At 42.2% G+C, this 53,840-nt stretch overlaps 2 protein-coding genes across 4 annotated transcripts; one reads left to right on the top strand and one right to left on the bottom strand.

Moving 5' to 3' along the window:
• Positions 1–211: 211 nt before the first annotated feature.
• Positions 212–37,987, top strand: CREB1 (cAMP responsive element binding protein 1). 2 transcript variants are annotated; one of them, XM_069022206.1, is made up of 8 exons: positions 212–644; positions 19,034–19,155; positions 22,550–22,696; positions 24,624–24,724; positions 27,557–27,699; positions 29,126–29,308; positions 30,700–30,850; positions 33,764–37,987. In XM_069022206.1, the coding sequence occupies exons 2-8, from the start codon at positions 19,042–19,044 to the stop codon at positions 33,906–33,908; spliced, it is 984 nt and encodes a 327-aa protein (XP_068878307.1). In that variant the 5' UTR covers positions 212–644; positions 19,034–19,041; the 3' UTR covers positions 33,909–37,987. The 2 variants fall into 2 exon arrangements, with proteins under 2 accessions (XP_068878307.1, XP_068878308.1); XM_069022207.1 differs by lacking the exon at positions 19,034–19,155.
• Positions 30,891–51,117, bottom strand: METTL21A (methyltransferase 21A, HSPA lysine). Of its 2 annotated transcripts, none has more exons than XM_069022208.1 (3): positions 47,369–51,117; positions 46,107–46,218; positions 30,891–31,403 (listed from the first exon to the last, which is right to left on the bottom strand). In XM_069022208.1, the coding sequence occupies exons 1-3, from the start codon at positions 47,513–47,515 to the stop codon at positions 31,354–31,356; spliced, it is 309 nt and encodes a 102-aa protein (XP_068878309.1). In that variant the 5' UTR covers positions 47,516–51,117; the 3' UTR covers positions 30,891–31,353. The 2 variants fall into 2 exon arrangements, with proteins under 2 accessions (XP_068878309.1, XP_068878310.1); XM_069022209.1 differs by lacking the exon at positions 30,891–31,403 and adding an exon at positions 44,571–45,050 and having other exon boundaries at positions 47,369–47,702.
• Between the last annotated feature and the right edge of the window lie 2,723 nt (positions 51,118–53,840).

Genomic DNA, 53,840 nt, shown 5'->3' with positions numbered 1-53,840 from the left:
AGAGGTCTTTTCCAACCTAATCGATTCTGCGGCTCTGTGGAGGAGCAGGGGCGGCGGCGGGGGGAGAGGAACCGCGCGCGCGCTCGGACACGCGCCTCCGGGTCCTCCCAGCCGCTTCCGTGAGCGCTCGCGAGTTTCCGGCCGTCTCGGCCGCGCGCGCGCACGGCGGGGGCGGGGGTACCGGGGGGGGTGAGCGCGCGCGCCCCCCCCCTCCTCCCCGCAGCCCCGTTCGGTGCTTCCCGCGCGGGCCGCCCCAGGGCGGAAGCGCCGCTCGCGCCTTCCCGCCGCCCGCTCGGCTCTTTCCGCCTCCCCCTCCGGGGCGCTTCGTTCGTTTCCGCGGCCGCTCGGCTCTTTCCGCGGGGGCCGGCGGCGCGCTCGGCCGTTCCCGCCGCCTGCCGGGCGCTCGGCGCTTTCCGTGAGTGCTCGGCGGTTTCCGTGCGGGGCCGGGCGCGCTCGGCGCTTGCTCCCTGGCTGGCGCTCCTCAGTCGGCCGCTGCCTGCCTGTCGCCGGGCTGGGAGCGCCTGTGTGTGTGAGTGACGCGGCGGAGGTGTAGTTTGACGCGGTGTGTTACGTGGGGGAGAGAATAAAACTGCGGCGAGATCCCAGGCGCGAACGAAAGCAGTGACGGAGCAGCCTGGTAACCGGTAAGAGGAGGACGGCGCCCAGCAAACAGGGGCGGGGGGGAGGGAAGGAAATGGAGCCCGGCGGGGACCAGGGGAGCCGCCGGGCGGCAGGACGCGGGGGCCCGGCCGCGCAACGCCCGCGGGAGGGGCGCCCGCCTTAAAGATGGAGCCGAGCCCTGCAACATCCCCGCCGCCGCCGCGCCGCGAACAAAGGATAATGGCGGATGGGAGCCGGCCCGGCGGCGGCCGCCACGGCCGGGCGGCGGCGGCGGCTCTGTCGGCAGCCAGCGGCGGCGCTCAGCGCGGCGGGGAAGGGGCACCGCGCCCCCCGGCCCCCGGAGGAGGCGGCGGAGGACGACGACGAGGGGGAGCGGCGGCGGCAGCGGGGGGCGGCCGCGCTCCCGCCCGCGCCCCCGCCCCGCCGTGTTCGCTCCGGCTCTCGCTCCCCCGCTGCCGCCCCCCGGCCCCGCCGGGCTCCGGGGACCCTCCCGCGGGGCGCCGCGGCCCCCCGCGCCCGCCGGAGTTCCGCTTCCCCGGCGCCCCGAGCGCGCTGTACGGATAAACAAACAGACTCCCGCCGTGATGGACACGAGTGCGTGGGGCGCTCCCCGGCTCTGTAACGAGAAGCTTTTAATAAAATCTGTGCTCGGAAGCCGGGGCAGCGCTTGGTCTGGTGGTTCGCTGTTACTCCGTCTCCGGGAGGCCGCGCCGGGCAGTGGTGCCGGTCACCCAACACCGCGCTCCGGGCGGGACCCGCGGGCAGAGCCCGAGCCCGGCGCGCAGGTCACGTAACAGGGATACGGTTCCCTCTTGCCGCGCTGCTTCTCCCCTGGTAGTATTTTTAACCCAAAGTGAACTTGAGCCAGGCTGCGGCTGGTAAATCTCGGTTTGGGATTTGCTTTTGCCAGTTTTCCACAGACTTGGGTGCTGCACAGCGAACAGGATTTGACCTCTATCCCAGCTTTAATAGCAAATGTCAGCTCAAATGCCTTTTTCCACCTTACACGAGCCTTGCCTTGCTGCAGCGGTGGGGCTTTTTTTCCTCTTTTCTTGCCTAGAATAGAAGACAGTGTTTTCACTTTGTTCTGCTTTCAATTCATGGATATCTGCAGTTTTGTGTACAGTAATAAGTAAAAACAACGTGGCAGACTTCAGAAACTTTAAGCAAAGATTGTTACACCTCCTAAATGTATACAAGGATATAAAATTTTAAATGGTCATATGACTTTTCTTCATTAAACACTTTTTAAATTTTTGTTTCTTCCACTTAGATATTGGAATGCCTGCTCACAATCTGCTTCTGGAATAACACCTGTATTTTTTTTCCCTGGGGTTAGAAGCATGTTTCCTACATCTTAAATAAAAGACCAGAGACTTCTTAGAAATATCACATATCTCTGTTTAGTCCCATTCTGACCACCCCTAAAACACTATTTTAGAATACAGGAATTTTGAGACTCTACTTGCATCCTTTCTGTGTATCAACAAATGTGGATTTATACAGTAAAATACGAAGTCACCGAAATAGGTTTTATTCAAAATGGATATTTGTGATTCACATGTATACTTCCTTGTATGTGAATTTCTGTTTTCTGTCACTTCCACCACTTCTTTTGAAATGAAGGCCAAAGATGCTCTACATCACTACACTGAATAATACCAACATGAGAAGAGGGTTTCTAAAGTTTTAAATGATTAATAGACGTATGAGGACTTCAATAAGCAATGTAGCTGTTGATAGTGATTAAAGAGAGTGGAATTGTTGGTGTATTTCATTCATTCCTGGTTTGATGGAATACGCAGTACATTTTAAATACAAAAATGGGACAGAAAATCCTTGCTTGTTTTTTTTGTTGTTGTTTTTTTTTGTAGTTTTAGAAAAACATTTTATTCTATTTCGTAATAGAGTGCAAAACTCTCAGATCCATATTTTCAAACACAGATCTCTGTGTTTCCTCACCAGCTTTGTCCCCTCACAGGTCAGAGAGAAAGGGAACAGAGAGGTGGTTGTATATTTGGTAAGCATCACTTACAGATGACCTAAAATGAAATAGTTGCATGTAGCAAAGAAGAGTGTAATGATTTTTAATGCTTTCATTTAATTGAGAGAACACCAGTATTCAGATTAGTGCTCTCAGTATGGGGTTTGGATCTGCACTGAGCAGTCTGCATCTAATTAATTTTTTTCTCGTAGGTTTGGTGATAGGTGTGTCTACTACTCTGGGTAAAAAAAGGAAAGGATCAGTCAAACAAACAAACCCAACACAAAAAACACCCCAAAGGTCTGAAAGGGGGAGAGGGGTTTGCTGATACAGAGAATTTAGAAACATCTCATTTAGACTGTCAAGTCATCAGTCTGGCTGTTTTTTGGAAACCTGCACCAGCATATCTATTGCTATACAAAATCATCTGTAGATCGTACTCTGCAGAGTAGCTGGTCTGCTGCAGTAAGAAGCAGCCTCTTCTTGCCTAAGTGCAGCTACAGCTCTGTAGGTGCACATTTTGATAGGAGACGAGGCCCCAGCTCGGAATTTCTGTTGGCACTGCTTTGAAACAAACGAGATATTCACACTTCACCTCTATTTTTGGATCTCTGGAAGCAAGTGGAGATCAGTTACTCATGCTACACTTCTCAAGGCTTTTGTGCAGTGAGAAGGCCGTGTTAGCTTTCTGCCACTAATCTAACTAAACTTAGTTTCATGGGAGGTGACAGCAATCCTCATCTACAGAAACAACCCTACTCAGTTTGATTTGAGCTCTCTGGCACCCTACCTGCCTACAGCTGAAGTTTCATGACAAGGCAGTGACTTTTTTTTCTCTCTAAATCAGAAATTGTGTTGCCTCATATGCAGTCTCTGTGGTCATATTTCATAGTGATTGTGAAAACCTGAGCAGCCTGCCATTAATGGTCTATGTACATCTCCCAGCATGAAGACATTGATACCTATTTTGTTCTTCAAAGCTTTTAGATCACTTGATTGTACTGCAATTAAAAAAAGGTGAGTGAGAACAAATACCGCACATTCCCGCTTTCCATATTTTTAAAACAGCCTTGTCAGCTGTACAGGAGGTGAAAATGTGCCAGGCTCTAGTTGGTTTTTCAGGTAAAAAAACCACTCGAAAACAGCCAAGGATTCTCTGCTGCGCTTTTTGTCTGGCAGTGCTGAATTTATAGTATTATGTGTGAAGTGGAAAGAATAGAAAACTCAGTGTTGGAAGAGCCACATTAAGATGAGAGGATAAAGAATTTGGAGGAAGTGTGTTCCTGTTTGGCTGCATGTATATGGTTTACCCAACATATGTACATACACATAAGTTTGAAGCAGCACTGATACTTGTTAGTTACTCACAGTGATTTTGAGTAGAGTGCAGAGAGGTACAGGATATTATCCTAAGATAATAAACATTCCTATTTTTCTCCTGAGAATATTGTGAGATTTGATATTTGTAACAAATCAAGACCATTAGGTGAAAGATGGAAAAGTAGTTCTGAAGATAGGAGAGTCCTGCCAGTTGCTGTTCTGGATTTTGTAACTTTTCACTTGTTCTGTGACAGGAGACTAGACTGGCTACTTGAGACATAGTTGGAGGAAGCCTTACAGTGAACTATTTTGAAGCTATCTTAGTGCAGGAAACAAATAAAAATCTCTATCCCTGAAGCTTTCATGCTTTTTGGAGGGGAGAGTTAAACTGATGTGTAAAAATCTCTGATCTTCTAAGTGTTGTTCAGTGATAGCTTGTTTAGTCAATGAGGTTATCAGGAAAACTCGTTTTCCCAGCGCATGGAAGAACTAAAGCTGGGTTGTATTTTTCTCTTTAGGCAGAAACTTTTTCAGATAGATTTCTAAACTTAGAAAAGATCAGGAATTCTTGAAGCTTATCTGCTGGCTGATGAAGTGAAACCATAGTTCCTCATAGCATTTTTTGGTAGTAATACTGGCCGAAGCATCTTTCCTGTTTTTTCCATTGCACTTGCGCAAATGCGTGGGCTACTGCATGGGGAAGTGATCCAGCTGGTTGAGAGGTGTGGAGCCTGGTTCTTTTTCACCTGGATCATTCCCTCCTCTCACTGCTGCATGGCTGCACAGTGGCTGTACCAGCATAATCAGGGGAAGGGATGGGGCTGGAATGAGCAGGGAGATAAGGGCAGCTCAAGCAGCTGTGAGGCTAAATGAGAAAATGCAGCCTACGTAAAAATTTTTAAATTATTGCTGTGTTTATAACTAAGCTGGATGACACATCCTGCTGGGGTTCTTCTTGAGCTGGATCATTCAGCTAAGTCTAAGTTCTTACATGTGCTAACCATGAGCAAATGAACATGAACAGCAGCTGTTCCCAAACTTCAGTTTTGTGTATTCATTTTGATGGTTGTGCTACTTATTTACTTGGCTTAAATACCTTTTGTGTGTTTTTTTAGCAAGTTCTCTGTGCACTTCCTTTACTTCATTTTTTTATATTCTTCACATTTTAAGTTTGCCAGTTGCTGTTCTCTGCAGCTCTTTGCTGCAATATTTTAGTAATCTCTTCAGAAACTCTACAACCTCCTGTGACATTTTGGATCCAGTATTACATGCACTTTTCTTATAGGTGCTACCCTAAATCTCTCATTCTCTATGCTGTTCCAGGATCAGTTGAATTTTACTTTCCCTTGCACCTTTCCTGGGACTTGAATGTCGAATCTCATCTGTAAAATTTCTCTCATCGTGTTTTATACCCCAATGAATAATGGATGGAAAGCATTTTCTTGCCTTTTTTTTCTGATGACGCATCATCTAGCTGTGTGTAGCTGGCCTGGCCTCAAAATCCAGTGGTGCCTGTCCATTCCCCCAGTAGCATACAATATGAGCAGGATTTGTAAATTTACACCTTTTTAGATTGTAGTGAGCTTGCTTTCTCTTGGAAGAAAAAAAGTCTAGGGCATTACTGTAGATGTAGGACCCCTGCCCTCTTATCCAAATTTTCCTTTTGTGCTGATAGGAAAATTCTGTGAGATAAAAAGGGAGGGAAGATGTGTAAAAAGGGTACTGTGTACTAATGCCACAATATAACCAACAGCATACCAACAGAAGTAATCTTGCTGTGGTTTTGTCTGAGCTGATACAATTGTATGTGTCTCTCAAGAGACAGACATGTTGCTCTCTCTGCTCCTGCTCCTGGTTGTGTGGTGTTGGACCATCCCTTTACACTGGCTGTAGTGTTGATTGTATATAAATTGTAATAAGCCAGTTCAGATCACTAACCCAGGAGAGAACTGTGCTTTTTTTAGTACATTAATTTTCCCCTGCATGAGTGAGCCGAATTGGTTGGTGATTGAGATGCTGTTAGCACAAACATCGGTGCAGATTTGCAGAGCAACTGTGGAAAGGAAGGAGGGGGACACAGCTTTCTCCCTTCAGCAGCAGAGAGCTGCATCAGCAGACCCATCTTGGGGAATGGCAGCATATCCATGACTCGGAGCGACAGAAGGAAGGGTCAGACTCTGTTCATGGTGATCAGAGCCACATGAGTTTGTCTTTGCAGCTAGGAAAGCTACAGCACAGTAGGTCAAAGAAAAAAAACAAACCCCAAATGAGGAAAGTTTCCTTGTTTTAAAAGTCCGGTGATACCTGTGTGATTGAACTGACTGCTCCTTATCAGAGGCAGATTTCAGTCTTCTCAAGAGCTTAGATTAGTGTTCCTTTTAGGTCTTTTTCATTATGAGGAGCCCAGTCAGCTGAGGAGAATAACATACCTTAAATGAAGCCCGAGTTGAAATATGACGCTCCAGAAGGGGTCCCAGGTCCAACACTTGGGTGTGCATCCTGTCACTTGGCCCAAAGCACCTGGGCAGTGAGCTCGCTGTAGTGTCACTGTTGCTACAAACAGATAAATGCCTTGGCCTGTCTTCCAGATTGTGAAATAATTAATCATGGCTGAAACTACTGGCATGTAAGTTGTCGTGTAAAGTTAATGTGGCATGTGTAACCACTGCACATTACCCTGGGTTGGGGAGAGAAAGAAGTATGTTGCCTGCTGCAAATAGCTGCTTTGTCAGCAACATGACTGTTTGAAAAATGCATCTCTGCCCAGTCCTCAGAAAGCTAATGTTGATTATATAAAAAGTACTCATCCTGTTTCCAGCCTCCCACTCTTAAGCAGAGTCATCACAACAATAATCAAATTACAGAATATAGGTGGGTTTTTTTCAGCATCTTTGTGGGCTTCCCACAGTCTTGTGACACCTATACCCATGATTTGATCTACTTTGCTTTCATTGACAGGCCTGGCTGCAGCAGGGTAGACTCTGCTCCACCTTCCCTGTTCCTGCCCTTGTGCCAGTAGCACCAGTACTGCTGCCTGTGAACTGATCAGATAACTGGTCCAGGCTAGAAATTTGTTGTGTTTCCTTGTCTGTAGTGTAAATTGGTAGCCCAGCCACATTTACTGCACAGCTTCACAGGCAAGTGTAAAGGTGTAAATAAGAAAGAATTTAGAGGAAACCAGAGCCTGAGCTGGCAGTGCTGCCAGCAGAAATACTTGCAAGACTGTAGTTGCAGAAAGCAAAACAAAGACTTTCTTTTGTGTGCAACGCATGGATGTAAAACACGGATTCTGTTTCTTTGTCTTGCCCTTTCTGGTTCCTCAGTGGCTCCCGTTGCTTACTCCAGGTCACTGCAGACCTTCAGCATTACCAGCAAATCACACCCCTGTTCCATGCAGGCAGTCATGTTGCCCACAGGTAATGCAGGTCTTGAACTCCAGTTACTTATTTGAGAAACATTATTCTCTGTTTGGAGGCAATGCTTTTGCAGAGTAGATCTGGCTGGCAGGCATATGAGTGATCTTTCTCCTTTAAAAGGCTCTCTGCACTGCCCAGGCAAATTTTAAAAATACACGAAAAGTCAACCAGAATCCACTTGTTTTTTAACGTTAGTCAGAATTGTTTTACTACAAAGTTTGATCACTGTTGCATTTCAGTTGGTTTTTAGAGAGAGGCTGGGTCACAAATTTAATTTTGGTGCATTAAGCAACATGTCTGATAATGCTTCAAGACTAGTGCTAATTGACCAACAAGCAGTGATGTTTTCAATAAAACTAGTAAAGTCAGAGCAATTTCAGGATTTAAAAGTATTTCCAAGTGTGAGCTGTGGTTTAAGACCTAGATCTTTTGGTTTTAATGTTGCGATCAATTTTGTGAATAGGATCCATTCAGCAATTGGACAAGGGCAAGGTTTGTAAGGAAGTGCTGTTTTACTTGGGCATACTCTACTCTAGCACTTCAACCTCAGAAAGAATTTTAAGGTTTTCACTTTCTGGAGAGCAGTGAAACAAAAAATACTCTATACTGCCTGTTAAAAATGAAACAAAGCTATTTAATGTTTTAAAAAAATGTGTTGCTTTTACAGATACAGGTTATTTTCAATTATTTTCAGACATTTGACTTGATATTGGTAATTGTCAGCTTTGTATGAATAACTCGGTCTTACTTTCAGGTGACCATTTCTAAATCTTAATAAAGCAGTGAAAGCATTGGTCTGAAATATCCATTTTGTTGTGTTTTCTTTCTGAACTCATTAGAAGTGTTCTGGTTTTTTTAAACAAGACTTTCCAATATTTACCAAGTTACATAACTTCATACTTTTATACTATGGGTTGAACTCTAGAAATACCACATACGTTCCAGGCATTAAACAGAATGAGTACTGTTTGTTTTAATAGTTATGTCTGTCAAGCTTGCAGCATAAATACCTGAAGTGACATTTTTTATGAATTAATGCTTTAGCCGCTGACATTCAGAAGTGGGTTAGAAACATAAGCCATGGAGGTGTCCCTTGTCACCAGCAGACAAAATCACAGCAGACACAAATTCTGCCTAAAATCATGTCAAGTTTAACTCTGCAGCTTATAAATACCCGAAACTCCATGCTTGCCCTGAGTTCTCTGATTTGATAGTTCTGTGCAACAGAAGAATAATATGAAAATAAGTGTGGTATGTGTCACTTTGGGATTCCAGTATCTGACTCTTTTCAGTGTACAGTATTTTGCTGAGGTGACCTACATTATTTGAACCTCAGGCTTTATTATTATTAATTGTTATTATGTAAAACAAATGGATGATGAAATTCAGGTGTCTAATTTAACATTTGAGACCATACAAAGAACTTTAAATACTGATGGTTGATCTCCTTCATTATAGGGTGGAAAAGGAACATTTACTTTATTCATGGGAAAGTCCCCTGAATATCAGACTTCCCAGAAGATTTGAGTTTCAGAATATAAATTTACATTCATATTACTTTAGAATGTCATATTTAATCAATGTAATCTCTAAGAGCCTTCAGTCCAGTCTTACAGTACTCTATTCTGATAAATCAGATGTGTCTATTAATATTTTCACACTGTAAAATTAACAGAGACTCTGGAAACATTTCTTTGGAATAAAAAGATTTCAGGTAATAATAAACATGTTTATGTGTTTCTCTGGCTTTATCACATTATTCCATTAAAGCATACCTGATATATAATTTAAATTAATACCATTAAGGAAACACCTATATGGAGGCGATTCCTTTTTCTGTTACAGGTCTGAGATTACTTGGGCTTGGAGCACTCAGGTTAACCAGTGGTGTAGGCCTGTGTAATGCGCTGGTTTTTATTTGTATCTTTTTAGAAGTCGTTCCTCATCTGCTCAGAGCACCACAAGAGAGCTGGGTGATCTGTATAGTTTCAAAGTAGCTTTAGTTTTGTTCACATAAGCATTTGTCACACACCCAGTGACTGAGGCTGTGGATTTCCCTAGCACATCTACAGAGTGAAGCCTGTGCAGGAGGCAGTCACATTAAATACCCTTGTCCTAACAACATCTTAGTTCTTCACTTCAGGAGAGTGACTCTGCTGAGCAGTCAGTCATCGTTCCTGTAGTTGTTTGCTGAGAACAAGTTTCAGTTGTTCCCTCACCTCAGAGATAACCCTTTATTTAATAAGAACTCGTAGAGGCTCTTCCTACAGAGTTACAGGCTGCCCCAGGCTTGGAATTGCAACACTTCTTCCAGCTGATGCCTCAGACCTGGAATATTTAAAGGTTGCTTGGCAAGCGGACAAAGATACTTACAACATGTCAAAAGGTTGTCAAAATATGTCGTACAGCATTTAGGTGGTTCTTATTCTGCCAGAATGAATGGTGAGGCAGTAAAAGACCATAAAACATAGAAATGCATATGGAGGAGAACAAATACAATATTCATCTGAATGACTCCGGCAGGTCAGGTGGAAATCTCAAGTGCTGACAGCTCTGCCCAGTGGAGAGAAAGAACACATGCGCCTTCTTTTAGATGGATCTTAGCCTTGCTAACTTGGTGTCATTTTCTGCTCTGGATACTCCTTTAATTACTGTAGTGACACAGTCCTCTTTTCTCCCTATCAGTGGGAAAGAAGAAGGTCTCTGACTGCTTGCAGAATTACTCTCCTTTCTGTCACTCTGGGCTGCCTTAGCTGTTCTGCTGGAACACCTTCACACACAGTGTTTGCTGTGAAAGGAAGTGGCTCAAAATGTTCTGCTGGTTGACCAGCACAGCAGGGTAAATTATTTATTTGGCATATCTAGATGTCTGGGTGGTAGGAGAGAACTGTTTCTAGATTGCTCACTGTGCCAGCCTGGTACAGCCTGCCTCCTTATGAGGGGTCATGGAGCTGCCTCACTGTGGTGCTGAGCCCAGGCTAACAGCCTGTGCTGAGAGTCAGGGTGTACCAGCTTGGGCACAGGGCCTCCTTAGCAGAAAAGGGTTAGTTTACTGTACCCATCTCTGTACTCCGGTTACCTGGGGTCAGGCTGCATTAATAGGCTTTTAGATGGGTGCTGTTTCCATCCAGCAAGCTTCCACCCAGGGCTGAGCAGAACCCCCTCACTTGTCATAGTATAGATGTAGTCATGTCATCCTTTCTAAGTAAAAACTGCCATCACACTGGTGTGCAGTCACAGTTCAGCACTGGAGTTAGAAGGGCAAATATGAGAAGTGGCTGGCTTCAGGTAGCTGCCCTCAGTTGGGCTGAGGTCAGCTTCAGATGCCATGGAGTCATGGATTCCTCACTTCTCCCCCCACAGCAGTTTCAGTCAAAGGTAAAATGAGAATTTGATGAGGGCCAGAAATTAAAGCTCATCATGAGTGGCTGTGGTGATTATTGAGCACTTGGTAGGCCTGTACCAATTGCAAAGAGCCTTTTCCTGGAGTTGTGGTGTATTCAGCAGGAGCATTAGCTCCCCAACAGCACGATAAAAAATCATTTGGTGCCTATATTTTATGTTGCGTTAAAGATGTCTGCTGACAAATGATACCGTTCAGATACACTGTTGTGGTGGGTTTTGTTAAGTAACCAGCAGCTACACGTGATGAGATGAGCCACAGTACTTTCAGCAGACACAGGGAGAAAAGAGGCATGTATTTTGGCAATTATATGTGGTTTCATTTTTGTGAAATGAAAGCTTTTACAGTTGTTAGGAATTGCAAGAAATCTGCATAGATTGAAAATTAGGTGATTTTTATGTCCTAAAAATAATGTCAGAGAACAGATGGTAAGCTGCAGTGAAGTGCAGTCAGTTTGTAAGTAATTGAAATGCATAAATATGATATTGGCAATGAATGTGTTAAGAATGACAAAATGGGCAGAATTCTCAGAAGTCTGTGTGAATAGATTGAATATGTTGGCCAGGACATTCTTTAAAATGTCTTGCTTCTCTAAAATGCAATTTGCAGATGTCCTTTGGTGGGTTTTGGATTTTTTTTACTGTGCATATAAAGGTGTTTATAAATAGTTATCATAATTCTGTTCTGCATGTTGAGGATCACAGACTTAAAGCATGTGAATTAGTCTTTTAATACCCTAAGTGCCTTCAATACGAGCATAGAGCATTTATAAATAGAACATATTTATGGATTACATTTTCAATAATAATAATAGTTACCTAATGACTTTGTAACCTTCCTGCGATTTGTTTTGACGTTTTGTCGAAGCAAAGTCTCCGAATATTTTGGAGACATTTCTGAATAGGGAGGGGATGAGACACTGGAGAGTCATTTGTTTGCTTTTCACTCTTAATGCCTTAGGAAATGCTTGCTTTGGTGTCTCTCCTTGGGCACTTCTACTGGGCTCTGCTCATGTATTCACATAAGACCTATCCCAACTGTTAGATAAGGTTAGTAAAAAGGGGCAGGGGGGTTATATATATGTATATTTATAATCTATATTGAACAAAAAAAGGCAGTATAGGTTAAACTTGAATTATATTATGTGTGCACCAAATACTTGCTGGATGCTTTTGTATTGTGTAATTTGTGGAAATTAATTGCAGTTAATAGCTGTCAGAGTCTTTTTTCCTTCTTAAAAGCTTGAAGGCAGAAACACTATAGAATTGGCTAGAACAATGCCAAGAGTATGGAGTCAAATAAGGAAGATACAGCAATGAAGAGTGTTTAAGCAACTTTCACTCATACACCTTACCTGTGCCTACTGATTCACCATCTGCCTGGTAAATGCCAGCTTGCTTGAATTGTGCTAACAGAGAACAAAATCTAGAGGAGATTGCTGGTTTGGGTGCTCACCACTGTAGTTGTGAGATTACAGTTTTGGTCTTCTGCCCTTGTTTTAAAATCTGCCACTGCTTTTTCTTTAGTGAAAGGGAGGTTGAGCATGCAACACAAGTAATTTCCAATACTTTCATCACTCATCTATCTAAATCTGGTAAGTATGAGAAATTTTCACTGACTTTAGAAGTATAATAGAAGTTTTGTTGAAAAAGTCATGAGCCAGAAAAGTCTGTTAATTTTAGTTAAGAGTCCTGGTTGCATTTCTTCTGTGTTCTGTATGAAAATACTATCTTGTTCACATCCCTTGCAGTGGCTGTTACAGCCTGTATTCAGTCAGCAGAGAGTTTTTAGATACTGCTCTGAGTGTCATATTGATGGAGACAGAGGGTGGGACTACAGATATTACATTCTGTTGATGGAATGATTCTAATTTGTGCGAGATATTTTTACAGTGAGATTAAATTTTTCTTTTATGTTCAAGATGAAATACTTTAACTTCAGTGACAAGAAGAATTTTTCCAGCTTTTTATTCTTCAGTTTGCCTGGCAGATTGCTTTATTGTAGATTATTTGCAGAACACAATCTGAAGACTCTTCTTCATTTTTGGCATTTTTGGTGGCATTGGTTGTTGCAGCCATTCTTTTATTTCCACTTCCACTTGGTTTGCCTGGCCTTTGGGCTTCCCTGACCCAGAAGCTGCTGTGATCATCAAATGCCTTTGTGGAGAACCCATTCAGTGAAGTGGTAAAAGGTAGATTTCAGATGAAGCAGCAAACGTAGGTTGTGTTCACAGTATGACGCACAGACCTGTCACCCAAGGGATAGGACAGGGGGAGCAAATACCCAGGAGCAGTGGCAGTGCCAGCTTGGGATGACAAAGAAGCTGTGGTGTAAATTGCAGTTCTTGTGCCAACCCACTATAGTCATTAGTGACAAAGAGAGATAATTATGGGCCTGTCTTGTCATGTTAAGCACTTATTACTGGTTATTTGAAGTCCCATGTGTTAGCTGTAAATAAAATTATTTTTCTCTGGACTTTTTCAGTCTGGCAGCTGCTGAATGGAGTTCATAATGTGGCTGTTGAGCTGTGGCTGAAAGGGCTGCCACTCTGCAAGGTGACAGTGGAAATGTTTACAGATTGCAGGTCAATGTTCTCAGTACTTATGCTGGAACTGTGAAAACAATTGTGTACCAGAGTGTTGTTTGTTATCTTCTCAGTGCTGTCGTAGTGGATCTGTGGCTTTATAAAGCCACATGCAGTAAATACAGAATGAGTCAAATTCCTGGAACTTTGGATACTGGAGCGGTGCTTGCTTTTTGAACAATTGTACTGGCACACCTGCTGTGAATACAGGGCTTGAGAAACAGGCATTGCCTCAATTTCCCTTCCCTCAGCTGCTCTGGTCCTTCACTGCCATGAGCAACTGGATATTTCCCTGGATCGGGAGCCTAATGTGGCAGTAGAGTGACCTCTGAAGGTGTTGGGTGAGCAAATGACTGGGTGTGGTACAAGTCAGGCTCAGAGTAGGCGTGAGTCTGTTGGGTCTCTGCTCTGCACTGTTTCTGGAAGCTGTCGTTTTTCTTCAGAATCTGTGTATATACTTGAATAAAATAAATCCAGAAGTCAGAGGGTTCTTTACAGCGTGTCTCTTGGTGAAGCTGGGGAGCAGGTGTGACAGTCCCTCCGAGGCGTAAAGCGAACCGTGTTGCCTGAAGGTGCGGTTGTGTCATATGGGCAGTAACTGTCAGTGTAAAATTGAACTGCTGACAGTGAATTGTCACCATAATGCTAATAAAGAGTGAAAAGAAAGGCTTGTGGGGAGAGGTGCTGTGTTTTACTGTGCCAGCTGTGCAACTGGAAAACATGGAAAACGTTGGGGTATTAAGGACTTTCACATACGAAAGTGGATGGCAAGTTTCATCTGCTCCAACAGCCACAGTGTGGTACTTTGGTTCTTGGATTTAATGGTGTTTGGGAAGGACCTCTACCTTTCTTTTCTCCAGTCTGCCTTGGGAGACGAAAAGCAGCCTGTCTGTAGAGTAGGAAAGCTCCATGGCTTGTGTGAGCAAGGGGAAACCAAGGAGCAGAGCCTATCAATCAATTTAAATCCTGACTCATTAGGTTTTTGTCTTCCTTTTCGTTCTGCACTTTTTTTGGCATGAAAAAACTGTACTGATTTAGGATATTCTTGGATATGCTTTTTACCCAAGTGCCTGTCTAACTGATGTTTAAATCCTAATAAATTTCTCATCCTCAGTAGCATCATTGCTCCGTTTATGCAGTACATGAAGTACCAATTTTCAAAGTTTTTAATAAATTTTTTGATTTTTCATTTTTATACTTTAAAATTTGACATCTTTAAGCTTTGCTTATAAGCAGACAGTGCATGTTTCTAGTTTACTTACCCTGTAAATAATTTAAATAGATTTTCTAGGTTTTGAAGAAGTCCTCTCTTTTCTAGGATAAATAATAAAAATCTGTCTAGTCTCTTCATACAACAGGTTTTCATTGCCCTAAATACTTGCTTTCTCTGAACACCCAAATTCCACAGAAACCATTTTTAATACGGGCTCCCAGCCTCTGCACTGTAATCCAGCTGATGTATAGAGTTCAGCTCTACAAACATAGTAGTTAAAGATTACCCTGTTTCTTGTTATTGTTGCAGTCTAACTCTCTAGCTTTTCTTGTCGTAAATGCATGTCAAGGAGAAATCTGAAGTGATCTCTCTGCAGCAGTCCTTAGCTAAGTGCCCTTTCCAGGTTTATGCACCTAAGGAGACAGATTTATTTGGATTTTTCTTCAGTGTGTGTAGTTCAGTTGCATTCTGCAACTGTTTGTTTTTATTAGCATCTGTCTTCTGTGCTCATGGTGTAAATTCAGCTGGGACAGTTAGTTACCCTCTGCTGAACTCCTTTCTCCCAGTCTTGATTTGGCTAAAATAAATGCTGATGTGTCAGCTGAATGTCTCATTGTTCAGCTCTTCACTTTCAGAGCTTGAGATCATTAGTAAGTATGTTATTAATAAAAAGTATTAGTAAATATAATACTGCTGCCACTTTTGAACTAAAGAAGAAAGTGTATTACAAAAGTCATGAAGTAAACCATCTCTAACCAGGTAGTCTCATCAGCTTTCAGGTGTTCAGAGTTTATACCCAGGATGTTTTATGCAAGCAGTCTCTGGTTTTCCAGCTCTGGTTGTTAATAGCTGTTGTTTTCAGTTAGTTTCATTTAGAATACTTGGTTCAACTACTGCAGTTACTAATCTTTTCTCAAAGTATGTGCATGTGGGTGTCCTCTCCTGACAAGTTGGAAAGTAGCCTGGAAACAAGGAAAAATGAGAAGTGTGCTCCCTTGGCTCCCATATGCTGTCCATGCCCTGGAGACTTGTTCCCCACTAGGGGCATTTTCAGATCCCTGTCTCCAATTGAGAAGTCTTGGTGTGGTGCCTGCCAGGAAAATCAGTGCCAGGGAGCAGGGTGGGCCACTGCGAACAGGGCAGGAGGAATAAGGAGGGGGTGGCACCCACAAGAACAGGAAGATGCTGGGATACTGATCAGCAAAGCTTGTCTAGACTAGGGGTATGAAAGCTTAGAAAGAAGATGTACAGATTGGCATTCATTTGTATGCGTGGGGAGGTTAAGGTTTCAAACCAAACATATTTTCATCTGTTAACTCTGTAAATTGCAAGAACTAATAGGAATTGACAACCTTAATTTCAGCCACCATGGCCTTACCCATAGACACAACTTAGTAAGTGTTAGTGTTCGGTGTGCATGGTCCTGTACATCTTGGCAATTTTGATCATAGCCAAGCATGAAACAATGTAGTGACCAATGTCTCTGGAATATGATGCCTTGATGCTCAAAAATCTGATTCCTCCTTTTTCTCACAAATTACTGTAAAAGGTAGTAGTGAAGCTGTTAGAATACAAATAATATATAAGTGCAAGGTAAATTGAACCAGAATCCTTAGAACCTGTAAATAACATGAGACTGAGAGCTTGTCAAAAAACTACAGGTCATTGGAAACTCACTGAAACTGCATGTGTCAAGATGTAAATCTTGCAGGCAGCTTCCTGCATTGCTTGGTGCTTACAGTATGAAAAGAGGAGGGTCCTTTTAGGTGCTTGCAATTCATGTTAATTTGATTTCCAAAATGTTGGTGTTGTAGAAGAGGGAGTATCTCAAACAGTTAATCCTTTTGCTGATTATATATGCAAAAGATGATGCAAGTGTGGAAGCCAAGCTTGTAACGACAGAGGACCTTTGCTGAATAGTGCATGAGAGGACTGGAAATTCTTCCTAGGAAAACATTGCATTTATCAGCAGGAATTTGGCAACACATTTACCTTTGTGAACATTGCTAAACACCTGATACTTGCACATTTCATCCATTTCTAATCCCAGTTGACTCCATGGTGGAGTCACTATTTCTATCAGCAAACAAAAGCATTATTAGTTTTGTAATATACTTGGATTTATAGCTGGGAAGATTTTTTTTAAAGTTCTTCGGAGATACTTGTTAGGAGATGTTGCTGATGTAAAAGATCTGCTCCTGAAATGGTTCTGATGAGATAGTCTTTCGGCTGGAGTCACCATGATACATGCAGAGAATTGGGAAAATGTTGTTGATTTGCTTACCTTGGGCAAATGGTAAAATGGTAGTGGAAATGGTAAAAATCAAAGGGAAACCTATGGTAGTCTGGTCTGTAGTTTTCAAAGTACAGAATACTCAAAAGTGGGCATGTAGCATGGGACTAAGTGTTAAAATATAACTTGTGCGTTAAAGTTGGGATAGAAAACCACTTAAGCTGTTGTAATTAAGTCTTTAGAAGTTGTTTGGTAATGTATATTGCAAATAGTAATAGTGCATGCGATTTCGTGTGTGCTTTTTGAAATATGAAACGCAACATGGGAAAGACTTGGTATTGTAGGAAAGAACTGAGTTATTGTATTTGCATTGATACAGGCTATTCTTGAAATTCTTACAAAATTATGATATCTAGACTACTTAAAATGCAGTAAGTTTACAACTAATTTCTTTCATAACCAGTTTACGAGTATATACTTACAGACAGAGTATTATTTATCTGTGGGCATGTCAGACTAATACTTGGTTTGTAGCGCAGAAATCTTGGGGAGAGAGAGGCATAACAAAATTCCGCTGCTTAGAATAACTTAATTTGCTTTTTTTAAAATCTGGTATGTTTTCTTTTGTTGTTTGCTTTTAAGGAAAATCAGGTTTAATTCATTTCCTTCTTTACTGATGTTGGAACTAAATCTTTGGTATTTTACATTTCAGTGTACACACACACACAAACCCACAAGTTCATTTGAATGGTCACTTTCAATAGTAAATATACAGATTTTGATTTATATACATTGACTTGCTTTCTTTAGATGTAGGATGCAGTTAGTACTGTGAAATGCTGTTTTATCTTTTTTGATTATCAATCGCTTACTGTAAGACAGACATTTCATATTCGGGGTTGAAGTATGACTGCTGTTTTAGGCAGTATGAAAGGTATTCTCTTTCCTGTAACACTGAGGTATAGTTTGCATTGAAATGGAAGTTTCCCTGACTTTGTGTTTAAAATGAAATGTCTGGAGTGTGAACAGGGTGCCACCACCTGTATTGATGCTTTTAAGTCTTCCTCAGGGGGCCAGTTAAGCTGAGGAAGGAGAGGGGCATTTCTGCTTCTTTCCACCTTTCTTCTGATCTGAGCATCCTCTGCCTCCAGGCCCCTTCCCAAAGCAGAAATGGTCTGGAGGTTGTTTTGGATCAGCTCTGAAGAGAGGTGTGCTGCCCTAGGGCAGCCAGAGGCCTGAATAGATGGAGCAGCACAGGGTGCTACACAGAGTTAGTGTTGTGGCTATGGTAGTAGTACCCATTCTTAATATTTGGTATTTGGAGTTCTTTATAATACAGTAACATTGCTATATAATTTCCTTGTATTTTGAAGTTCTTTTTTATATCAAATATTTTCATATCAGTACTTAAAGAAGAACTGAAAAGTGATTTTCTCAGATCAATGCAGAATTAACAGGCATTGTGCTCTGCCTACATGCATGGGTTTGGAAGTTATGCAACCTGTTTTTATAGAGTTGTGTGTTCTGGTGATCTAGGTTTGCTCAGTTAGTGCTTAGAAATATAAGTGCATTAGGAGGTATATATGATGAAAAACGTAGGTCATGGCAAACTACTGTGTACCTCTAAATATAAAAACATTTGCTGTAAGGTTCAAGTGGAAATGGCTTCCATCATTTTGTATACTGGCTTTAAAATTACTAGGTGGAAGAGGCTAAGTTGCTGTGACATAGAGCCATACACAGTCTGGTTGTGGAAGGAACTTGCATGGAGATGTTGCATATTTAGTTCAGGCAAAGATGACTGAGAACTGAGCGCCCAGCACAGAAACAATTGCTATTGGTATCTGCAGACTGCAGCTGGGGGGAGAGGGAGGGCTGTAACAGGGCATGTTGTCACCTTGGCACTGAGGGAGTGCCCTTCCTGACATACTGACAGGTCATTATTCCAAATTGCAGAGGTGCTAGGTCATCATAGTGCAATTGCTCCATTTTTTTAGGATGAGCAAGACACATTTTTTCTGTTCTCGTTGGAGGAGACTGGACTTGTTTTTCAGAAACATTACACGCAGAAAAATCAACCTGAGGCAAACACCTGGCATGAAAAGAATTTGCCTGAATACTAATAGTTTGGCAACATTTAATAAGCAAATTAAAACAGTATGTAGTAATGGGAATTCAGCTGCAGTGATTGCTGCCAGATCCACCAAGAATAATGGACTTGATACCAACCCAGACTTACAACAAATATTGTGATTGTAGGTAACTAAATGACCATGGAATCTGGAGCAGAGAACCAGCAGAGTGGAGATGCAGCCGGTACAGAGGCAGAAACCCAACAGATGACAGTACAGGCACAACCACAGATTGCAACGTTAGCCCAGGTATAAAAATCATATGGTGTAATAGTTTTACTTATGGTTAATATTTTTAAGAGGGATAATGTCTGCACACGGGCCTGAGAGAAGATTCCATTGATACCATTCTGAAACAGGTGTGATGTATAGTTCTTTTAATATTTGTCTTCACATTTTTAAAGCAATAGAGATTTTTAACTTCCCATCACATTAGGCTGTGTTAGTTCTGAAGAACTGTATGTGTGTAAATTGTGTAATGTTAACACAGTAGTGAATGGAAATATTTCTAGCATTCTTTACCACAGTCATACCACTGAAAGGTATTTTTTTCAGTACATGTGATCTACTGTCTTTTTTATATTGACTGGATTGTCTTGCTGTTGTGTTTTCTGTTAAAAACTTGTTTGTAGTAGTGAGTTTAATTCTGAAGAAAACAAACTGAATACATAGATAAATAATGCAGCAAATACAACATCTTATCAAATTGGATTAATATTATAAGCATTATAATCAAGTGGAATAATCTGGTACCTGACAGCTCGTGTTATCCTGTTGCCTCCAGAGTTTCACAGAATAGTTGGCAAGTTAGAGAGACAGAAGTAGATCATTTGTTATCCCTAAATTATTTTGGAGAGACAAGAAATGCAATCCCAGCTACATCTCTGATTTTGGAACTGGGTTTCATTTGCAAATACACTTGTGGTTGGCAGAAGCAAGGTTATATAAATGACTACAGAATCTGTTTGGCTCTCTTCTGTAACCATTTAATTTAAAAACTATTTGTAGTCTGCAAAGAACAAATAGGTGTTTTTGATCTCATAGTTTATGGAATTGAGTGTCTTTTAAATGGCACAAGTGTTAAATCACTTAACTTTCCATAAAGGATTAGTGTCTTTTTAAAGTCATTACACCTTCTGGTAGTCCAGAGATAGTACACTTCCATTCAAGTGATAGTGTAGGGATTGGAGCTGTTTAAATGCACCGGGTGATTTTGTTGGGTGAAGCTCTAGTGCGAATTTACAAGCCCCCAGCTGCCCTGCACCAGCTTGCCTCTTTGGGCAGTTTTCTCACTGTCTAACTTAGGCACAGGATGTAGGTGGTGTGAATAACACTTCAGTGTGAACGAAGTGGAAGTAGTTTATTTCTCTTGCAAAATCAGTAAACTGCTTCTCACTTGATGTGCTTTAAGGTTTAGTCCAGAGAAGCAAGAATGTTTTAAATTTAAGTGCTAACATACTGACCTCCAGGGAGCTGAACTTACAAGTATGTAGTGGGTAGAATGCACTTTACTCAGACATAATTATCCCAGTACTTGAATGAGATTTTTTCCCAAGTGAGAAAACACTATAGAGGTATGGTTAAAATCCACATGAACCACCATGTTGTCATTCACTATATTATTTGCACCTTAGCTTTTCCCCAGCCTGTACATGGTTTGTGGAGGCGATACAACAGTCTAAACATAATTCCTTGTGTTGTTCACATCAGTGTTACGTTACTATGATATTTTTAATAGGTGAAGTGGCAGTGTTTGGCATTAGGGAGTGCCCTCAGAGGCTTAGCCAAATATAAATAACTAATTATGTCAATTTAATTCTTTCATTATCTCTTGTAAGGTCACCCCTCTTGCAAGCTTAGTTTAATTGCTGCATTTTTAGTAAGTTCAGGGTAGTTTTCAGCATCAAAAGGAAACTTGTCCCAGTTCCACAAGGTATGAGTCAGAGACATCTGCGGAAGTTACACTCTGCTGTGGGCTTAATCCAACCACAGTGGCCTCCAGTTGATCAGCTTTGCTGCCATTGCCAGAGACTGTTTAGTCAGACACGCATTATTAAGAAAGGTCGCTTGGTAAAGGAATGCAATTTGCCAGAGGAAAGTGCTTTCGTGTTAATCTCAGTCCCAGTTTCTCTCAGATGTGAGTTAAGTACCACCATGTAATGCCGCAGCTGCTTTCCTGAAAAATTTTCCTGAAAATTGCAAATGCAAATTGGTGGATTAGGGACAGACAGCTGTGGAGGAGAGAGGTCTGCATGTAATTCCCTTTAATTTTGTTGTTAAGCAAGATTTCATTATAAGTGGTGGATGTTTATGGAAATTCAGAGATGAGCTATTGCAGCTTTTTGAGAACCACGTGTTCACAGGGAAAGCAGAGGATTTCCTTCCGCATCCAGTATATAGCAGCCCTTTGAGATTAGGTAGGACAGCAGTGCAGCCCTTTCTTGCACTACAGCTGTGTGGATCAAATTTTCTTTAAATGCTGTTCAACCCTGGAGGATTGTTAGATTTTCTAAACTTGGGTGTCTAGAAGAAGGCTGGCTAGTCAGTGACCCATGGCCCGGCTGAGGTCTGCCAGAGCAGCTCGAGCTTGCCTGCAGTCCTTCCCTGAGGGCAATGATGTGTGGGAGGGACACAGACCAAGGGCGAGGGCGGGGTATGCTGGCACAGCAGTCCTGGCACCCTGCAGCCTTTCAGGAGCCCCCCAGCCCCAAACACACACATCGTGTCACCAGATAGTTGGGAGTACTGGATGTGCACTGGGCATTGGCCCAGCCATGGAGCAGCCTTGGAACATGGCACTTCAGCTATCCAGAGCAGTTCCTGTGGCCTGCCAGGGTGAGGCTGCTCCATGCAGCATGAAAGAGCTTTGTGTGGCTACCGCTGTCCCCAAAGCCCAAGCCATAATGTGCCATGCTGAGGTCTTCAGTGTATCCCTGTTGGCATAGCTGCCATGCCTGCAGGTCTGTGCTGGAGAAACAAAGTTGTGTTTACAAACATGGGCAATTCTTCCTCGTAGAAATAACCCTTGAAACTAGGGTTTGTGTTGAGACCTGTTACACAATAATCACAATGACTGCCTACAGAATACTTACTTCCACTGCAAACTCATGGGGTTTCTGTCTGAACACATGATCAGTTTTCTTCATTTACATGCACTTTGCCAGCTGCTCATATGGCTTAATCTGTAGAAAGTGAAAGGTATGATTCCCTAAAAATGTTCTTACATCTGGCAAACTCTTTGCATTTTCTTGAGTGAGAACAGAAATAGCTCCACTGCCATATGTTTCTGCCTCTGACTCAGCAGTGTCTGTAGGAGTATACCCGAGTCTGAGCAGTATCCAAGTGAAGTAAGTGAAAGGTAATGATGTGTTCGTATCAGGTTACCTCAGAATAGACACAGTTGTGTTTTTCTTGTCAGTGATTTTACAAATTATGTTTGAGCCTGTAGAAATTCTGCATTAGATTATTTTGTGAAGTAGGTCAGATATTGGTCTCAAGCAGTTCAGGGGGTTTTATATTATGCTGAAATATTTGGGTCATCTAACTGGGGTCTAGAAGAGACATAGTTCTTTCACCAAAACAAATACTGACCTAAGGAGATTTTGCAGTAACCTAATTTATGCTCACTGTCTCTTCTTTGCAGGTATCTATGCCAGCAGCTCATGCAACATCTTCTGCACCCACGGTGACCTTAGTTCAGCTGCCCAATGGGCAGACGGTTCAAGTGCATGGAGTAATTCAGGCTGCCCAGCCATCAGTTATTCAGTCTCCACAGGTCCAGACAGTTCAGGTACTGACTGAAGAAATTCCTAATATGTGAATTGGGCCTTTGAAATAGGCCTGTCATTGCACTGGTTTTAATGTATTTGTGTCCTGGATTGTGTTTTTGCAAATCTGTACAGTATTTGCTACTCTGACTTTTTTTTTCTGTTCTGGCTTAACCACTTTTCATTTTCAAACATTGCTGAGTTTCATTTCCCTCTAGAATTTGTTTGGTGAGTTTAACAGCTTTACGGTTTTTCTTACAGTATTACTCTACTTTTTCTCTCTACGGTATTTCCATACATTTTTATTGAGTAAGAGTTCATACTATTCTGAAGTGAACAAAAGGATGGACTTTCTTTTAATAATGTAATTTTTAGTAGTTAATGAGGCCAGTATTCTAGGATGAGAGTCTTTGCTCCATAGGAAATATTTGCATTGGTTTACAGAACAGGTCTCTGTATGTTACTGGTGCTTAAAATAAAACCTATCAGTGCTTACATAGAAATGGTTTTAAAATGTGCCGGTTGAGTGTTGTGTGTTTTGTGAAGCCTTAGCATTTTTTCTTCTGTAAAGCAGGATAGGTAATGTGATATGGTGAGGTAGCTTGAGTATAGAGGAGACAAGTAGTCTGAAATCTTTAAACCTCTAACTTGCTTCTTACTCACTTGACGCTCAGTGTTACTGAATGCAAAAATTGTTTGGTGTACAGCAGCTACACAGGACAAGGACTGTACATTATTTATTTGCTGTTAGAACACTGACCCCAAAACATATTTAATTTCAAAAAGTAGGTATTGTGACTTTTTCTTACAGATATTTTACTGGGTATTATTTTAAAAAATAAGGCATGCATAATTTAAAACCAGGCCATTCTGATAATAATCTTTGCTTTTTCCTTATCAGCTTCAGTGCTGAGTTTGTGGCAGGCTCTACCATTCTCAGCCATTGCAGTCAAAAGTTTAGCGTTCTAATCTATCAGACGTGAGCAGTTTTGAGATAAGTAAGACAAGCCTGGAGGTGGAAGATCAGAGACTGACAGTGAAGCCATGCTTGGAATTCACCTGATTCAATGCAGATCCATTGTGTTTTGATATTCAGAGCCCAGTAGCTCACAGTCAGCCTTGGACATATTCAGGCCCTCTATTCTACGATTGTGAGGTGTGGGTGCCAGCAAGATTTTTGAGCCTTTAGGAGTCTTCTCTACAGTGCATAAAATGTCAGGCTGTGAGCTCTGTTTCTCACATAAGCATCATTAGCTTTTGTATATTTTGTCATGCACATTTCTAATTTATCTAAATTATTTTAATATGATTTTTATTTTAGCTTTCCTGCATAAACATTTCTCTTTTTTTAGCACAGCTATTCAGAATTGCAGCACTACATTATTTTTTAATATCTTCATATATGACATTTTCCTGGAAATTTCCCCTGTAAAAGGCAGTCTCTCTTTAACACATCTACCTCATTATTTATAAATTGATGTTTCTTCAGTATTTTATTCTTTGTTTCCAAACGTTTCTGCTATCTTAATTTGATTTAGTTATTCTCTCCCTTAATTTTACTAAAAAATCTTTGTTTCTTAATTTGATTTAGTTATTCTAAATCTTAATTTGATTTAGTTATTCTCTCCCTTAATTTTACTAAAAAATCTTTGTTTCCTTGCAATGGATGAAAACAAAATACCACAAAAGGCAAAAACTGAATGGTACTACTGTTTATGTTTTCTTATTGGAGTATTTAAATTATAAAGAACATTCTGATGGGTAGATCACTGACTGTGGTCATCCTTTCCTGGATCTGTTACTAAGCAGTACCTTTCTGTTCATTGTCTAGATAGAATACTTGCATTGTGAATACTTACGTTCTGGTGTTTTTCACAGGATGTCAACATTTCCTTAAAATAAAGACATTGGAAGGGTCTTGTTAAATTTGATTGCTGTTCTTACTTACAGATCTCCACTATAGCAGAAAGTGAAGATTCACAGGAATCAGTAGACAGTGTCACAGACTCACAGAAACGAAGAGAAATTCTTTCCAGACGACCCTCCTACAGGTATGGAGGTTAAAGCAGAAGCATCTTACTTGATGGATGGGTGCATTCACATGGAGATACAAACAGTGGGATTGTACAAATTATTTTTAGATTTACCATTTAACTGAAATCTCTCTTCTGTAATGTCTTGGAATTGGAATATGGAATATGTCTGTGGAATAGGATGTAAAGAGATAAGCAAATAGAAGGAGGAGGAGAAAACCTCAGCATTTATACTCACTTGAGACAGAAGTGAGCTGAGAATTTGCCTATTGCATAATTTCAGAAAATTGAGGTATTGTTGTGCTAGATGCATTAGAAACAACTTTAATGAATACTTAATACCCAAATACACTGAAGCTTTGCAAAAAGTGACTTCTGTGTAATCTATAGTCTGCAGAAAATCATCTCTACTGGTTTTCAGTATTGTTGAAATGCTAGCACCAATCAAGCTTAATTCCTTTCTCCCATGAGACTTAATGAACATGTGATGTTCCATAGTTCAGGGAGAATTTCTGCTTGAGCAAAATCATTTGTGTTTAAAGTTTAAGTCAGTGTATGAGTTAAATGTAGTGAAAGGCATCTAGTGTTTCTATTTCTCATGGCAAATACCTCTGGCAAAACCAACTGAGGTTCTCCTTCACATGGGTTAGTCATGTTGCTTTTTTAATCAATAGCCTTCGTACAGCTTTTTGTGTCTGTACTAAATCCCACTTCCATTCTTAAAACATGCTAAGTAGCATTAAGGAACAGCTCTGTGGTTCCATAGGTTTTAAGTGACCTGTGGTTCCTGCTGATTTAGAAAATTCAGATGCTCGTTTTTTCTTTATGAGCATAACCTTGGAAATAGAAGCTGGACTGTAGGCCTGAGCATATCTCAACCATGATACTTTTTTAGCACTTGGGAGATTATTCTGTACCTTGTCCAGCAGCCCTTCAAGGCTGTTCTGTTGAAGATAGTGAAAATCATTGCTGAAGACCCCTAGCCATAACAGATCTGGGAAAATGTTTTGATTTGTGAGGAGCAGTGTTAACTTCAAGGCGGCCACAGACTCCTTTCAGTCTGCTTCTGCAGCAAGACGCTTGATTTTACTATATATGGCAGAGTGGCTGTATATGGTGAGAAAACAGAGCTAAATAAACAAGCAACAAAACTGAGAAGAGGGTGCTTGTGCATGCTGACTTCTCATTAAGAAGGACTCCTTTGCATGCACTGGTTCCACAACACAGCCTCTACCTTCAGACCAGATTGTGGTGACTCAGGAACACTTGGTACCTCTAAAACTTGTATATGCAGCTCAGACTCTGGGCTGGTGTTGGTTATGTTGGAAAGGCTGAGCCAGACCACTGCTGTCTTCAGTGATTTCCTAGCTGGCATTATTCAACCTGCTGTAACTGGCCCCAGAAACAAGATAGGTGCAGATCTGTTCACAGAATTGAAAGCTATACCTCTTCCACAAAGACTCTTCTGTGATTCTGCTACTAAAGTACATTGTATATTCCATGTCAGTTCATAGCTCCTGTATTTGTAAAGCTGCCACCTTATCTTTTACCTTAAATCCATCTTTATGATGGCAAAGGTAGGTTTTAACCACATCATAATGATAGGAGGTTAAAAAGTTATTTTTTTTATCTCCTTTGATTTTGTTCTTCATCATCCCTGCTCTCTCCATATTTTTTCATCTGTTTCCTTCACCTAGTTTCTGGTCTAACACCTAGATTGCAAACTCTTTGGATGGGAATTTTTTATTTGTCCAAGTGGTTCTTCACAGTGTTGTGCAATGCTGGGGTTCTTGAATGTGCACAAAGTCAAAACAGCAGCAGCAAAGCTCTGTTGGTCAAGCTGCTAAGCAGAATGAGTACTCTCCTCAGAGAGCTTCATACAGGTGTTCTGGCTCCCACAGCCTTAGGATGCTTGTATAAGAAATTAGTCTTGTATAAGTTCTTGTATAAGAACTTGGAGTCTACAGCTGTGTTTGCTTCATCCCACTGTGAGTTCTAGTGCCAGTCCACTGGAAAACATAGGAGGAGAATTACAAAAAATATTGCCCTTTACCTGAAGGCATTACATTTAGCTAAGGGCATTTACTGCATTTTGCAGTGACATAATAGAATATGCAAGCAGTGAAAAGGGCTTGACAGTCCTCTGAGGAAGGACAGTGTTTGATCTCAGTGATGCAAATTGTAGTGGTCAGTCTGCAGTCTGCAGTCATGTTCAGTGGGACCTGTAGCAGTGATGTTTTAGAAGTTTTGACTTTGGGTAATTAGCTCATGGAAATAATGAAAAAATCTGTTCTTTCCTTTACCCATGAACTTTCTCAGGCAGGGCACCTGTGAACATAACTGTGAGACTGTTCTCAAACACTTGGTATTGTCTCCCAGGCAGGTGTTAAATTATGAACTGGTTGCTCTCTGCAAGTATTCCTGCTGACTCCCTTGGTACTCAGCTCTCTGGCTAAGGTGTTTATAGTCTTTGAAATGGAGCAGTTTCCCCAGTGTAAGTGAGGCGACAGGTTATAACTTTTTTTTTCAAATGTTTGTATAGCTAAAAGCAGGAAACAAAAATGGATGAGAGAAACATGCTCTGAAGAAAAAGGGAAGGTTGTGATAGCTGTATCGTGGGTTTTGAGAAGCACAGCTGTTCTGTGCTGGTTCCCTTGCCCATCACTGCTTGGCATTTTGAACAATCCTCTCCAGTAAGAGTTTAAAGATAGTGTGTGGTTCTCATTCTGCACTCATATTTTCCTTACTGGCTTGCTGCACTTCACAGTTTTCCCCAACATTGTGTATCAGATAGACTATTTTTCTCCCCCAATTTTTATTAAAATCTCTACAACACACTGTCTTTGCCAGAAAAATTTTGAATGACTTGTCCTCAGACGCCCCAGGAGTGCCAAGGATTGAAGAAGAAAAGTCTGAAGAGGAAACAGCAGCACCTGCCATCGCCACTGTTACGGTGCCAACTCCCATTTACCAAACCAGCAGTGGGCAGTACAGTATGTAGTCTGAATTTCTCAGTGGTGCTAGTAAGTGGGGATGAGAAGATGAAGAACTATTATTTCTATAACCATTGTTTGGACTAGGACAAATCAGGAGGTGAAAAAAAGTTTATTTTGACTGATAACCAGGCCTTTTAAACACATTTCTATTGTAAGCGTTTGAAAGGCTCAGTTAACATTCTGGGACTGCTTGCCACTTGGTGCAGGTAGTGCATGCTGAGGCAAAATAGGAACTAACTATAATGCTATTATAAACTTCTTCACTTCAGGAACTAGATGGGGGAATTCAGAAGTTTCTTTTCTTTCTTGGCAGATTAACACTTGTTCACGAAACTGTAACCTCATCATTAGGAAAAAACATGACAGTCTGCAATTACATTTTTAGAAAGTCTTGAAACAATGAGAATGTCAACAACCTTAATATATGTCATAAGTACATGTTTCTGTGTTTTCTTTATTTTTAAGATTTTATAGAGTCAGTGCTTTGACTTGAAGAATGATTGAAGATATGGCAGTAAAGATAAAAGACATGCTCACATATCTCACACAAACACATACAGTAGGAGACATACAACACATACAAAAGGGAGAACCACTTGTTTACATCTGTCTCTTAAAATCTCTGTAAAATTTTGTATCTCTGTTTACTCCTTAGCCCCTTTGCCTTGTACTCTGCTTAATTTTGTTGAAACAGATGTGGTTGCTTCTGATTCCTATTAAAACTGTAAAATACCTGCTTGTGCAGACACTTGAGATTTTGGTGTGTCTGAATACGGGAACACAGTGAAATTCTGTGCAGTCACAAAAGGAGTAATGTCCCAGTATACCTGCATGACAGGATTGAGGGAAAGAAAGGGGAAAAAAACAGCAAAGTTAAGAATTCCTAAACCAAACTGTACCTTTATGAATGAAAAAACAGCCTAGGAAGGGTTTGAGGAAGTTGTAGAGAAGGGGGGATACAGTCAGCAGGAAAAAAATGCCAAAGCAAAAGAAAGTGAAACACAAGATGGATAGCAGTAGCAGCAGAGGAGACTGAAGGGCATAAAGCACAGAGGATGAGAGGAATTTCAGATGAGAAGAAAAAGTAAGGACTGAGAAAAATAAACCAACCAAGAAGAAAATCTTAACTAACAAATTTAAAAATATTCCTGGGGAAGGATTGTAGCTCCTCTATGTGATGCTGTTTTATTAGAGAAACTAATTTGTATTTTAGGCTGTGGGTTTTGGCCCTCACAAACATTTGAAAAGTTAGCTTTCAAAGGATGATTTCTTTCATGTGCATTGAAGCCACATGTTTGATTTGGGGGTGTGTTAGTGTTCAAAGGATTTATAGCTCAGATCAGTATTCTTCCATACCTAGGTTTCTGTAAGTTAATGAGTAAATTAGTGTCTTAAATGCTGGGTTGATTTTTTTTGTCTACAGTTGCTATCACCCAAGGAGGAGCAATACAGTTGTCTAACAATGGCACAGATGGAGTACAAGGTCTCCAGACATTGACAATGACCAATGCAGCTGCAACCCAACCTGGCACCACCATTTTACAATATGCACAGACCACAGATGGACAGCAGATACTTGTACCCAGCAACCAAGTTGTTGTACAAGGTGAGAAACTTCACAGGCAGTCATTCTGTGTAATATTTTCTCCACGAGATATAATTGCCAACCTGACTCCTTCAAATGTGTCACAGGTAAGCTTTGGCACAGGTAAGTCCATAAAATTACTGAAATTTTGGACAAAGCTATTTGTCACATTTTCTTAAAGCCTTTTCTGTTAGATTGGTAAAATTGTGGCTATTTGAGGTTTAATATATTTATTTTTACTTTTCCATGCTGTATTTCCTGCATTTTGTCCACACACATTTTTTTATATGTTCTGCAAAAACTAATACCGCTTTAGAGTTCTGAGTTCTCCCATACCTGCAACAATAGGAAATTTAAAGCAAAGCATTAAAGATAGGAGAGAAAGATGTTTGATTCTTTCTAAAAGGACACTTCAATTTATTAGTAATTTTTTCCTCTTTTCAATTGCAAGTCATAATTCCTTCCCACTGTGACTTTTGTAACTAGTCACTGAGTGAGTGACTCAATCAGTGAGTCTTGGAATCACAGAATGATTTAGGAGAGTGCCTTAAGTGATTATTTGGTCTAGCCCTCAATTTGGCAGAGCTATTTTCTCTTAGAATAAGATGTGGGGGGCTATTGTATTAAAATACATATTTTGGTTTATTAAAAATGGAGGGGTATTACAAAATTTTTTATTTAAAATAACAGCAGAAGTGTACCCCTGCTTCTGTGATTGTAAAGTAGGTCATTTGAAAGTTATCCAGTGAAGAGTTTACCAGGCATCAGTAAAAATGCACAGCAGAGAAGAATACTACTGGTGCATTGATCTTCTTTTTTGTGTTCTTAAGGACATATAATTTCTTTAGGTGGTATTGTGGTTATTTATGAGCTCAGGCAAAATTAACACACTCCTAGATTACAGTAAAGACAAGAAAAGAAAGCTAAGCCCTTGCGTATTTTAGAGAAGCAACAGAGTGCACTGTCCTCTTGTGGGTGTAAATACTACATTTTTACACCTTTTTTTCTCTGCTAGATACTTACACATGCAGTTCCTCCTTTTGCAGATAGACTTTTGGAGCATAGCTAGAAAATAGTGTTGACCCTATCCTTCTCTGGAACTGCTAGAACTTCCCGAAAACCAGAGAAGTACAAAGAAATACACTGAGGGAGAAAGAAGCACAGCTATACTGCAAGACAAATCAAGCTATCAAGCACAAGTGAAGACTTCTTCAGCAGGAATGCCCAAAACCTTGCATATATTATTAAACTAAGTGTGAGGTAGCAGTGATGACTCAGATGATGGCCATCCCTCCTGAGCTGTGGTCCAGGGTGCACGGTTAGAGAGATGACAGGTCAGAGAGGTGAATGGGTGCTCTCCACATGTGACAGCGCTGTCACCAGACTGATCCTGTTCCCGTGTGTCCCTGTAGCTGCCTCAGGAGATGTGCAGACCTACCAGATCCGCACCGCCCCGACCAGCACCATTGCACCAGGAGTAGTCATGGCATCCTCTCCAGCACTTCCGACCCAGCCAGCAGAAGAGGCCGCGCGGAAGAGAGAAGTGCGTCTAATGAAGAACAGGCATGTACATTCACATCACTTCTTTTTTCCCAGTCAGCTCTAGTCAGGCCTGGAGTGTCATGCACTAAGAGTCCTGATCTTTCCTAGTCATGTTATGAAATGCTTTATGAAGAATTTGCTTTTATTTAAAGATGCAAAGCAAAGATACACATCTACTAATGCCGTGTGTTGTGACTGTGAAACCTTGAGTAAAGTGTCAGACTCACTCTGTGAGGTATGTGAATTTGGTTGTTGCAATAAGGACAAAAGTAATTGGTGAGATATTTGTATGACTGCAGATATGTTCTTACAAACACCAAGATGAGTTGCTTTTTTGGAGTTACTACATTCATGTGGTTTCCTTTCCTGGATTCTTTCCCTTAGCCTCCTGCATGCATTCTTCTTGCTGCTGGCCCACGTGTGCTCTTCATGAGTACTTTCTTGATTGTCTCACTTGGTCTTTTAGCTGCTTTGGGTTTTCTCCTCCAGGGGCAGAAAGGCTCAAGCAAAGGCTAAATGAGCAGCTATTCCTTTTGACTGAAGTCTTGTGGAGCCAGTAGTAGCAGCAGACGGGCTGAAAGAAAGATAGAGAAGACTTGTTTCTGTGGGATTCAGCTTGTGAGGAGGAACAGCTAAACTTACAGAGGTGGGAGTGGGTGGAGGTAGCAAAGGAAGGGAGCAGTAGGGAGAAGGTGGGCACGATGTTCCTGAAGTCTGTTACTGTCGGAGTGGGAAGGGGTGGGCCTGAACTGACCCATCACATCAAGCCTGAACTCTTAACCACAGGCCACAGATTGGAGCCTGTGTGTTGTACTGTAACACTGGGAACACAGTGCTTCCCACCCTTCTGAGCAGGGGAAACCCCCTGAGAGCCTTGTTAACTTCATCTGTCAGTCCCAAAAAACTGATGCCGTACCAGGTTCATTCATCTTCTCTTAAGTTGCTGTGCTGTGAACACAATAGAAACTTACTTGAGCAGACTCAGTGCTTATGCGAGGGGCTTTAATGAAGGAAATAATGCTGAACAGCAGAGTTCACTTTTTTAAAAGGTGTTTGTACGGAATGTCACCCATCTCCCTTTTTATATAGTTTTCTCATACGAGTGAATAGTAGATATCACCCTTTCAGGCTCTGCATTTGAAAAAAATTTAATTAGGATCACAGAATACCCTCATTTAATCATCAGTCTTACTCTAGTAAAAGAAAGCTTTTGTGTTTGTGAAAGCCAAGAAAAACAATGGGGAATTACCCCACTTGAGTTAAATTGACAGCTTTTGCAACAGTATCATGTTGCATGTGGTGCTTTTAGGCTGTCTGCTTAATAGATACTTGCAAATCTAAGCTCCATAGCAAAGTGGGGAGAAAGGATAGAGAGGCAGATGGTAAGGTGGTACTTATTGGAGGATTATAGTGTAAATATTCATAGATATTATTGTGCAAATTTTCTGTATAAATTTTACATTTTTAAAGCTCTCTGTAACTCAGTAGAATTCCAGCTGTTCATAATGAACAAATAGCACACACAGACTTGAGGTGGCTTAATATACACAGCCTAAGCTGGAAAAAAGTCACAGAAAGAAAATGTTGTCACCCAAGGGGACATGTTAGTAGTTTGCACTGGGAGGCACTCTCTGATCCAGTAGTACTTAATGTTTTGGTAACAGCTCAAAATTACTTAAATTCTAAATGTTACACTTGGCTTACTGAAGCACTGCAAGTATGTGAAATTGTATTTGACAAATGAATACCTGAGTCCTTTCTGGGCTTACAGACTGTTTTCTTCATCCTGTCTCATTTGTGAGAGCTGAATTTCAAAAATTACTTTAGAGGCTTCTTATCAGTTAGGTCCTGGAATGCATTCTTTTTTTACAGCTACTATTTATCTAATAAGGGAAGGAACTGGCTTCTAATTTGTCCTCTCATTTCCCAGAACACTGACTGTCTCACCAGTCTGTGTAGCGTTTGCAATGAAGGGGCACACAGACTCTTATTTTTGAAGCTGTTCTGCTTTGCACCTGAAGGTTCAGAGCAAATAAGTGTGTTTATTTCCATGTGTCTGCAGAATGCTCCTTGGACAAGTTGCACTGCAGGAGGAGAGCCCTCTGCCTGGGCTCCCATCTGCCTGTGGCATTAGCCTTGTGCTTACTTTGCACGTTGGTGCCATTGTGTTGCTGTGCAGGGTAGCTCCTGCCTTGGTGTTCCTGCCTTCAGGATGCTCAGCAGCACATTAATACCTTTCTGGTATTTTTCACTGGTGTTCTTGGTATGTTACCAAGTTACCTACAGGCAGCTCACTCTTTACAAGCAAGACTTAGAAGTTTGACTATCTTGAGGTCTGTTTTTGGCATAGCTGACAGGGACTAAAGAATTATATGGTTCCTAGTGACTGTTTATTTTGTGATGTTTTTATTTGAGTCAGTAATATTATTGCAGTGATGCAGACATCATTATTAAAATGAAAGCATTGCTCAAGAGCAGATACATGAATGCTCTAAATAGTGCTTTTTTGCACCAGTTGATCATCTTGTTGGACTGCAGCAAAGGGAAAAGTAAAAGACTATAAAAAGAATAATAGATGATAATAAAATCAGTTAAATTATTGCAGCAGCACTTGACTCAGCCTAAAGGCTCTAATGTAAATCCTGAAAACAGAATTTTATCACTGAATAGGATCCTTTTCTCACAGAAACAGAATTTTATTGGTGCTGTCTTACTGGGATCTCTATGTTGAAATGATGTGTGGATCTTGAGTTTGTGTGATTTGTGAGGAGCAGTTGTTATGAACTCGGTGTTTTTTCCTCACTTGCATTTCTTAACAATACCTCCATATGCTGAAAATGGCACTACTAGTAAAGGGTTTGCCTGAAAGCAGTTAAGTAGCCCATGTCTGCAAATGATTGTTCTGGGTTTCAATGGCCTTTCTTTGCTTTGCAGAGAGGCAGCACGTGAATGTCGCAGGAAGAAAAAGGAGTATGTGAAATGTCTAGAAAATCGAGTGGCTGTGCTTGAAAACCAAAACAAGACACTGATTGAGGAGTTGAAAGCACTTAAGGACCTTTACTGCCACAAATCAGATTAATTTTGGATTCTCATTTTCACTTGTCCAGGTGGGATAGAGACTGGTTCTGGCTATACCCAGAAAGACAAAGTAAACTTTTTATTTTCTAAACATTTCTTTTTTTCTATGCGCAAAACTGCCTGAAGCAACTACAGAATATACTTCATCTGTGCTTTGCATCAAACTGTGAATGTTCAAGTACTTGCCTCCACTTCTCCCCTTACAAGATGAATTTCATCATCAATCTCAGCGTGAAGAAGAAGAAGAACAGGCTTCTTTCTCATCTCCCGATCCTCTTCAAGGAGTAACAGTGGTCACTTGGGAAGTTACTGTGGGGAGGGTCCTTTTGTAAAGATGTCAAGAATTTGTGCTGAGCTCTTTCCATTGCCTTAGAGACAGAACCATCCCAGCCTCTTGGTCCAGAGAACTGTGGGCCGCATAGGTGGAGCATGCATAGTACAATGAAGCAGCAATGGTTGCCAAATTGGTTTCACACATTCACGATAAACTGTACAGACACACGGCTAAGCAGCATGCCAAACAAAGGGCGCTTCACTGGCACGTTCTTGGTGTGGAGATAACAGACCTTTTTCAAACTAGCCCAGGAGGGGGGTTGATTTGCAATCTGTATTAAGCCCTCCTGGACTAGTAAAACCTTCTCCATACCTCATAAACAAATGCATTGAAATGAGCTTCACTGGTCAGTTGTTGCTTCTCATAGCTTATGTGTGCACGTGCATTCAGCATTCTGAATGCACAGAAAACAGACACCAACTTCATAGGATATAGGTTGGGAAATTATATTTGGATGGGAAAGAAAATAATTTTTAAAAAGATGCAATAGTGATGTTCTGAAAACAGTCACATAGTAAGCAGGGGTAACACATGAAAGCACTACCTATTTGTATGCAGAACAACTAAGCAGTTGAAGCATGGCCAACTCCACTTAAGTACTCCCTGATGACAGTATGGTCTGTGTCCCAAGTCCTCTCAAGCAATGAGGTTGTTTTTATTTCCCTACCACTGTCTTACGCAATGGAAATTATTGTACTCAATAGAAATATCAGCCTGGTTTGCTAAATTCTTTTTCAAACTTTGAGGTTGCCTTCTATACATAAATTTAATTGCAGTATGACAACTACTAGGACAATCTCAAATATTAAAGAGGACTTCAAACACAAATATTCCAACTCCTGCTTTGCAAGGGACAACACTGATTATTTGAACCTGGCCACGTTAGCTAAACTCTTAATTTATTTGGGGTATTTTTTCATAGTAAGGGTCAGATTTACTGAGTAATCTATTCCTGCAACTAAAATTACTCATGTGCCTCAGATGTTTGCAAGATCAATTTTTTTTTCTGTGCACTGAGGAACTGTGATCTTCCCCAGATTTATGATGTTAAAAAAGGTAGTTCATATTTAAAAAAACTCTGTACTATGCATTAGGACTTGAAAAGAATCATGCTCAAAAGGAACCAAAAAAGAACGTCAAGAAGTTGTCAAACAGAATGTGTCAAAAAGAATCATGTGTGGTTTGTGTCCTGGCCCTCTGAAGCCAGGCTCTCACCATGCTAACTTGGGTCATTTGATGGAGTAAGTTTACTTTGGTCTTCTGGTCAAACTTCTATGTATAGAAACATGGATAAGGCTCTGGTCTATACTAATGCCTTGCCTAGCAGAGTATTAGCTAATATTTTTTCCCATTCACTCTATCTGTTTTTAAGATAAATTTCACACACAAGCTTCTAAAAGGTTATACAATCAGTGTGACGTTACAAGAAAAATACTTGGAACACTCTGGGCAGTTGAGTCTCAAACACCTAAGCAGTATTAAAAGTTCTAGATTTCTCATTTGAGAGGGCATTCAGTTTCCAAGAGACTTAATTTAAAAGGAGCAGGGCTAAACTTACAGCATTATTGTTAAATCTAGAGTTATCAAGAATTTCAAATTACATTTGTATTTCAAGAAGAGAACATAAATATCAGAAATATGACATAATTCACTTTCACAAGTTTTGTGGGGGTTTATAAATGGTCTATTTTTATCTGCCATAGAGAGTTGATTTTTGTGTTTTTATTTAATGGGAAATGAATCTATTAGTTTAGCAATGCAAATTTAAAGAAGACCCTAAGTTCTCAGCAGTGCTTTTATAAAAATTATCTGATTCTTAAAATTGGTGAATACAAATACATAAAATGGTTACATTTTCCAGAACTAGTACTGAAGCAGAAATGTTGATAATGCAGGAGTCATTCTTGTAAAACATGAAGCTCGTGGTGGCCTCATTTGCAATTACATGGAATGGTTCCTCCAGCTTTGAGAAACACAGAAGAGGCTGTCTATGCCCACATTAAGGCTGTTTCTTTTGTAGAACATCTGTTTGCAAAAACATGGGGTTTTGCTGTGAACCTGAGCAGGGCAAGCTGGGCTCTGAGAGCTGTCTAGTGGGTAATAAACACTGCCTAGAGCTTGCTGGTAATCACTGGGCACAAAGCCTGGGAGCTGAATGGGCATGGGAGCCTAAAACAGTGCCCAGGTGGGGTTCTCCTAACACAGAGTTGGTGCAAATTTGTGTGGCAGTGAGCGGAGAGCTGTGTTACCAGTTTGTCTGTGTGTGGTCTCCAAGTGGCCTGCTGTGGTTTTAGCCTAGACTTCATTAGCAAATAAAGTTTCACTAAGAAAAAGAATGTAATTTAAAGTACATAGGGGTCTGCAAGAATCTTATTTGTGCTGCACTGAGGATTTAGGGACACAAATTTATTTAATGAAAATTATAAATTACGATAATAAAAAATGTATTAGACCAAGTACAGGGCTGGCTAGGCTACCCATACATGCTTTACTATTCATATTGACCCAAAAAGGGAAAAAATATGACACAGGAATCCATTCCTATGTTATTTACCAAGTAGTGAGGTTGGGGTAATAAGCTTCTATAAACTAAGGCCATTTGGAAGTAGGATGGAAATTATGCTGACAAGGGGGAGGGAGGATTAGTTTTATATCTCACGGTTGTGAGTTTTCAAGAACTGATAGCCTGTTTTACCTGAAGAGAGGGTTAGAAAGGGCTAGATCCATTATGTTCATAATAAACAAGAATTGGTTTGAAATATAATTTTTGTAATGTCATTATTTTGCAAAACAACAGCACCAATCAGGCAGTTAAGATATTGTCAAAGGTGCTCTTTTAATTTAGATATTCTTGGAAAATACATATGTATAATATATGTACATATATATATATATACACACAGTATATAATCTACAGCTCTGAGAGCTTTTAAGTCAGGAATGCTGAGTATTATAGTATATGGAGGTCAGAAAAAGAATTTTTACTTTTCTGTGTGTGTCTGGGTGTGTGTGGATGTGTGTGTGTGTGTGAAAGCTTCCCCTCATCCCAGTAGCTCTGGGCTGCGTTATTCTAGCGCTTATTACTGATTTTTGTGCTGTTTCTCAGTTATCCATTTTCAAGAATTTTATTTCTTCTTTCGTGGCTTTTGTGAGGTTTATTTTTTATTGATGAAGATTTTTGAAATTACATAAACAGTTGTTTTATAACTACCACCACCCAGAGTAATTCACTTTTGTGCTTTTTTCTCTTTGGCAGCTATATATCAAAGGCAAAACATTTGGAAAAGTTATTAAGGTGTTATTTTCTAAAGGAACCACTGGTAAGACTTGTGTTTTCCTCCTGGGGTGGTGGCGATGCAGTCTTACTTAGGCAGCAATTTCACCAGCACTGGGTAGTTGCCGGCACTGTTGCTTGTATCCAAAAGCACAATTTTAGCCTGTTGTGCTCGTCAGGACTGCTCAGACACCTGTAGGTCGGGCTGGCCTGTAGTTGTTGGCATTTGCATTGTAGATCACTGTCTTCTCTGGTACTTGTACATTGGTCAGAAAATTGGTGGGGTGTTTGGAATCATAAAGAGGCTCAGGAAAAAAAAAAAGATTTAATAAGGAAAAACAGCCCTGATAGTTTCTGACCTGAATTTGTACCGCAGGTTGCTTTTTTTAAATCTGGGCTTCCAGTAAACTGCAGCAGAAAGTAGTCATCTGTTAGTGAAAACCAGCACCTGCTTTTTTATTTTTATTTTTATTTTTATTTTTATTTTTTCATTTATGGTAGACAGTGCTTTTTGTGGTTTAAAGACAAGTCCACCCATCAAAGCAAGTTCAATATCAGTGGTTGCAAATCTATGACAGTTCATAGAGGATTTAATTGATTTTCTAAGACCTTGTTTTTATTTTAATTTTTGCACCCTGGAGCCTGGTTAGTGATGTAACATTTGCCAATGATCCAACCAAAAGGTCATGTATTTATTTTTGTTACACTATGTTCTTTGTAAATGTTTAATTAAAATGTGCACTTTTTAAAAAAAAAACGAAAACAAAAAACCCCAAACAAAATACAGAGAACAAAATGTAAGATAAATTTGGTTTGCTTGAGAAGATTTCTGGCATAATTGTTGTAATCCTGCTGCCTGGACACAATTCACTCCTCTCCACAGCAGTTGACTCCTTCGCTGATTTAACTTGTGGATCAGCACCTGGTGCCCAGCAGGCATTGCTTCAGAAGGGCAGGAGAGCTGAAGGGGCAAGAATCAAGCGTGTGGTGTCTCAGAGCAGTATGTAGAGGATGGATGTGAAATTATTTTTAGGGTAGAACTAGTTCAGTGATCCCATGTGGGAAAAGGATGTTAATTTGGAATGAAGGCTAAACTATTTTTCAGCCACTTTATTCCTTTTTCTTAATTTGAGATTTGTCTGCAGATTTTACAAGCTGCATTCCAAGAAAATGAATCAAAAGGCTTTCCAACAATTTGACACCAGGAAGTAAAGGTACACTGACAATGTGTCACCCTGCTTGAAAAGAAAAGCACAACCACCTTTCTTTTGCAGGAATATTTATAATTCAACTATAACCCTGAAGTCTGTCACTGTGAGCAGGTTTTAAAAAGCATACAGTACATTGATGGTTCTTTGTCGTCTGTCTGGGAACCTTTTTCTGAGCTGTGTAATTTGCTAGCTGTAAAGGACACAATTTTACAGAAGCCTGAATGTATCCTGAAGCTCAGTTGGTCTGGAAGGAGCCAGATTGGTGAGAGAGGGTGCTGAAATCCACCTACTGTGCTTGTGACAGGTTCAGGTCTGCAGATAGATAGGCTTAAGCCTGTGTGCATCTTTGGGGAAAAGGGACCAGATCCAGGTGGTAAAGAGGGTTTGCATTTCAAGTGTTTTGCCTTGGAATGTGTTTTTAAAATGTATTTAAGCTGTGGCCTGCAAAGAGATGTGCTTGGGCTGATTTGCATAGCACAAATTGAAGAGAGTGACCTGTTTGCTTTCTGGCGCTGCAAGTGCAGGTTTGTGACTTGCTCTGTGGTGAGTTCAGGGCTCGCTTTCAGCAGGAGAGGCAGGAGCAGTCAGCTGTCCTCAGGAGCTGTGTGCTGGCAGGGAAAGGGCCAGGGCCAGGCTGGAATGACCCATGGCTGGCACACTCCATAAGCTGAGTGTTCGTGCACTCAGGACTCGAGCAGTCAGTTCACTCAGCCTCAGCTGCGTATTTCTCTAAATTAGGGGATAGCTGAGTGAGAGCATGGGGAAGGCAGGCCTTGAGCCAGTCATGTATCTGGAAATGGCCACTCTTACGAACTAAGGATGTTTGGGTGCTTTCCACAAGGTATGTTTTATCCAGGTGCCACTCCATTTTTTGTGTGTTTAATTACATTTATTTATATGAAAACATTAATTTTAAAAAGTTCTACAACTTCAAGTTTATATGAGATTTGAAACTGTGCTGCTTATAATGGACTTCTTGGGATGGGAACAGGGCAAGAAGAGGTGCTAGTTGGCAGCCAACCCCTCCACTGACTTTTGTCCACAGATTGGTTGTTCACTTCAAAAACAAGTTGTTTCTACTCTGGATTTATAATTTGAATTTGTTTTGAAACAATGTTTTTCAGGGAAGCTTCCAGAGCGAGGGTTATAATTCTCCCTTTGTAGTGTAAGCTGGAAAGAGTATGTTCACCTCATCTGCGTTTCTGATTCTTTACCCAAACCATGTCAGCACAGAACAGGGTATTTGAGCTTGACTCCCACATACCTGTGGAAGTTAAAAGACTAAATGAAAATCCATTATTGGGGGGAAATAAATTCTTTTTTACATCTCCCCGAAAATCTAGAAACATCCCTGTTGTGTTCTGTTCCTTTTTTTTTTTTTTACTTTTTTTTTGTGCTTTATCTGTGTTTAAAAAAAATTGTACTGGGTTATAATGCATTTTATTAACACTATGTACATATTAGCTGCTTTGTGTTTCAGAATGGTAGTAATTGCTTTGTATATTAAAGTGATTCTTGTGAATTTGTGAATTATTGTCATAAAGAAGTGCTTTTTCTTACTGTAACCTTTGTGGTATAAACTGTCATAACTCCCTTTTTACACAAACATTTATGTGCAGTCACATAAACATGCTTTAAAAAACTCTACAAAGTCTCTTTTTTGAGCAGGATGTTCCATTTACGCTAATTTAATTTAGTGGCAAATGGTAGGTAGAGGAATATGGGAAAAGGTGTATTTTGAGCAGTCTATGGTGTCCTCTCAGTCTCTGGCCTGCCCTAAGTATTCATAAGGTATTCTCCCCAAAGAGAAGGCTTTTTTAATCTTAATTGAATTAGATTAGTCAGAGGTTAAGTCCTGAAAAACGAAGTTTCTCTTCCTCCTGATATTTTTAAACCTGCCTTCAGTATCCATTCTGGTGGCAGTTCTGTTTAATAATGTCTGAAAGGCTTACACCTTTCACAGTTTAAATATGCTGCATGTCTCACTTTTAAGCATTCCTGCAAACCATGTACTACTGATCTTAATAACAGAACAGAAACAGAAGGCAGCAAGCACTGCACGGATCACAACCCTATTATGTAATCTGCAAGGCTGGATCCAAACACTGGGATGGAAGCCAGGAGAACAAATTCAGCACTGAGGTAAACACACCTCCAGTGAAATCAAGGGGAAGCAGTAAGGTCAACTCATTACAGCTGGGATTTTGTAGGTTTTTTTAATGCCATTCGTGTTCTTGCTCAGAAAAATCTCCAGTAATGAGGGAGAATCCCAAGCAGGGGTTAGTCCCTGAGATGAAAATGCAGTTTGGCTTGAATTTTGCACTGAAAAGAACTACGTAACACAGGTCCCTGTGTAGTCTTCTGGTAAACCTGATTCTTCTGACACTGCTGTACCTTAAAGCTCTTTGTCCATAAGATGCAGAGCTGACTCTCATACTATGTATCTTAAGATCAATCAAACACTACCTTAGTTGCAATGACATTTCAGAAAAGTTTGTTTTCTTGCAAAATGGCATGTTTCAGGGACGGTTTCTCAGTCCCACACGATGATTGTGTCTTACCTGGTCACTGTACTGTGGCTTGGACCTACTCCCTAGAGTGAGTGAATTTCTCAAGAGACAGTTTGTGCATTGTCCCACTACTCAGGGACACATGCCAAACAAAGCCTTCCTACAGACCAGCTCAGATCACCTGTTACAAAACAGGACCAGTGCAATGGGACCACCCAAAGGAGAGTGGGATTCTCTAGTGCTGGGATGAACAGGGTGACAGAAAGTGCTTGGGCAGGGTGTTAGTATCAATTGCCAGACAGCTGCTGGCAACAGCTGTTGTCATGCATCATCTCATACTAGAGCAGGAGCTCCCGTGGGACCCGTGGGTTGGGACACTGGAGTTTGCAGGTGTCAATGCAGAGGGCTGCTCTCTCTGCTCACTCACCAGCAGTTACATCTCTGCTACTTCTGTCCTGCACGCCTGGCGTGATTCACTCGTGGCCTGACTCACTCCTGACCTCTCCCTGAAGGTAAGTGTGATGGGAATACAAAAAACCTGTGAAGCCCCGCCTGGGACAACAGAAGGCAGCGCTCACTGCCTGGTGCACGTGGGTGTCAGCACTGCCCAGGAGGGATGGACTGCAGGTTTCAGCTGAGTTACTGTTATCAGGGTTGATGCCTGCCCCTAAACACTGTACCTTTAAATGCAACCACAACTGACACGTACATGGTTGTGGCCTAACTGCAATATTCCTGGATCTGGTCTCCTAAATCTGACAACCTGCACCCCAGCAGCAGTCAGAGAAGGTGTCCCCTTGGGAGTGCCACTTGCTGGGCTGGGGAAGGGCCACCAAGAGCTCAGCTCTGCAGGTCAGGGGCAAGGCACTCACCTGAGCTGCCAGTGCCATCTCATGCTTTTCTCCAGAATTATTTATGGGCAGTAGCATCACTTCAGCCTTCAAACATACTCCCTTGGGTGTGCATACAGCTGCTGGGTAACAGCAGTGTGGCAAAAGAAGCCAAGCCTGGTCTCCACTGGCACATGCCTGCTCTGGCAGGATGGCTGTGGGCTGTAACAGCAGCAATGGGAAATCTGACACTGAAAACTTGACAAGTAGAGATGGAATGAAACTGATTTGTTTTAAAAGTACAAAACTGTTTCTAATGCTAACGTCAAAGCAAGGCCTGGGGCAAAGCCCCCTTCTTCGAAGTGTGTAGGTTGCTGCACCAGGCTTTATTCTGTGCTGTATTCTGTGCTATTTGAGCAGGCTTTTTAGCATGTTCCTGCTATGGCAACAGTGCAAGCTGCTATGGCTGTCAGTACTGGCAGGCTCCAGCCTCCTGTGAGGGCAGAGCATGGCCAGGCTTTTCCCACAGAAAAGTTCCCTTGGGCACTGATGAGCCCAGGCACCAGCACACGGCTTTCTGCCAGCTCCAGCCCGAGGGGAGCCTGAGATACAGGTGAGCCTAATGCCTAATCCCAGATGAGCCTGGAGACAAGGAAACACCAGTGGGGAGGAAAAGGAAGAGGAGAGGTGAGAACTTATAGCCACACTCCAAAAACTAGAGCCAGGGAGAGTGGGGAGAGCTCATAATTCTTTTCAACCATTGCTCACCAAGCTGATAGGACAGAAGAAGCTACACCTAACACATGAGAGCTCATCTCATGATCTGTTTTCAATTAAAGGTGCTGTCTTCCTTTCCCCAAACTGACTTCAACTCGTTTCAGGCTGCGAGTTCCCAGCCAGCCGCCTAAGTACTGTTTTAGTGACACCATGTGGCTTCTGAGGATACTGTTATAGCAAGTGATTCAGAGCAGCAACTCCCAGACTGGGTCCGAAGCCAAGCAAGGAACTTTGCTGAGAACATGCAAGACGTGCCACGGATGAAGCACAAACCTTAATGGTAAATGTGTCATTTCCAGATTACAGTCAGTACTGCACTTCTGGTTCACTGACCAGGAAGTATGATGGGAGCAGAAATGACATAAAGTTCCAAAATGTCCATGGCCCAAAGCAGCTGCTGCTTTGTTCTGCTGTTGCCAGTGCCAAAGACAAGCACATGCTCCAAGTCTGAGCCTGCCCTGAGGCTTTTTAAGTTTAAAGCAAAAAAGCTCCACACCCACCCACACAAAAAAGTAGTAAAGCAATTCCTGCGTTTAGAGGTGTAGATGTCTTCTGTTCACCCATTGTTTTCATCGGTTTCATCCTTCCACCACTAGAAAGAGAAGGAAGTCTGCTGCAGGTGTGAGCTGGACTCCCAGATCTTGCAGGATAAACACACAGATGTATTTTACAAGCTCAAGGTATGAAATCTGTTACTCAGGACAGTGTCTTAACTACCACTGTGCACTGAAAGCACACTTAAATCTAGACACTGCCCCAAGGTCCCCAGTAATGCAAGAGTAAGTACATCCCCTGCTACAAAGGCTTTACAGAGCACCCTCCTTTCCTAAAAAACAGCTCTCAGAGACAGAAGGAACACAAACAAAGGCACAAAGTAGAACATTATCTAACGGTACTTTGAGAGTCAAGGACTGATTTGATATTTTAAGAACAACTTGAGTCTCCTTGTTGCACTTTCCTGGTGGCACATGTGCATGTGTATCTCCTCCAAGGAGCCTTGATCTGTCTGAGCAGACTTGTTAGGGACAACTGAGAAACCACAATTGCTTTGGTACTGCAGGCGTAGCCCACTCACTTGCAAGTCAGGTAAAAATACCACTGATTTCTAAGCTGGCTTACTTGGCAATCCCTGCTCCCAGTGCCCCTCCAGATCTTGCTCTTTGTTTCACTGTGCCTCTTCAGTGCAGCAGTGACAGCAATAGAACAACTTTATAGCATCTGCCTTTGATTCTTTTTGCCCTTTAAGTGGTTTCTTTTACCACAACTTCTAAGATACAGAAGTCCTGAAGAGTTAAAGCATTTAGAGCTGGAGTATTAGCTTTTATTTCATCCACTCTTACTCTTCTGGAGTTAAGGAAGTGATAAAGGGAAAAAACTCCACTGTAATCTCTTTAAGTTTTCCCCAGAAGTTAAGTACTCTTCTGGAGTTAAGGAAGTGATAAAGGGAAAAAACTCCACTGTAATCTCTTTAAGTTTTCCCCAGAAGTTAAGTGTGGTTTGATTTCAAACAAGATACCTTTTGACATAACAATTTTGGTGCTGAAGATTTCTGCAACTTAAATCAGTTTAAAAAGTTACATTTGATAAAAAGACAGTGGAACACCCTATACAACTCTACTCAGAAATGAAGCAGAGGTTCAGTATGCAGAATGATCCTTGCTATATCAGACCAAGTGATCAGTCAAGACCATCAGAACAAGAAGACAGTGAAATAACACAACTGCAACTTCATGCTTAGGAACGAGTGTATTGAGTAGAAACAAAGGGAAGAACTGAACAGCATCCATGGGTAATTAACAAAGCACAGAGTCAAAAGTCATCCTTGCAACTACCCCTCTGTGCTTTGTAGATATGAACATCCTTACTGGAATCATAATGGACCTCATATACAGAGAAACGGTCTCTCAGCATCTTCAAGAACTTGAGATCCCGTTCATAGCGGATACGACAGGAAAGAAGAATCACAGTTTGCTCTGAGCACAGGTGCTCCAGCGTCTGAAGCAGTTCTGCAAATGTTTCTTCCAGATAAACAATGTCTGCACCCAGGACGAAGTCAAATGCTCCTGGAGGGAAGTTATCCAGGTCTTTTCCCCATGTCAGCTCCTTCACCACAGCTCTGGGACGTAGTTCAGGGGGTAAGTTTGCCTGCACGTTTGACTCCAGGAACTCCAGTGCTGCCGCCCTGTCTGTGATGGTAACACGGGCACCTAAGGGGGACAGGAGGACACGGCTCACACTAACAGTCCATGTCCCTCAGTACAGCATGTGGAATACAATGCTCTAACTCTAGCAGGCTCCTTAGTTCCTGTTAAACATTAACAGCTCCCCTGAGCTGCTTGATTAAAAACAAGCAAACAAAAGAACATAACAAGCAAACCGCCCCGCCTCCATCTACAGACATCCTACCCTTCATCAGTCACTTAAGAATATAAAGTGTACTCTACATGAAGATTAAGTTGGGTAGGGGAAAACATGCATGTTTTCTGGTGCTTTTTCCTAATGCATGAAAGTCAAGGAGTTACTTTTAGCCTTTCCATAGTAACAAAAGAATAAATTACAGGGGTTGTCACAATTAACCTGCTCCAATTCCATATTTTTCTGTAGGAGAGAGGCAGCTAGAGAGCCTCTTTCACAGGTCAGACAAAAGTTGTGCCTGTGTGATTTTGCATGGCATGACTGTATTTTGTCAAACTGTTTTGTTTCTATTATTTCAGTAGGCACCTTTCAGAGCCATTAGAGTTTTGAATTACAAAGTTAACCTGGGAAAGATAGCACAAATTTAACATAGTACCCAGTTCCTGCTTCAGCCACAGACAGATCAGCAGCAAATCACTTCACTTCTCCATGGCCTGGCTTCCCTGTCTGCAGGACAGGCTAATGCAAGGCTTATGCAAGCTCAGAGAGTGGTTTCTGTCTGTGGCTCTAACTGCATCTGAGGACAAGGGGAAGACGGGAAACACAGCACTTGTTCCCTGGGGGGGAATAGCTGCAGAGCTGAATGCTGCTGAGCTGCCTGCCATGGCAACAGGCATCAGCCTTAACAGGGTCCTGCCATAAAGTAAACTGCAGTGGCACCATCACTACAACAAATATCGTAGCAGGCTCTCAAGGCTAACAAGGAAGGAAGATGACTCAGAGAAGAACCATCACAGTTCACACATGCAGCTTTGGTGCTCACTTCTATACCAGGCATGTACATGTAGAACGGCCAGTTTTACTACAGTTGTGAATTGCTTTAAATGAGACAACAAAAAGGCCCTTACCTAGTAATGTGACCACTATTCCCAGCAATCCAGTTCCAGCTCCCAGCTCAATCACAGACCGATCCCTGAGATCAATGCCTTCCATCTCCAGATAAGCACACAGGACAACAGCCTAAGCCAAGAGACAAAGGCAATTAAGCACAGGGCTCATTTCAGTCATACTGAATACAAGGTTTCTGGTTTAAGCTGAGAGAGAAGGTTATGGGAAGGGTCAGGTACTTCAGGTCTGCATCAAGACTTTGTTGAGCCCTTCTCTGCCTCCTGTGCGCACATGTAGTCTTTCTATGTTTTATGGAAGTTTTTCATAGAGTTTTATGGAAAACTCTTACTGGCAAAAGGAAAAAAGAACCACAGAGGTTACAACTTGGATATGGTAACTGCTCCATGAATCCCCAAACGTAACAGGAGGTAGAAAGAGTTGTATTTGGAAAGGAAAAGCTGCAGGGTTGTCAAACACGAGTAAATGAACGCAGTATTGCGGAAGTCCAGAATAAGGTTTCATAGTATCTTGTATGGTATTTCAGAAGGTTTCTGCACAACACTGGCATGCCTTCGGGAAGGACACTGGGAAAGTAAAGTGGTACTTCCAGCTGGTTCTATCTAGTGTGTTATATGTAACATAGATCTTGATAAGGACCTCTCCCCACAGCAAGTTCCATCAAAGCTGATGTCCAGAAAGATCAGCAGCCCTGTACACCAATTCATTTAAGAAGTTTGCTAAAAATGCTATGCTTCTTCTTTTAAACTAGAGACAGAAGTGCAGTTTGTGTGTGGACTGAGATCCAACCCGATGGGAAGCCCTTGGATTCCTACAGTGATGCTGTCAGCTGCCGTGCAGCCTCGGACCCGCCACAAACCCCTCTGTTTTGGACAGTTCTTATCCCCAAGATGAAGTTTATCAGCAGTCCTGCTTGAGGCTACAAGCAGTGGGACCCATGCTGTGCTCTGAAGGGTGCCAAGCTAACATCACCACCCACTGTAAAGAAATAGGTGAGAGTTAGCCAGAATATTTCCTGTATTGGGTACTTGCCGTGCAGGGTTTAGGTTTTCCCTTGCGTTCCTGCAGGATCTCTTACGGGGGAAGAGGGAAAAGTAAAACAGAGTTTAACATTTTCTTTCATACCATAAAAAAAAAAAAAAAAAAAAAAGTCTTCCCTTTACAATTCAACGTTAAATAATTTTCTACGGTGAATCTGAAAGCTCGGCAAGAGACACAGGAGGCCACCGAGTGCAGAAAAGCTCCGCTGGCCATGAACACCTACCGCATCCCAGACCACGGCCGCCACTCCCAGCCGCCGCCAGTCCTGCTGGAGGCGGATGGTGCGGCTGGCGAAGTGGAAGGTGGCCGAAGGCCTGTGCAGCTGCCGCGCTGCCCAGCCGCCTCCCTCCTCGTAGGGCACCATGGCCATCGCGCCGTCGGCGACCACAGCCCCAGGTCCCGGCTCACCGCGGCCTCGGCAGCCGGCTGGGCCCTGCTCGAGCTCCGCGCTGCCCCGGGGCCGCCGCGGGGACAGGCCCGGCCCCTCTCCCGGGCCCGGCCCGCCCGCTCCGCCCGCGCCGCAGCCTCGGGGCCGCCGCACAGCGCCCGGCCCGGCCCCCGCCGCCGCAGCCAGGGGCGGGCGCGGCCTCTCCGCACCGCCCGATGGGAACGGCGGCGCTCAGCGGCAGAGCTTGGGCGGTCACGGCCCGGGTACGCAGGGCCGGGCCGGGCTGGGCTGGGCTGGAGGGTCCCCGGAGCTCCCCTGCCCCTCGGCCGCGGCGGGAGCGGGGGCCAAGGCGGCAGGCGAGGCTGTGCCGGGGCCGGCGGCGCGGGGAGGGGCCGCGCCCACGCCCGAACCCGCGAGGGCCCCGGGGCGGCCCGAGGGGAGAAGCCCCGCGCTGCCTCCTGCGGGAGGCCGGGCCCGGAGGGGCTCCTCGCCTGCTCACAGCCACTGCCTCGCGGAAAGGTACGGGGAGAAGGGTGTCACGCCCTGTGGGACATTGTTAGCTGTCCCCGCAGCCTCCCTGTGGTGCCAGCCTCTGGCTTTTGCTTCGGGGCGATTTGAAGTCAGTGCCCGGGAAAGGCATTTGTCCAGCCCACCAGCCTCGTCGTCCATTGCTCCATGGAGAGCATTCTCTCTGCAAGTGCTCATCGCAGCCTGGAAGCGGTCCCTCAGGCGCTGGTAACCAGCGCAGAAACACAGCAGTTCTTGTGCTTCTCAGTCGAGCGCTGACCAAAGCAGCACAGCCAGAGCTGCTCTCGGCTGGCAGTGTGGTGGAAACGCTCCCCGGCGCTGTTTGTGCATGGGCTTCTCTTCACCTTTGCCTCCATTTAATCTCTTGTTTGGCAAAACAACACAGTGCTTCTCTCCTGTGTTACTTGAACTAGCTCCAAAGACTGCTAAAGGCCATGGGAGAGCCGGGGAAGTGTCCTGGCAGCACTCGTGCTCTGGCTGCCTGGAGGCACTGCTGCAGGTCCCCCGCAGAAAGGCGCAGTGCCTGCAGCCGCGCTCCTCAGCCCCTGAGAGGAGCATGGGGCAGCAGGGGCCGGGGACACATCTTCTCTGTGCCATCTCTAGTGGCTCTGTGCCCTGACAGCAGCCGGTGACACAGCCAATGGGGCAAGGCCAGCCCCTCGCAGTTGGGGACCATAACCAGGTCCAGAAAACATCCCATCTCTTTCCCAGAGTCCAGCACATCTGCCTGGCAGACAAATGTGGTTACATGTAAAAGCTGTCCATTTCAACAGAGTGGGTCAAGATTCATGAAAACCTCTGTGGAGGATCATTACAGGTTGCACAGGGGTAGCAGAAAGTAAAGCTTCTTTTTAGGGTTCTGTTACTGTAGGAGAATGGAACCCAAAATTTCACTTGCCCCAAACCAGTCCGTACTTGTCTTATGGCAACTCAGACTTTTCCCCATAAACATGCCAGAACAGGTGTGATGATTCAGCTTTCTGTGGTTTTATGTCCTAAAGTGCTGGTCCCTTGCCACTATTCCTGCTTTTGAGAGTTTGAAATTGCTTGTGCTATTATCTCGATTATTTTTCTAATTATTTATATAGGCAGTGTGGGAAAAGCAATGAGAGTCATTACATTTGAAATGAGAGCTCTGTTTGAATGAGTTTTTGAGTCATCTACACTGTGCCTAAACTACACCATCAGGCAAATAGAGGGAAACTCCCAAATGGAACAAAGCTTTCACCTCCACCTCCTGCACCACATGCCAGCCCCGGGATCTCCAGCCAGAATATGAAGGAGTGTGGCAGGGCTCCAGTGCTCCCAACTGCCTCCTTCCTGTCCCCGATGAGGCTTCTTCCCCTGCAGTATTTCATAAGACCAAGTGTCTGGCTGAATAGCAACTAGAGTACAAAAAGGCTGCATGTGAAAATGTATTGTTCCCGAAGATGATAATGCAGTGAGTGCTTTTATCCCACTAATGTGATTTTGTTAGTCAGATATCCCTGAATATCTCTGGAGCACAGCAGGTTCTCTACCAATCCTGCCCTGCTTCCCAGAAGTATTTCCCCTTCTTCCCCGATAAAGGTGTTCTGGCACTGACTTCCATGAGCCCTAGACAGAAGGTCAGAAATTACTGTCTGGATCATAACTGGATAGTGAAGCTATTAAGAGAGAAGCAAGTCCACTAGTTTAGTAAGGGCCCTGATTCCCCATATTCATTCTGAGCCTATATTTACCTTCTCTTCCCCTTTCCACATCCATTTTCTAAGCAAATGGAGGACCTGGGTATTATAGTGGCAGAGAGAGACACTTGGTTTCTTCTACCTTTTCTGACAGTGAAAGGATAAGGAAAACAAAACACAGAATTGTGGCTAAAACAGAGGCCCAGAGCTGAAATGCTTTTCTCCCAGCAAGGCTAAAGCTCAGCCCAGCAGTGAAGTGGTGAGAATGTAGGCTGGTTTGGCTTTTGAGCACTGCAGAGGGCTGTAAGGACACCTAAGCTGCAGGTAATCTTGCGAAGTAGGAAACAGCTGAATTTAAGGTAAGCAAGAATGATTGAAAGTATGAAGAAACACCAATTCAAGTCCATTCTTACCTCATTCAGCTACTTGATAGAGCAGGCACAATGTAGCCAATTATGAGTAAATCCCGCACCTCGGATTTGGGTAAGCTGCTTGGGGTAATTAAGAGAAAGTGTTTAAGTGCAATGGTCCTTGTAATACTTAAAAGATCAAAGAACGAAGTAGATAAGATAGAAATGAGTACAAATTATTTTGAATCTATACTAATATAACTCTCTGCAATGTTCTCTTTGCTGCTTAGTATGTAAAATCCTCTCTTAGAAATGACTGTGACAGTTCTTGTGATAGCTCTGCAGACACTGGATGCACTGCATGTCTGCGCATGGTTTTTGGAGACATCGTGATGGGAAAATACTGCATCCCTCACACAGTCTCTGGTTACCAAGGCAAAGGCAGGTATAAATAGAAACAATCTGATTTTTTTAAAAACTCTATCCAGAAGCCTGTGTTGTTGATAACCCTCTGACAGCAACACCTTATTCCAAATGGTTCTGTTCTACATTTGTGTGGAAACTTCTGGTTTAATCCTTTCCTCCCTAAATAAACAGCAGCTACTTCTGGTTGTCATTCCACTGAAATATGAAAATAAAAGTAAAGTTTGGACGAATATCTGTTTTGCTTTCATCAACCAAATGAACAAGAGCTAACACAAAGCTTGAAGGAAAACCCATAAAAGAAAGCAGTCTTTCTCCCTAAGTATCACTGTAAGTAGCTATTCAAATGACTAGCACTTAAAGTTTTACATTTTCATCTTCACCAGTGGAGGAATCTTCCAGATTCTCCACACCAATAAAATAGATGGGGTGGTGAATCACTTGCTGTTAAATACAAAGAGAATAAAGCAAAGATTAATTTGGTTGATGACAGCTTGCAGTTGCAGAATCAAGACAGCCTCAGCTTGAAGTGATTTGGATCATCTTTAAAACCGATGGGGTGAATTAAAAATAAAAACTTATGTTTCTGCAGAAACTGGTGGGTTATCAGTAGACCTTACAACTTGCTGTGTCTGCAAGGTCCTTGCAAAAAAAGTGAAATACTGAAATAAATGCATGATTTGATCTAGCGTGTCATTTCCTTTATACACATTATAGAGTTATATTAAGCAGTGGAAGTAATGATCAAAAATATGAAGATGTATAATTTCATAAGTGCTTGAGCTGAAACACAGGAAGTTTCTGGAACCTCTAAAGAGGGAATTGTTCCCCTCAGTAATATTACATTCGTGCCTTCAACTTTGCATCTTGATAAACTGTCACATATAATCACCACATTTATTAAAGTGTCTTATTACAGAAAGATCACTTTGCTTTATGTAGAACTACATGAGTGAGCTCTCAAAGGCCTTGCAGGTCTGAAAGCTGATATTGTTCTGAAGTTTTAGTTAAAGAACAAAAAGCAAATTGAGTAAGCTCTTCTTCACAACCAACCACTGGATTTCCAGCTGCACTAAAGTTGCTGGAAACCTCCTCCCACTTTCGGATGTTCACAGACCTACAGCCTTACCCACATCTCCAGCTGCTGAACTTCCAGGCCACGAGATGCCAGTGTTGGGTCTTGGGAGGGGAGAGTCCGTAACCCACCGAGTGAGACTGACACGTGAGCAGACGTGGGTGCACCCTGGGAAAAGCTGCTCCAGCAGTGCACCCGGGAGCAGAGGGCTGTGGTGGGGAAGTGAAGCAGACAGGGGCAGGGAAAATGCTGCAAAAACCTCCCTTTTTTGGAGTCTGAGTATGGATCTAGAGGCTTAACATTAGGTGGACAAATTTATGATGTGCTCTATCGGTGCTGTTTTGTAGTTGGAGAGGAAATCACAGTGAAAGCAATGCACTGTATTAATTTAAAACTAGTTAACGATAACTAATTTTAATTTTAAAACAATTATATGGGCAGGCAGGCAACAGCTACAGCATTCATATAGATGCAAAGGCATCTGCCTCAGTGCAATGTTACCCTTTTAAAAGAAGGAAGAATCCAAGCATATGAAAAATGTGGGGGTTTAGTGTTATTTCTAATGGTATTGTCAGTGTTTCTCGAGTCCTTAGAAAGAAAATCCATCAGACAATGGAGGAGATGGAAGAGTTGAGTCTAAGCAATTTCAGGTACCTTAAAACTAACAGGGCCCCTTAGCACCACCTTCCAGGCTCTGGTGGCCCAGAGTTGGAATTAAAACTGCAGTTTACCCTAAACAAACTTGCTGCAGGACTTACATTTGCACAGTTAGACTTTTCTGAATAAACTCGCTATTCATGTTAATGTTTGTGTTAAAATACTGAAAAGCATTTTCCTTTTCCACATAAGAAATCTGTATCCATGACCTGCAGTAACAGCTATTTCCAATACTTGATAAATCAAAGTGGTGGTTCTGCCAGTCCAAAGTACAGCTTTGCAGGCCTCCATCTTGGCTCCAGCACAGCTCGAATTTTCTTCTCAGGTACTAAGTCTCCATTAACTCTAACTTAGTCTTTGGTAGCTGTCAAGCTGGTTTTATTTTACCTGAAGACAAAACGAAGGTAGGAGCAAAAGAGAGAAGCTCAGATAAAGAAAGGTTTACTCCCACATGCCTGTGCTGTTGGTATCCCTGCAGCGATCCAGATGCTCGCATGCCAGCCAAGCAGCCTCTGCATTGCCTGTAATGACATCTTAGATTGCAGCAAAGGCAAAAGGAGGGATTTAATCAATGACAGCAGCACTGCAGTCTGTCCTTATGCTGTGAAACACAGGCTCCCCAGCCCTGGTTTGCTTGTATTCACTGCTAGCCAAGGTAGTACAGGAGATTTAATACTGTGTGAAGCTTTAGGGCTACTAAAAGTCCACCTTGTGTGTTCTGAATAACCTCATTGGTTACTTTTCTCACCCAAACATTGGAATATTCTATTTCCCTAACTACTGTTTTGCTCCAGGATTTTTCCCTTAAATGGCTGTAGTCTTATGTTACTTGTCAGCTTCAAAAGACATCACACGTGCAACATTTTTGTCCTGTCAGCTGGTAGTGGTTTTCAAAACAGGATGTCTGTTTTTCCCCCAATTATTTGCAAGTGAGATAGAGAAGTCTGAGCTTTTGTTTTCAGTTGGTTATACAGGTTCAACCTGGTGATTCATTCTTCCTGCAGCTACATTTCCAGGAAAAGACAAAGCCCTGGCTCTTCTCCAAGTTATCCAAGTAAGATCAGAAAGCACTCCTTCTCCCTCAGCTGTGACACTTTCTAAGAAGGGAGAAATTGAAAAAAATGCATCCAGAGCTGGTGTCATCACCCTGCAGACAGGCAAGGAGGTGCATGACCTTGTAAAGGCATGTGCAGTACCAAGTCAGGGTGAAGATAACAGCAGAGTTTACTGGATTTAAGATTCCTGGCCCCGTGAAGCACAACCAAGAGTGTGCAAGGAGCCATTCTCCATTTCTGGGACTGATGGTGACTGTGAAGCTGGATGGCTTACGGGAAATCCTGCAATTTAATTTCAAGCCTTTTAGAAGACTCTCATCTTCTTGTTGCAGTTACTGTGGACAAGAACATACACTTAGAGTGGGAATTTTTCAAGAGTTGTTGCTCATAAAGAAGCTGGTAACTTTGGTTTCAGACATCTCTTAGGGATACTGCTGCTTGCAGATGAAGGGAAGCCTGGTTTTGCATCATGAGGCAAAGGACTACAGGGTTGTGTGGTTGTGAATGCAAGTGCTGAGATTTCAGAGGGAGTTAAATAAAAACCTGCACAAC

Source organism: Aphelocoma coerulescens, chromosome 7 (genome assembly GCF_041296385.1).
Source record: "Aphelocoma coerulescens isolate FSJ_1873_10779 chromosome 7, UR_Acoe_1.0, whole genome shotgun sequence".
NCBI classification, from domain to species: domain Eukaryota; kingdom Metazoa; phylum Chordata; class Aves; order Passeriformes; family Corvidae; genus Aphelocoma; species Aphelocoma coerulescens.
Note: the sequence above shows the minus strand (reverse complement) of the source record. Positions and strands in the feature narration are given on the sequence as shown.

What these genes read in the sequence shown, in the direction of transcription:
- CREB1 (XM_069022206.1), top strand. Translation starts at nt 19,042, where the DNA reads ATGACCATGGAATCTGGAGCAGAGAACCAGCAGAGTGGAGATGCAGCC. An exon ending in CAACCAAGTTGTTGTACAAG is followed by an intron (nt 29,309 to 30,699) that starts GTGAGAAACTTC and finishes GTGTCCCTGTAG; the next exon opens with CTGCCTCAGGAGATGTGCAG. An exon ending in GTGCGTCTAATGAAGAACAG is followed by an intron (nt 30,851 to 33,763) that starts GCATGTACATTC and finishes TTTGCTTTGCAG; the next exon opens with AGAGGCAGCACGTGAATGTC.
- METTL21A (XM_069022209.1), bottom strand. Translation starts at nt 47,515, where the DNA reads ATGGCCATGGTGCCCTACGAGGAGGGAGGCGGCTGGGCAGCGCGGCAG. An exon ending in CGGCCGTGGTCTGGGATGCG is followed by an intron (nt 46,219 to 47,368) that starts GTAGGTGTTCAT and finishes CTCTTGGCTTAG; the next exon opens with GCTGTTGTCCTGTGTGCTTA. An exon ending in AATAGTGGTCACATTACTAG is followed by an intron (nt 45,051 to 46,106) that starts GTAAGGGCCTTT and finishes TGTCCCCCTTAG; the next exon opens with GTGCCCGTGTTACCATCACA.